At 43.0% G+C, this 72089-nt stretch overlaps 1 protein-coding gene and 1 pseudogene across 1 annotated transcript; one reads left to right on the top strand and one right to left on the bottom strand.

Moving 5' to 3' along the window:
- Nucleotides 1-12835: 12835 nt before the first annotated feature.
- Nucleotides 12836-39832, bottom strand: LOC147894812 (transcription factor EMB1444-like). Its single transcript, XM_087385236.1, is given in 11 exon segments — nucleotides 12836-13532; nucleotides 13534-13619; nucleotides 14047-14172; nucleotides 14265-14372; nucleotides 34173-34274; nucleotides 34399-36462; nucleotides 37317-37373; nucleotides 37482-37523; nucleotides 37934-38042; nucleotides 38654-38854; nucleotides 38957-39832. Coding segments are annotated over 11 exon segments (3075 nt in total). The 5' UTR covers nucleotides 39052-39832; the 3' UTR covers nucleotides 12836-13447.
- Nucleotides 39521-44904, top strand: LOC147894811 (uncharacterized; annotated as a pseudogene).
- Nucleotides 44905-72089: the final 27185 nt, after the last annotated feature.

Raw genomic sequence — 72089 nt, 5'->3', positions numbered from 1 at the left:
TAACTAAACTTCTCAGGGAAGGAGATTCGATCTCCCACATGGAGCAACTTGAGCAAATATGCAAAGCATTTGGTGCTCCCCGAGATTTGGAAATGGTTAACACTGGCAAGGCAGGCCAATGGTATAGGGCCCTCAACCCTGAGAAGAAATTCAACTAAGAGGCATTGCGAAAAGCCTTCATTGTAGGGTTCGCTTCTAGTGGTCACAAGTGGAGCTCGATCAATCAGTTGTGAAATAGAATGAGAATGAGTCCCTTCAAGACTACATTGCTAGGATCAAACACCTCAATTCCCATTGTGAACCACATGAAAGGATGAGCAACAAGCGATTGTTGCCACGCTTCGTCATCAGATTGGCAGATCCAAAGGTGCATGACCATTTAATGGTTATGAACCCAGATTCTTTGGAACTTTACAGCAAGGTAGCCATCTGTATAAGTGACAACATGATGGATAAGGACACCAAGGACAAAACTACAACTCTGTACAAGGTATCACAATCGATAAGGTCTTCCAATACGGAGCCTACCAAGAAGGAGGATAAAGAGTCTAAGGGTTTACATATGGGTGAGTTGGCCTTTAATGTACTGAATCAGCTAGGCCAGTAGTGGAAGGTAGGAACCTCTAAGAAAGCACCAAGTAACCCCCACTTATTCTTAAGAAGAGACAATGTTTGGTGTGGGGTATGCAATGGCAATCACCAAAGCAAGGCAAGCACTCTATTGTTATTGTGTGCACTGCTATAGATGGGGGAACCACAACACCTCTCAGTGCCGATTTTTGAAGGTCCTTCCCCAACCAATCTACCAACCAAGGCCCCAACTGGCCTTGACGGCCCCACCCAACCACAATCTAGGGCAATATAGGGCACAACATGATCCATTATCGGTACCCATACTAGGTCCAAAACCACCTCCACCTCATATAACTCTAGCCAATCAAGTTTGGTGGAGGAATTATCTAGTGAGATTGGGAAGATCCTGAGCATGATCATGGCCATCCCGACTATCATCTTTATGAGGAAGGATCAAACGTCATTCCAATGATCAAGCATTCATAGCTTCAAATAGAAGCAGAGGTAGAGGAAGAGGTGGATCATTCTAGCGAAGTGGTCATCACATCAGCAACAAAGTCATCATCAAAGTCAGAATCAGCATCAGCATCACCCTCAGCAACATCAGCATCAGCAAAGAGGAAATCATTCCAATCAAGGAATATTCCAAGGACGAGGGAATGCATCCACCAACGTGTCAAACATCTAGTGCAACTATTGTCATAAGTTTGGACACTATGAAAGAGATTGCCGCAAGAAGCAGTACGACCAAGGCGGTCAATCCAGCAGCAATCGAGGGAATTCTCAAGGAAGAGGAAATCATTGCAGTGGACATTCAAGTCACAATCATTATGCAAATTAACCTAAGAATATCTTCCTTGCAAGCGAGGATATGTAGAAGATTGAAACAGTGTATCTTGCATCGACAACGGTGCATCATCTCATATGACATCAGGAATGGTTCATAGAGATGAAACCATTAGAAGGACATAAGAATGTCATCTACATGGCAGATCATACACCGAGTACAATTCAAGGGAAAGGCATTGTCCCTATGAACAATTTCATTGGTACAAAAGGATTGGTGAAAGATGTACTTTATGTTCCAAAATATAGCAAAAACCTCTTATCAGTTGGTCAAATGACGAACACAACTATTGAGTCATCTTTGATCGAGATGAATGCACTATCAAAGACAAATCCAAAGGATATAGCTATAGTAGGAAAAGTAGTCAAGGAAGGACGCTTGTTCAGAATGCTAGCTACAGTACCAGATTTACATGCCATGTCAGCTCAATCGCAACAGATGCCACTTTCCACAAAATGGCACAAGAGATATGGACATGTCAATTTCAAAAGCTTGATAGAGCTCAAAAATCAGAATATGGCAATTGGAAGGCCAAAACTTTAGTTTCTTGGAAAAGTTTGCAAAGCATGCTGCTTCGGCAAATAAAAGCGAACCAACTTTAGCAGAAGCACCTCTCGAGCATGAGGTATTCTTGATTTGATTCACACAGATGTATGGGGTTATGCCCAAACCCGCCACATCAATGGTTCACTTTACTACTTGACTTTCATCGATGACTACAACATACATTGTTGTCTCTACTTTTTGAAAGAGAAATCTAAAGTTTTTTCTAGATTTCAAGAATTCAAGGCCATGGTAGAAAACTAGACAGGCAAAAAGATCAAAGTCATGATGAGATCAGATAGAGGAGGTGAATACACATATTCAGCATTCATGAACTTTTGCAGAATTAATGGCATTCAAAGTCAATTCACTTGTGCAGATACTCCTCAGCAGAATGCAAGAGCTGAAAGGAAGAACAGTACTTTAGTAGACAATGCTAGAGCAATGCTCTATGAAAAGAATCTTCCAAATCAATATTGGGCAGAAGCAATAGCCACTACAAACTACTTGCTTAATCGGTTTCTAACTGAACCAATTCAGGGTATGACACCTTATAAAGCATTCACTAGACACAAGCCATGCATTGGGTATCTCCCATCAACCAAAAGCTCATTATTTCTAGAGATGTAATCTTTGATGAGGAATCAGAATGGAAAACCTTAAATACACAAGAGATAGATGTCTTAACTACACAATCATCTACAAAAAAGGTTAATGAAGAAGAGAAAGAATTGCCAAAAGCACCCCAAGAAGAGTCACAACAACTTAGACGGTCTACTACGAAAGTAGACCTCCAACCAAATTGACGTATGCTCAAAAAGGCAAAGCAATTCAAGTTGAAACCAATTATGCTCTTATGACTACCATCATGGCTATAGAAGAGCCAGTGTACTTCGACGACACAGTTGACAAGCCAAAATGGCAAATTTCTATGAATGAAGAAATGGAAGCTGTAACAAGAATAATACTTGGGAATTATGCGACCTTCCACCAAGAAAGAAGGCCATAGCAAACAAAGGGGTATACAAAGAGAAGTACAATCTAGATGAAAGCTTTGAAAGATACAAAGCCATACTAATTACAAAAAGCTATATGGTCAAGACTATGATGAGACTTATGCTCCAGTAGCACAGATGGATTCCATACTATTCTTGATATCAATGGCAACACTCAGCAGAAGATGGAATGTGTACCAGCTTGATGTCTACATGCAACAACCGGCAGGTTATGTTGAACCAAGGAAAGAGAATCAGGATTGCCTTCTCAAAAAAAGTCTCTACGGCTTAAAGCAAGCACCCAGAAGCTGGTATAGTAGTATAGACAAGTATTTTGCTAATTTGTGATACATAAATTCCAATGTAGATCATCCTCTCTACTATAAAGTTCAAGGGGAAGACATTACTATTGCACTTTTATATGTAGATGATCTGATTGTGACCAGAAGCAATGATAGCTTCATCAAAAGTTTAACACGACTTATCTATAGAGTTCAACATGAAAGATCTTGGACTGATGCACTCTTATCTTGGAATTGAGTTTTGGAGAGATTCAGACAGCACCTTTATGAGTCAGCTGAAATATGTTGACAGTCTCCTGAAGAAGTTTCATATGGTAGATTGCAAGATTACAGCCACTCCCATGGAACAGAGTTTGAAACTTACAAACGATTTAGAAAAGCCTACAGTCAATGACAGGTACTATCGGCAGCTCATTGAATCTCTTATATATATGACTATCACACAGTCAGATATCTGTTATGCAGTAAGCTCACTAGCACATTTTATGTTAAATCCAAAATAGTCTCAGTGGAATGTAGCCAAAAGAGTCTTGAGATACATCAGAGGTACAAGATAGTTTGGAATAGAATACAAAGGAAGTCATCCAAGGTTGCATGGATATTATGATAGTGACTATGCCAGAGATCATGAGACCAGGAGATCGACACAGGGATATGCAATTTTCCTTGGTCAAGCTGCTATATCATGGTTGTAAAGCATATAGCCAACTATTTCTTTGTCTTCAACTGAAGAAGAATATAGAGCACACACTACAAGTGCATGTAAGGGTATATGGCTCAGAAGACTATTATCAAAAAGAGACTAGTTCAATGAATCAAAGCCAACAACAATATACTGTGATAATCAATCGGCCCAAGCATTGGCCAAGAATCTAGTATATCACTCCAGGACAAGAGCACTTCATTAGAGAAAGAGTGTTACTTGGTGACATCACACTGCAGCATTGTGATTAGCAAAGAAAATGTTGCAGACATCTTTACCAAACCACTCGATAAAGAGCTTTTCGAGAAGCACCAACAGGCTCTTGGTTTGACATAGAGGAAGGACATTCCCATTAAAGGGGTGTGATGGAATGTAATGCTCAGTCCTTCGATTCCCCGAAATCATCATCTTGGGGAAGGCCTACTTCATGATGTTGATCTTGAGGGAAGGTGTTGAGGGAAGGTTTTGATGCCGTAACCCTAACCTTAAAAGGATCTGTATATATTCTAATTCTCAACTAAATCTAGTGTACAGTTAGCCATTTGTGGTGTGCTCTCTAGCTATGTCCTCTCTCCTCATCGCCACTCTTCTCCTCTCCCCTCTTCGTATTTTGTCAAAGGGGCCCCAAAATAACTAACCAATAGGTATGTTTGGCCCTAAATGAGATATCATGTTTTGCAATACATTTACTTATGCACAAGTTGTAAGTATTCAAAATGTCCCCATAAATTAAACAAGGAAAACTGTAGTCTATAATAGTTAGTGCACCCTTCAAAGTAGTAGCTTGGAAGGTTGACTACTTCTCTTGATAAATGGGAACAAATACATCATTGTGTCAAAGAGTAGTTAACTAGGTACTGTGACCAGTCCACTAACATGAAATGCCCTGCCGCATTGTGTTGTGCCTTCTCCCACGTTTCTCCTTACTTCCACCTCTTGTCCCCCCCTTGTGCCTTGCTCTCTTTCCTCCCCCCCTATGTACCTCTACCTACATTTTAGCCGCCCTTCCATTCCTGCCATTTCCCCTCTTTCTTGCACACTGTTTAGCACCTTCTCCTCTTGTGGGATGTCGTGCATTTGGTGCCAGCTCCTTTTGCTACCCCTCTGGTGGACCAGTAGCTCTTTGCCTAGCTGCTTGTAGTTGGGTTCAAAGGGTGCATTTTCGATCTTTCGAGTCAGTGCCTTCATTGTAGACAAGTAGGCCACTTGTCACAGTCCCAAGGGGCAGGGTCAAGCTCCCTCTCCTTCTCAAGCTTGATAGCGAAGCAGAGGGAGTTTTGGGCACACAGAGCCAATGTCCAACCAAGAAGCAATCGGATTCCCAGACCCCTTAGGTAGACCCTTTCGAGCGGGATCTGACTAGGGTGGAGAGCAAGAAGCCTTGCAAGAGGGTTGCAAAGAACCATAGACAAAGAGCTATCTTTTTTCTCTTCTTTTTTTACAAAAAAAATGAGCTTCTATTAATGCTTTGAAAAAACACCTTGCAAGTCAGCTTCCAATAGAGTTGCTCAAGGTGAATATAAAAGAGGAAACCCGTTATTAGCCAAGTGGGTTCCATAGGGCCCAGCTCACTACTTAGGGTCCCTCCAGAATCGGGGCTAATAGCTAAGGTGGTGGTATGTACATCTAGCGAATACCTCTCACAGAAAAAGTAGAAAATGTTTGCAAGCCAAGCCTTGCAGAAGCGCTCATGCCTCTCAATGGTTGTGCCTAAGTCCGAGGTACCACACTCCCAGATAGCTTGCAAGGTAAATATAATATCATGCCATATGGCAACAGGTATAGCTGTCATAGGGACTTGCTGGCCTCCCATCACCTGACTACATCTGGCGGCCCAAATGTGCCATGCCGTAGTGCTAGCCAGTCTCTCAAATGATGTCCTCTGCAAAAACAATTGGCATGCTTGTGAAGGGGGGACTGCACCCTCAAGCTCAATCCAAGAGACCTCTTGACCTCTAATCATGTCCTCAGGTAAAACTAGGTCAATGGAAAAAGCATGACCCCCTCTGTGAGCCAAGCCACCATCCCCCACATGAATTCTTGATGCCTCCTCTAGGTGCTAGCAACAATCCTGATAGATGCTGCCAAAGCCCTCTACACCGTTGTACAGCCCCAAAGATAGTGTGGTATTGTCTCAAGCACTCCCTCTGTACAATAGTGAGAGATAGAGGCCATCCACTTGCATCTGCTCTAGCCAAGGGCCGATAGGCAGGCCTGAGCTGCCCCATGCATCCTCTGTGGAAGCACCAACAAGAGGCTATAAATCAGGCCATGGTGGCAAGGACTTGGTTGATGCTCAACGCTCTATCTACTATGGAGAGTTTGGTAGAGCTCTAATACAAAAGCTTATGCCAGATGCTCTCTAGCACTAGGTCTATTTGATGCTCTGCGGTGATGTGAATCCCAACTAACATCCTAGGTATCTCATTGTTTGTCCATGCGGAATCCACTGGAACCCAAAGGCTGTCCTCCAATCTCGGACCTCCTGAACCTCCTCCATGCCTATGAAAAACAAAGAACTCATAGTAAATGGCCAAGGTCCCCCTCACCGCCTCTAGGCTCACCACAGAACCCTTCACATACAAAGTTGTGTCATCTACAAGCTCTGAGTCTAGAAGCTCCTCCTCCTGGGCGAATCGAAGGCTGCATCCCTCTATAATGCCAGTGGCCTAGGAACGAAGAAAGTAGCCCAATGCCTTGGCAACAAAGAGGAAGAGGAAGGGGGCTCAGGGCAACCCTGTTGAACCGAGTGCAAAGGAGAAAAAGCCACTCCCGCATGCCCTCCAATGACCACATGGCTAGAACTCCCTGTGTATGGAGCTGAGATTCCTCTGATCTAGTGCCTTGGCAACGAAGAGGCAGAGGAAAGGGGCCTGAGGGCAACCGTAGAATAGAGAAAGTAGCCCAATGCCTTGGCAATGAAGAGGAAGAGGTAGGGGGCTTGGGGGCAATCCTATTGAACCAAGTGGGGAAGAGAGAAATCCGCTCCCACATGCCCTCCAATGACCAGCTTTGGTAGACCTCCTGGTGTATGGAGATGAGATTCCTCTGATCCATCTCTCTGAGAAGCCCATATGCTGCATAGTGCCCTCTAGGAAAGACCACTCCACCTGGTCATATGCCTTCTCAAAGTCCAAGAGAAGGATAGCAAGAGGTCGTGCCTCGGCCCAGTCCACAGCCTCCCAAAACATGATCCAAGATGCTACACTCCTCAACAAAACATGTCTGGGTATCGCGGATCATATGTGGAAGATGGGGCCGCAACCACCTTGGCCAAAATCTTGTATGCGGTGTCCAGAAAAGTAATTGTCAAATATCTGACCTATCTCCACCTTTCAGGATCAATCGAATCCATCCTCGACTCAGGAACTATGGGACTGCACCTAAATCAAAGATCTCCTATCACGTCAACCGAAGGGGGGTGAGAATGTGCGCCCAAGAACAATGAGAGAAGTGGGAACCTAGGTCTTGCTCTTTGAGTCTCTCCATGAAATCAAGGTCTCATCTCAAGGCACACTCGTGCTCTTACAATGCAAGTCTCCATCGCACGGCCTAGGACTGCAACTCCTCGCTACCTCAAAGGATTGCCTAGGCAATCGACAAAGAACAACCCTTAGTGGGTTCCTCCTTGGGTTGTTGCCAAATCAAAGCTACTACTTGTTGCACCTCCTCCTAAAGTATTGCATCTTGAATATGAACCCCTTTCTGGGGAAGGCCCTGGTGGTGTGGCCCTAGGTGGAGCACTATTAAGGGGTGACCGGACATCTTCATGCCTATTAGGATGCTAGTAGACACCCCCAAAGCAAAGCGCAATCCCCAACATAGAATTTGTCAATGTACTCAAGCAGGCCGTCATGTCTCCTCTGATCGAAGGAGAAGTGGAGGCTGCCAGGGGTCTTGTTGAACTCTGCCTCTCACCACGAGTCTCTGCTGCCTCTGATCACACTGATGAACTGCTCCCACCTACTCCTCTTTGCTGCCGATATCTCCGCAAATGAGGCACCTTCATCCTTGTCCTCTCAAACTCCAAGTTCTCCAAAAAGCTGGGCGGTGCTGCCTACATGCTGGTGCATACATGTTCAAAATCCCAATCATGGACTCTCCCTCCTGTACATCCACCCACACTACTCTGCTTGGGACAAGCTTCGCCTCATCAAAAACCTCTAGGGCCACTACTTGCAATATCCAAATGCAAACCCCCCCCCACTCCGGCCTATTGCTAGGGACCATACCTTCGGGGCCCTTCCCAAGAGAAGACGGTGGCATGTGGCAACTAATGTTTGCCGCTAAAAACATGTGCTATTGAACTAGAAGAAAGTCCACTACACTACCTATAGCCACTCTCTGAAGCTCTTGCCAAAGGTACTATGGCTAACTTCATGCATGGTCATGTAGTCCATGCAAGTTCCAACTCATGACTTATGCGAAGAAGCCTACAAAACAATCTTGGATCTCTATGATTTCGATGGAAGCTTTGAGGGGGAGTAATCTGTGTCTGTTCGATGCCGAATCAAGGGCATGCCAGAGTCACTCCCACCTTCAAAGCCCAATGCATCTAATCTGTGTCTATTCAATGCCGAATCAAGGGCATGCCAGAGTCACTCCCACCTTCGAAGCCCAGAGTCACTCCCACCTTCGAAGGAGACCTCTAATCCTAGCTTGGTGGTGCATTGATATAACGACCAATGTATGACCTGCGTAAATGGCACCTCGCGTTCCACTCTGATCACTGCCATGCCCATGCCTATGCTAGGTCTCTTAGGAGACAATCCAAGCTTAAAGATGGTCAAGTCATTGTGCATGAGCCAAATGTCCAGACCCTGGAGGCCCATCTACATCCCTTCCGCAGACTTTATATTTTGCTTTTTCTTTATTTATCAACACAAAGGTGACAACAATTCAAATTTTATTGGAGCCGACCTTGGTCCCAACAATTCAAATTTATTGGAGCCGACCTTGTTCTTTCTTCAATAAGATTTGAATGTCTCCCAGGCCTCTGGGCCTCCAACCAGCATGGTGGCTTCAACTTTATAATATATAAGATCCGTGGCATTTGGAATTTGGCATTTGGCATTTTGCTATGTTGCTCTCATCCGCCCCTGCTCTTCTACTTTGCTCCACGCACCCTCCTTGAGCTCTCTTCCACCCCTGCTCTACTTTGCTCCACGCTACCTCCTACAGCTCTCATCATTCATCTGCTCCCCTGCTCATCCGCTCCATTGCTCACCCACTCATCTTCACCATGCCTATTGTAATTACTACCACCCCTCGATCCAACGTGATCCTAATGTTGTCTACCTTCTCATATAACATGACTGTGTTGCACTCTGTAAGATTGGAAATGTTGGCTCTTTTAGAATCCCTTCATTCCCTTGGTCGATTCCCCCCACATCTACATGTTACCAGCTTTGATGAAATGCACACCGAAAACCAATGATACTCTAGATGCTGCTCAGATAGAACGCTACCCTATGATGTGTGGTGCTGCACCCACTACTGACTATGATCTGACTACTCTGAATGGCTACAAGAATGAGGCTAATTTGATGCACCTAGCAATGCATGATCTAATGTAAATGTAAGCTGCAAATTACTCTTGTGGATGACTGTTGTATATATGTGCTGACTTCACTACTATCTTCTATAACCAATGCATGGAATGAACCCTAAATCTGGGGGCCTGATCTGCTATATGGTGGCTTGCGATTGGCAAGGTTGTTTGCATTGAATAATAAGGATGAACCATTGATAAAAGGATTCATTAAATATGCTTAGGCCAAGTAAGGGACCTAATTCAAAAAGGTGGAATTTGAGGGTTTCAAGATGATCCTGTAAGAGTCATGCAACATAATTTACAAAATCTTACAAGAGTTTTGTGGAGCAATCATGATTTTTGTAGAGTCATGGGGAGTCCTTGTGATGTAGGCACCCAACTCATTATGAGAAGGTCACTCAATAGATGCCCAAATTTTTATAGCTTTAAAAGTTAGTAACTCAAGATGAATCACATTTTTTATTAACTAGGAATGAAAATTCTTGATTATTATATCATGCAATTTTAGGAGCTCCTATCACCATGAATATATACATGTGCACATCTAGCACGCTAGGTTTCAATGCAAAAGAAAAAAAAGATATTGCACCGAGAATCTTATTGGATTGTAACGTACACAAATGACATGCTATTTCAAGCCCATGACTTAGGCCCACCATCCCATATAAGTATGAGGTACTTTATTAATCAATACTTGAGTACTAATAATAGCATAAAAATAAAATGTGGTGTATGGGTAATACAAATGCATTGGCGCATGATTCATGCTCTCAATCATGACAATTCCAACCCAAAGCATCATTTACATTGAACTTGAAATGTTGTGTGAGCTAAGAAACTTGTACTGTAAACAAATGTACAGAGAATGCAAACCAGAGACGTGCACTTAAAAGTACGCTAAAATATCAAATCCATCGCATGCATACTAAGTTTAATGTCCTAAGTCTTTCATCTTGTCCTCTCTATGTTCATGCCTTCAAATCGCAATTCCAAGTCTCATTCATCTCATTCTAGCAAGCCTTTCACATGCTCGAGTGGTATGTGGTTGAGTTTCCAAAATATGTGAAGCATTACTTACATTTTATCTACAAATTTGGTCATGCCACACATCAAGGGACTAAGGCTCACGAAACTAGGTAAGGAAAAATCTGTAGGTGGGGTGAAAATTGGAGCCAACACCCATAGACATCCCAATATAGTGTACAAGTTTTGTCTAACACGGAATTGCTAGAAGGCCTGGCAAGGAGCTAGTTGTGCGTGAATCCGAGAGCGAATCCACCAACAATGATGTGCCGCATCTACCTCCCCATCTAGCCAAACACATTCCTCTTATTAAGCCTCGTGAACAGAGCATCTATATAGCATGATGTGCAATTCTCTAAAATAGTTGTGTATCACACTGTTAGCAACTCTATGGACATATTTTGTATCGAATCCTTTTTTGAATAAAAATACATAGCCTTTTTTGTATACATGAATTTTCTTTAAAATTTTAGAAATGTTTTGCAATTGAATCCAGTTGAAAATCGTTTGTGGTTTGGTACTTACAAATTTTTGAATTGGAGAGAGCCATTAGAGTTGATTATGCCATAAATGCAAAGACCTCACTTCCAATCTTCTTAACATCATTGACCTCTCGAACTATATATTATAAATATTAACATCATTCAAAATAATGTTGATTTGATTGATAATTAGCCACTTGGTAACTTCCATAGTCTATATTAAGTATCCAATAGCTTGCTTGCTAATCTAGATAGCTAATTTGGTTTCAAGGACTAGTCTACATCAAATGTCTTAATCTCAACAAATAAAACGTTAGTTAACAAGGTTCATTGAGTAAATGGTCAATGCTAGTCTATGCATTTATCAATGTATGGGGGGGGGGGGGGGGGGGGGGACATACTCGCTCAACTTTGTTATATTCCTATTTGATTGGGACCATAGGTTAATTCAAAAAGAGGTGCTGAGAATGCAAACATCCATAGAAATCCCAATATAGTATACAAGTTTTGTCTAACAAATAACTTCATGCACTACCTACTAATGATTGAATGATAGTCAACCACCAATGCCAAATGAGTTGCTACATGCCCTAAACTAGTTCCACAAAACTAGGTAAGGAAAAATCTCTAGGTGGGGCTAAAGTTGGAGCTAACACCAATAGAAATCCCAATATAGTGCACAAGTTTTGTCTAACAAATGTCAACTTCATGCACTACCTACTAATAATTGAATGTTAGTCAACCACATATGCCAAATGACTACTACATGCCCTAAACTAGTTCCATGATTGGCTACACTCAATCATGCTACATTCCATCTAATTCATAGATGTTTAATCCATCTTATTTTTTGAGGCATATGTTTAATTCCTCTTGCAAATAGCTATAATATCATTAAATTTACTCTAGAGTTATGTTTGTTGTATTGGGCTTTCAAGACTAGTGTTTTGTGTTCAATTGCCTCATCCTTGTTTCTCCCCTCTTCTCACTAAGTTCTCCAACCAAGACCCTTACAATGTAAATTGAGTTCTCTCTTGTTATTAGCTATAGCTTATTCTAAGAAACACACCTAAGTTTTCCATCAATTTTTTGATTCTTTGTTTCCTAAAGATGAAACACATTACAATCTTGTACTATGCTGTAATGGCCTTAACAATGTTTGCTTTCCCACAAGAGAACCAACAAAAATACTCGCCTACCTATAACGCATGCTTTTATGTTCTGCAAGGCAAAACTCCATTGTTTCTCTACAACAAGACAAATATCAAGTCTTGTACTCTATGTGCTACTCTAATTCGTTGTTGGCATAAAAGGGAAACCTAGGACAGCCCCTCCCCACGTCCTAGAGGAATTTGCAACTCTCTCCATGACTTCGGCAATCAAAGCAAAGAAAGGAAAGGGGGGGGGGGGCGGGTAATATATGCATGCTCAAATAGCACATCTTCAATGATATTTCCAAATCGTCCAGTTTATTCCAAGGCTTAGATTTAAAGAGTCGTTCAATATCCACAACCTCTAATAGAATGCAACCCTCCTAACACTGGCTCACTTGTCATCCACGTAGCAATGGAAATGTATCCTTGCATGCATTAAAATCACGTGAGTTGAAGACATAGTTTAAGGTGACCACTTGAAAGATTGTAAATTTTTTTGGCCGTTTTACACATGAATACGACAGTTCCAACAACTCTTCCACTTAGGTTAGTGCTAAGTAAAAACCAAAAGATCAATGAAAATGAAATGTTACGACATTCTCCTATGCAGCAATAATATGCAAAATCTAGAAGCATATTTCATACAATCTAATTCATGGCTCGTAGCTTACGAGATAGCTCCTAAAGAAATCTTTAAATTCAAACTAAATCTTCCAAGGCTCCACCTCAATCTGTAACCATGCCAGGATAGATTCGACAGCCTGACAATGCACTACATCAGAAAAATTGAGTCCAGAAAATAAAAAGCGAGGTGATCCAAAAGTTCAACCTTAGCCTATAGTAGGCATTAGGATTTTGTACAACGACTCCAGGTATCTGGAAGGGACAAACTGCATACAAAACCTTCACAAGGAATACCTATTCACTTTGTGTCCCAACAAACGGGGAAGTGTCCGAAAGAATTGCGAAGTGCAAATCCGTTGAAAAGGGTTCCATAAACTGGATTACCCTCCAAGGCGAACACAGAACAAATATACAAATAATGCAGGGCTCCATTTGAGAAACAGGAGGCAAAACTGATAAAGCATAACGAGCAGCAAGTGTCAGAGGTTTATAAAAAGCCAGAACTGCCAGTATGATCTCTGAACTGAGACATGCGAGTATTATATTCCAAAGCCCTGATGCCACTCATTGTACTCACGACACCCTCTACAATTGAGACCTGAGAAAATCTGAGTTTACACCGGCCTTTATGGAGGTCATGTAAAAATTTATGATTGCCGAAACCCACATACTGTTTGAGAGCTACTACTCTCGTTTCCTTGTTGAGGCCTGATTGAACCTGATTGGCTGGCCAGTCATTGAAGAGCTGCTATTACTATTAAGACGCAGAAGCTGCACCAGTGACATCAAAACCTCTACTCGACGGACATCCCTCTTAGCCTGCACCAAATGCAAACCTGTGAAACATTACCTCAATCACTTATGCACCAGCTAATCGGACCTTCCAGACAAGCCAACAAGAACAAAGGCGCCAAAGACTAAGAAGGGCTGAGACGGATCAGACTCGTTACACCATTACAAAGGTCGTGAGCTCATTTAGATACATTCAACTAGGGAATAAAGCAAATGGCAAGTGAGTGACAATGTCATGCACGTGCATCCAGGTGCGCACACAAGCAGACCCTGCTTGGTAAAAATGGATCACATCTCTTTATATTCAGTAGAAATATGCGTGTATACATTGCATACATATGTATGTATGCGCACATGCGCGTGCACACATGAAGAGGATCCAAAGGCGACCAGTTTAGGGAATGTCAATCCACTGAAAGACATTTCATACACAACTCTATTTTAGACATTGTACCTCAACAACGAAGCGTGCCACAATCTTGTCAGTCCGAGACTCCATGATACCTCTTAAAATTGTGAGTCCTAGACTTCGTATTACATGAGCAACCTCTAAGAAGAGGCCCCTTTCCTCGCACAGCATCTGTATCCATTTTTACGGTTTCAGAAGAGTTGAAAAAAGCAAAAAAAGGCATTCCTCTGCTAGGTCTTGAATATTTCAGGTTAATAGCTGACCTCGACAAGCATTTGACGTGGTTGGTTGAGGTCCTTCACATGTATGGGGCACTCCGTTTCTTCACCGCCCAATTCTAAAGCCCAGCTTGCACCACTCTCCACATCATCCTGCAGGAAGAACCTGTTATCAGTGCTTTTTTTTTTTTTTCCCAAGAAAGAGACTTCGATTAAGTAAGAGAAAAAACCCGTGAGAGCAAGCTCAAAGCGGAATACATCATGAAATCATGAGGATAAATAAAAACCCCCTCAGAATGAGGTGGAAAACAACCAAGGCTGAGGCTGAAAGTGCCACCTCAACCCTATAGTAGTCTCAGAGAAGAAAGGAGAATCCTTCCATTCCCTGAAGAAAGAAGCCCTCCTAGCTGAGGCTGCACGGGAGTCTCCCTACATACCCGTCCATACGGCCATCAAAGTATGTACGGTGTCTGTCCAGATACTAGCCAATGTGTGCGAGGGATGAACCTGAGTACCCTCCAAAGCCTCTGTGCATCTGGCTCTCCAGATATGCCAGGATGCTATGCTCGCTAGAATCTCCCAAGAAGTATCCACAGAGGCATGTACAGCTGTAAAAGGAAGGTGTGGTACCACATCCAACGAACAGGACTCAGTCCGCTGACGTTGAACCGAAATGGCCCGAGAGGAGTCAAATCTCTCATAGAATACCTGAAGCCCTGTAAGAGAAAGCCAAGCCACTGAGCCCCATGTCATAAAAAATGGAGAGTGGGCAAAGTGACTGAAAATCTTGGCTACCCCCATCCAAATCATCCTCGCCTGTCCGCAATCCCATAAGCAATGCTGAATAGTCTCCGAAGCAGAGAGGCATCGAGGGCAAGTAGGATCAGCTCCGAACCTGGACCTCCAAAGGTTCACTGCAATCCCACCATGGATAGAAAGCCAAAAGAAGATAGTGATCTTTCTATTCCTGTGGGATTTCCAGAGTCTCCTCCAGAAACACCTCTGCAAATCCACAGTGATATCAAATGTCTCCCAATGAGGAACTCTGGAAGGTCTTCAACCTCTACTACTGAGCTGATATCTCCTAGCATTACTGACCGTGTAACGAAAGAAGGGGATGCTCTTCTCTCGATGCCCTGCGTCAATCCACTCCCACTCTCCGGGGTCCCACTGCAAATACCTCATGGGAACTCCCCCATAGAGCCAGAGCCTTCAAGACCCGGTGGAGAGTAGCCGGGGGCCTAGGTCTAGGAACCACTCTGAATCTGATCCCTGCACCAAAAGACCCACAACCCTCATAGGCTGAAAAGCAGACTCAAGCAAGATGTCCTCTGTGGACCTGAGCAATCTGCCACCATCCTGGACACTAAAAACTCAAGCATCCTCCTGTGCATCTCGAAAGGCCAAAACCTGAAGCGGAACACCGCCTCTCGTAAAAGTACCTGCCCAAGTGAAGGAAGTGAGTGGCATATCATCTGTGTCTACCCAAACCTCTGGAAGGGCTGCCTCAATCTGCAAGATCCTCCCTGCACTCCCTCTGAGATGTCCTGTCAACCTTGATTTGGTCTCCTCTGGAAGCCTGCGGAAAGCTTTCCAAGACCCCATAGATGATGCAGGTCCCCTCTCCCACCTGGACCACTGCATGTAGAGTGAGGCACCCAGTGGTCTGCCATGATCATCTAAAATACTGTCATTCCACATGATGGGTTGCCTATCAATCTCTTCCCAAGAGAAAGGAGGAATCCTCCGAAGAGTGCTTCTGAAACTGGCCCAATCTTTCAGAATGGCAACCATGAGAGGGGACGAAGTTGACTTGAGGTGTGCTGTGGTGAAGATCCGCCTAACACTGCTCATCCAGTCTCCTCCTGAAGAAGGTGTGCACCTTTGTATGCTGCTAATAAGAAAGTCCTTCCATGGTTCTTGCCCTGGCATAAGTCCCCGCACCACCATCTTGCAAAGTAAAGCTCTGCACTGTAAATCTCGATCAATAATATTGAGACCCCCTTCCTGTGTAGGGAGGATGAGGGTCTCCCAAGCCACCCTGGCTAAGGCATCTGCTGTGCCATCAAGCCCACTCCAAAGAAAGTTTCTGATCGGTCTTCTGAGCTGAAGAATGCAGTCCCTAGAACGGCACCAGCATGAACAAACAAACCAGGCCGTGGCCAAGAGGACCTGGTTGACCACCACTAACTTTAGAGGCAAGATCCAACTTGGCTGAGCTCCAAAAAAGAAGCTTCCTCCTGATGCTCTCTAAAATGGGAGCAAACTGCTGCGTGGAAGAAATATCCAAGCCGACCTGGCAGCCCAAATACCTGATAGGCTCACCCCTCTGAACCCAAGTGAATCCTATGTCAAGCCCCCAAACTGGAGTGTCCTCATCACTGATCCAAAAGCCATTGGATTTATGCCAATTTATCTGCGCCCCTGCCGCCAAGCAAAATAAATCCAATGCTGTCCTGAAAGAAGTGAGCGTCTGTGGAGTGGCATCCAAGTAAACTGCTGTGTCATCTGCCAACTCACTGTCAAGTAGCTCCTCTTCCCTTCTGATGGGAAGTCTCAGCCCAAATATGTCAGCTTGAGATCTAACATAGATACTCATAGCTTCGGCCACGAACAAAAAAAGGAAGGGAGCAAGGGGGCATCCCTGACGGACTGATCTCGAAATCTGAAATCTCTCACCCCTTACCCCACCAATAAGTACCTGGCTGTGGGCTGATCTGTACAAAGAGGAAACACCTCTCATCCCAGCATCAGTAAAGCCAAAGCGTAGAAAGGTGCCCTCCCAAAAACCCCAATCTACTCTGTCATAAGCTTTCTCAAAATCCAAAAGCAGAATGGCTAGATTCTGGCCACTCTGCATGGCCCACTCTGAAGCTTCCCAGAAAGAGAAAATGTTATCAAAAATGCTTCTGCTATGCACAAATCCCGTCTGAGTGTCATGAATAAGATCAGGGAGAAGGGGCTGCAATCAGAGACTGATAGCCTTGGCCAGAATCTTGTAACAAGTCCCCAGAAGTGTGATAGGCCTCCACTGGGACACTAAATTTCTGCAACCTCCTTTTGGGGTAAGGTGGATGAGACCCTCTGTAAGCGACCCAGGCATCTCGCCAGAGTCCCAAATGGCCTGCAGGGCTGAAGTAATATAGCCTCCTATCATATCCCAAAATGCAATGAAAAAAGACGGGGTGAGGCCATCCGAACCTGGGCACTTGCCCTTGTGACGGGCTGAAAGTGCAGTCCTGAACTCTGTGTTGGTGAAAGGTGCATCAAGTAGAACATGCATACACGGATTCATGCATACACGGATTCACCAACACATGGATGCTCTACCAAATAGCCTGTCTAGCATCCTCTCTATCATGTGTCTCAGGATCAGCAGTAAGAAGGGTGGCATAGAAATCTGAAGCTATGCGTAAGACATCATCAGGCCCTCTCTGTAAAACCCCATGTGAGTCAATAAGCTGGGATACACTCTCTCTACTATGTCTAGGGCCGAGTAGAGAAAAAGTGTTTATTGACTCTACCACCCATCTGAATCCAGAAGGACTCCCGTGCATGAAAGGCATACTCTGCTCTCTGATCAAGCAATATCTGCTGAAGAGCCCTTGCTGCAGCAAGGCGCTCATGAATCCAAGCATCTAAAGGCCGTTTTCGCTCTTCCCTCTGCAAAGCTGCCAACTGCTGGCGAACACCAATCTCACGTCTGAGAATATCTCGTCTCCTGGTACAAGCAACTGAGCGGTAGAAGTCGCTAATACCAGAAAGGGTAGCAGCTACATGTGATGGACATGGCTGCCCACTCTAGACATGAGAAACCCATATCTGCAGCGCTGCCTCTGTAAGGTCCTCCTCTGTGTAAAAGGCATCTGGAATCCTGATGCTGGCAAAGCGGCCTCTCCAATGAGGCTCTGAGATAGCCAACACAACAGGAAAGTGGTCTGTAGTGGAAACCCCAGCAGCAATGCATACCGATCCACCTCTGTCTAGTGCCCAATCATCTACATAGAATCTATCAATGCGTGCATGAATAGGCATCTGCTGCCTCCTGTTCGACCAAGAGAACATGAGGGACTGTGGCTGAATAAGAAAGGCATCATCCCACCAAGTATCTCTGCCACAGAAGTGAAAAAGCAAGGCATCCCAAGCTGCTCTCTCCAAAGAGTGAAATCAGCCTTCTCTACCCCTTTTTTTGTCTGACGGTAACTCGACCATGTTAAAGTCACCTCCAATCACCCATGAATCCGCAATGGGGGCCCAGGAGAGCAAATTCTTCCACATAAGGACACGTTCCCCTCTAATGTTGGAGGCATACAGGTTAAGGACACCAACCTTACGCCCTCCAATCAAAAGAATAATCCACTGAGCTCTAGAGGGAATAATGACTCCGTGTCCAGCAACTAAGGGGAGAACCGACTGCGAAACTGAAATAGAAGTGTCCCCCCTGGTGCCCAAGGCAGGCAACCAAAAAGTATGGCCAGAAAGCAACTTGCCTGACTTGGCACAATCTCTAGAATCCAGTTTGTGCTCTTGAATAAATAAGATATCAATGGAACCCCCAGTAACACCTGGATGAAGCTGATTTCGGATCAGCTGTCTTCGATGGCGATGTGGGACACCACCTGGGCCTTGTATGTTCCAACTAATAATCCTCATCGACAGGAGGATGTAGAGTGGAACACCTTACCCGACCTAGTGGCGGAAACAAACCCCTCAATAGGGAAAGACCTCCTGCTCGAGGAGGGAGGAATGGAACCAAGTGGCAGAAAATCAACAGGGAAAAGAACACTCCCACCTGAAGAAGAAGCCCTGTCAACAGGAAACCCAATCACTGGCTCCCCAAAAGTAGCGGGCACAAACTCCTCTAGGAAATCTGAACCATCTGCCAGGGCTGAAAAAGAGTTCCTGTGAAGCAAGCCAAAGACCGGAGTGCGAAGGATCCCTTATGAGGGAAGAGAATCAATAGTGTAAACCATCCCCTTCCCCCTATCCAAGGGAGGAAGTGAGGACTGCTCTCTATCCTGTGTCTGCCCAGCCGCGGAGACCTCTACTGCCTCAAGAAGAGCGTCTGGCACCGCTGGATCTAGGAAAGAAGCTGCAACCGGGGAGGAGATCGAAGCTTCAGTGTCTCGGACTGTGCGAGGTGACACTGGAGGGACAGCTCGAGGTGAAGCAGAGTCCACTAATGTACCCTCGTGAACTGAAGGAGGGATCTGCACACGTGCCGGAACCCACTGGAGAGCGTCGCATGCCCCTGAGGTAGGTAAGGGTCGAGGAGCAGGTGATGGACCTGTACCACCCCCTATCGAGGCCGAGGAGCAAGTGCTCAACCTGTACCACCCCTCTGTCGAGGCCGAGGAGCAAGTGCTGGACCTGAACCACCCCCCTGTCCCCCCTATCGAGGCCATGGGGCGGTAGCTGTACCAGAGGGCTTCTTGGGCCTTTTCTTCTTCCTGGGGCAATCCCTGGCAAAGTGTCCAATGGTCCTGCATATCCTGCACTAGTCCTGTCTACTTGAAATCTCTACTCTCTGGCGAAAAAAGGAACCATCCGGACGCTAGATCATAACATGATCCATCTTGAGGTTAGGATCCTTACAGAGGACCCTAACTCTAGGTACCTCATCAGCCTTGGTTGGGTGGGATCTCAGCAATTGCGCCAAAATGCTCCCCAATAACAGAAAGAAGTCGATGGTAAACCTGGGGAAGCCCGAGAAATCTGATGAAGAGAGAAAAGATTTCCTTATCTGCCTCCACTGGGTCGAAACCAATATGAAAGGCTTCAAAGAAGATCTTACTGTGTCCCACGTGTAAAAGCTCAGCTTTGAGCACAATGCTCGCAGCCTCTGGAGTGTCAAAAACAACATGAAAAAAACCTCGTCCCAGAAGACGAACATCTAACAATCGTGGAGTGAGGTCTGGAGGGAGAGCCGCAAGCATCCAGTCTCTGGCTTGGGAGCTGGAGGGGTGAGACCCGAAGATGCGTGCTAGCAACGTGGTAGAGGATTCAATCTCTACATCCTTCTTGAGCTGCTGCAACTCTGTCTTTAGAAAAGGTAATAGTTTTCGCGGCCGGTGGAGGTGGAGTAGGATTGGCTTTTGAAGTATCCATCGCCAATCGAGGTGAGGAGGCCAACTCTGATAATTTGGAGGCTCCTTCCGCTCCCAAAAATGCTGCGGGAGATAGGGGGTAGAAAACAGGAAAAGGAGGTGAGGAGGGAGTGAGGGAAGGGGTGGGGAGGGGAGGGGAGGGGAGGGGTAAAGGGGAGAGGCTGAGAGGCTGAAGGGGAGAGGGCAGGCTGAGAGGGAGGGAGGGGGCACGCTGGGGAGAGGAGAGGGAGAGGAAGAAGAGGCAAGAAGGGGGCGGGCTGAGGGGCAGGGAGGGGGTGGGCTAAGAGGAGAGGGAGAGGAGGGAGAGGAGAGGAAGGGGCCTGCGGCAGACTGAGAGGGAGAGGAGAGGGAGAGGATGCATGATTATCAAAATACATTCGGCTACATAGAGTAAGGATAGCCTCCTGCAGAACCGACTTGTCGCAAGTACTTGTCACCTGATAATCAAGACGACAAAGCTTTTACGTAGGACTCGATAGCTTATTTTAGAAGTACTTAAGGGGCACAGTGTGAGCCAGAGCATCTCATCTACAACGTCAAGTCTCTAAAACAATAATTCAAAGGCACATTCATTTCTCCATTTTCCTTGCTCAAGACTGCACTATCTGTTCAAATTGCTCATTAATTTATATCTGGACCTCTGTGTCCCTCTCAAGAAGCTACCTAGAGGAGGGTTCACAATGCCAATTGACGTGATGCATGGGTCTACCTGTGATACAACATTGATGAATAGTGGGTGCCTATGGCGTTGGTCACTCTATGCAAAGACTTGGATACATGTTCCAACGTCCCTGTGAAGGATAATGTGGTGCATAGTGCGGAAGTGGTCTACATAACTATGAAATGCTCATGAATACCCCCCGTCTTGGGGGACATGGCAGATTCCCCTCTAGAGGGAAGGGTTCACCAATTACTTGGAGCTTGATAAGGGTACGGAGGCACCTATGGATAGAGAGATAATGCAAAGCAGTGTTAAGATAGAGAGGCAGCAATTGCTTTAAAATCCCAAGGGTAAGACTCAAAGGGAGATATAACTCAGGTTCCTAGGTACATCGTTTGGGCATGTGGCCTAGCCAAATTCCTGGGATCCTAGAATAGATTGCTTGGTTACCCATGTTTTGAGTAGCTCTCTAGTTTGCCACACCTGAGAGGAGAAGGTCGAGGAATAGATGAGATCGATGCTGCCATCCTAAAGGCTCAGTGGGACACGCATGGATAACCGACTGGTTCATTGGCAATGAAAATTCTTTCAAACCCCGGTCCTCCTTAGAGTAAGATGCAACTATAGCACCTAGTTGCATGACTCCCCATGTTTTGAAGGTGTGTTGAACTAGCAATCACAACTCTTCCTGTGGGAGCACTATCTTCTCTGGGAGATGCAATAATCCCTTGGAGACTGAAGTTGGCTTGAGCACAACCCAAAATTCCAATTTGTAACTTAAAGGTGAATTTTTCTTGACGATCCGGAAAGGTCCATAGTATCTTGGTTGCAACTTAGGAAACACAGACTTAACCGTCTTATAGCGATGTGGGGCTACAAATAATAGCACCATGTCACCAGTGTCAAATTCCAGGTGACGTCTATGTTTGTTGGCAGACCGTTGATACCGCTCTTGCGCTTTTCGCATATGATCCCTGACTTGGAGTAGAATGTCTTGCATTTCTTGAACCAATTGATTAGCTAGGGCCACTCGATGTTGAAGTACAAAATTCGTTGGTACAATCGGAGTGTGTCCATAAGCTGCTTGGAATGGAGTCATGCTGATGGCACTATGGAAAGAGTTATTATAAGCAAACTCAAGGAGTGGTAGATACTCTTTCCAAGCTGCTAGGCGTGACTGAATATAATGTCGAAGCATTTCTTCCAGAACTTGGTTGACTCTTTCAGTCTGGCCATCTGATTCTGGGTGGTAGGCTCAACTGAACAGTAGAGTTGTACCCAAAGATTCGAACAGTGAAATCCAAAAGTGACTGATAAACTTAGGATCTCTCTCGGATATGATATTCTTGGGCAATCGGTGTCGGAAGATGTGTTGTATGAAGAGTTTGGCGATGTCCGAAGCCTGTGCACTGCTTTTGCAAGCAACAAAGTGTGCCATTTTGGACAATCGATCAACAATTACCATAATCTGAGTGTTACCTCTAGAGGATCGTGGTAGTGTTATAATGAAATCCATGGAAATACTTTCCCACCTTTCACTTGGAACTGGAAGAGGCTGAAGAAGTCCTGATGGAAGTCATCGGCTTGCTTTCATTTGTTGACAAGATAAGCAAGATGTAACCATTTTGATGACGTCGCTTTTCATCTGGGGCCAGTAGTATGTTGCACTGAGTAACCGATAAGTCTTGTTGATGCCTGGATGGGCAGCATAAGGAACTACATGATGCTCTTTTAACAAAAGACGTCGAACATCCTTGTCATGTGGTACACAGACGCGATCTTGATAGTACAAAAGGTCGTCCGTATAAGAATAGGATGAGAAAATCTTATGTTCGGAAGTCGAAGGTTGATCTTTTGAAAAACTTGTACTGCTGTGCCGAAGTCTTTATCATTGAAATACTTTCCTTTGAATAATTCAAAACATCCACAGATAATATAGAGATTACCATAGCTGATGCTAGAGCTAACCTGCTGAGAGCATCTGTAACTACATTGTGTAGTCCTGGAATGTACTCAATGGTCATGTGAAAGTTGGCCAGAAACTCAACCCAGCGTGCTTGTCGAGCGTTCATGACTGGCTGAGTAAAGATATACTTTAGAGAGTGATGGTTTGTCTTGACTACCGAGTCGGCTCCCATGAGATAATGTGTCCAAGAGCGATAAGCATGTACAACGGTAAGAAACTCCTTATCATAAACCGGGTGTCGGGTTTGGATAACAGAATGTTTATGGCTGTCAAAAGCAATAACTCTGCCTTCTTGCATCAAGACTGCTCCTGTAGTGATGTCGAAAGCGTCGGTCATGTGCTTTTCGATAATTCGGACATAGGAGCTGGGATTTCGAAAAACTGATAGACCTTTGTATGGTAGAAGTTTGCCGATCCGAGAAAAGAGCGGACATCATGAACATTCTTAGGAGTAGGCCAATTTCGGATTACCTCGATCTTCTTGGAATCCACAGAGATGCCTTGAGCTGAAACAACATGTCTCAAATATTCGAGTTGGGTCTTGAAGAACTCACTCTTCTCAATGTTGATGTAAAGAGAATTCGCATGGAGAACTTCAAAAACTTGGTGAAGATGTTGTTTGTGCTCATGTAGGCATCTGCTGAAAACGAGGATGTCATTGAGGTAAACGATGACGAACTTATCGAGGAAAGGCCTGAAGATGTCGTTCATTAGTGTCATGAATGTGACCACGGCATTGTTTAACCCAAAGGGCATGACCAAACATTCATAGTGTCCATGCTTTGTTCGAAAAGATGTCTTGTGCTCATCGCCTTCTCGTATGCGAATTTGATGATAACCTCAATGAAGATCAATCTTTGAGAATTATGTTGCGTGTAGAAGTTGATCGAAGAGGTCATCGATGCGAGGCAATGGATACTTGTTTTTTATAGTGAGCTTGTTGAGGGCTCGGTAGTCGATGCAGAGGCGCATTGACTTATTCTTTTTTTCCACAAGTAGTACAGGAGATCCGAAAGGGCTACGACTGGGTCGAATGTGACCTTTGTCGAGTAGTTCGGTCACCTGTCTTTGGATTTCTTCATTTGAGTGTAAGAAACCCGATAAGGAGATTTCGACGGTGGATTATTGCCGGGAATAAGTTTGATTGGGTGATCCACTGGTCGTCGAGGTGGTAACTGCTTTGGCAATTCCTGTGGAAAAATATCCAGGTAGGTTGAGATACTCAGGAGGATCCTTTGTTGGTGTCTCCTCTACTGCCGTAACCAACAGAAGTGAAGTCTTTACTTGGCGTTTACGAACCCACTTCTTTACTTGTAGGACAAAGGCAACTGGGGTTGAAGGAGAGTCCCTAGAACCAGTTAGCTCAATAAGTTTTCCCTGGTGGACAAATTGGATAGTATGTCTATGAAAACTGATTGATGGATCATAGTCGTAGAGCCACTGTTATCCAAGTATGACATCGTACCGAGAAAGAGACGTGATGTCGAAGTTCAACTTGTCCGTATAATGTTGGATACGAAAAGACAAGTTTTAAATCCTGATGTTGCACAAGAAGGTAGTTCCATTTGCGAGTTCAATCTGATAGTCCATGAGACTAGAACTGGTGGTCAACCAAAGTTTGTCGACCATAGAACTAGCTAGGAAATTATGAGAGCAACGACTGTCGATGAGGATAGTGACCGTTGTTCCACGAATCGATCCTTGAACACAAAGTACTTGAGTGGCTAGGGAAGGTTCGGGGTTGCTGGCAAGGCTCAGGTGGATGGTATTTGCCATTCTAATAGCTTTGCCTTTCTTGTCTTGTGCTAAGGTAGCATCTTCTGTTTGGGAAGTGCTAGGTTCCATATTGGAATTTTGCTTTGGTCGCTTGGGACAATCGAACCATCTATGGTCGCCTGTACAGATGGTACAAAGTTCTTTTGTGTTGGAGTTGTTCTTCTTATCAGTGGCCGCACCTTTATGTTGGGGATGTCGGTGATGACTTTGTGAAGAAGAAGAGACGCGATCCTTGAAGGAGTGCTTCTGTTGGAATCCAGCATACGATTTCTGAGACTTCTGGGGATCTTGAGACTGTCGCTGACCTTGATTACCAGAATTTTTTCGAAACCTGAGATTATCTTGAGGACAAGCACCTTTAGCCATAGTACAGTTCTGTGTGCGATTAGCACTCTGCTTCCTTGTGTTTTTGAAATCTATAATGCGTTCTGCGTAAGCAATAGCGCCAGCTATGGTGGTGATGTTTGCTTTAAGGACATCAATGCGTAACGAGGGATTTAGGCCTGAGAAGCATGAAGGCGATCATCCTCAATTAAACCATCAATCTCCAGCACCAATGTTGTGAACTGAGAGATGTAGGAAGACAGGACGCCCGTTTGCTCCAACTGTCGGAGTTTTGAACGTGCTTGGAAGTCCGCATTGGCAGGTATGAACTCCTTACGGAGCACGTGTTCAAATCGTTCCCATGTTAACACACTTTTGCCGTCCTTTAAGCATCTTTGCCACCATAGAAAAGCTGTATCCTTGAGGAGGGAGGCTGCCAAGGCGATCTTTTTGCCTTCAGTGAGGTCAACAGTATCAAAATACATGCGCATTTTTGCGAGCCATTAGTCAACTGTTCAACGATTGCTTTGACCAGTGTAGGCTTCCGGAAGTTTGATGTCAAGTCTTTTAGTTTTGGAAGCTTGAAGTAAACAGTAGAGAGCACGTAGTTCAATGTTTTCTACCTCTGGTGGGAATGAATCCGCATAGTCGTCTGGTTGCGTTACGTCATCCTCTGTATGTGTGGTACTGCGAGAATCTTAAAGTTGTTGAACTTTCTGGACCAAGTCGAAGATGCTGTCCTGAAGCTGGGAAATTTGAAGTTGCAGTAGTGTTTCGCCTTGTACGTTGACTTCAGGGGTCTTTTTTGGACTTGAGTCTTTGATCTCTGGAGATGTTGTCCTGAAGCTGGGAAATTTGAAGTTGCAGTAGTGTTTCGCCTTGTACGTTGACTTCAGGGGTCTTTTTTGGACTTGAGTCTTTGATCTATGGAGAGGCTTCACGCAAGCGTTGCGACATATCGGAGATCACTGTGAGAAAAGCACGAACTTGCGCTCTAGTTTGTAGCATTCCTGGAAGATGATTCGGGCTGCTCCCTGAGGTTGCTCATGTTGGAGGGGGCAAGCGAGGCAAGATGGAACCACCCGTGGAAGTCTGGTAAAGGAGGTCCTGTCAGAGGTAACACTGGTGATGCCGAAAGTGGTGTTACTGCTCGTGAGAGAACAGGAGTAGGTTGCAGAGTCCACGGATCTGAGAAGGGATAAGGAGCTGCTGTCGGAAGTACAGGATATCCAGGAGGAGGAGTGCCTTCAAAATGTAAATATTGTCTTGGGGAAGGTACAACCTGTATAGGAGGATATCTGGGAGCTGAAGGAGGTGGAGAGTACCCTCGAGATGCCGAAGGTGAGGGATAAATTTCTCTCCAAAGATGGACAGCAAACTCTTGAGGAATATCGGGTTCTGGGTATCTTCGTGTCTCGTGGAACACAACCTGGACTGTGCTGAGGAAGTAATGTAACTGAGGTGCCTCACGCAGAAGATATAGGATGTGGTCCAAATCACTAGGAGGGCACGTGACACAGAAGACCCAAGATGCCAAAGCTCCGAAATGGGCTGGTTGTGCAATCTGAACACGATATTGTGTGGTAGATAATGCCTGAGGTGTCCTTGAAATGCCGGGTGAATTACCAGGGGCTTCCATGCTTTAAGGAAGCGTCTTTCATTTGCCGAAATTTGATAATGACAAGAGAATCCTTAGAAGTAGAATGGAAAGAATCCACCTGGCATTGATTTAATCTGCCAATTTGTTGCGTAGAAAAGGCCTTCAGATTTCTGTCCGGAGGTCCATGTTGCAGTGGGTTGCGAGGAGCAGATCGGGGCTGACTGGTCCGGATTGGAAAGCAGGAACAGGGCGCATTTAACAGGCTGTCTTCATCACGATAGGAAGACTGAACCGCTGCTGAACTGGCAGGAAAAGGTGGCGAAACAAGGGGGAGGGCAGGCTGTCAATGGCGAAACAGGTTGATGGCAAAACCAGGCTGCAGGCTGTCACTGGCGAAACCAGGCTGCAGGCGTACAAGGCTGATTTGCGACCGAAATGGCAGGCTGACGCTGAATCTAGTGCTACAGGCTGGCGAGGCTATCGCTGATCTGGCGCTGCAAGCAGGGAACCAGGGCCGAAAGACTGGCGAGGATAGGGCAGCATATGGCGAGGGGAGCAGGGCAGCGAAATGGCGAGGCTAGGGGCTGGCAGCGAAATGGCGAGGGTAGGGGCTGCGCAGCGAGGCCAACCTGTTTGACGAAAATCTGTATGGGCGTTGAAAAGGTGCGCCCTTTTTTCGTTTGTGCTGCCTACATTGGGTAGTTGCCCAAAAATAAAAATAAAAATTAAAAGGTGGGTTTATTTAACCCTTGGGTATCTAGGGTCCTAAAATTTGGGGCTGGGTTTTCCTTTTTAACCCCTCTAGGTACCCTTTTTATAAGTGCTTGGTGCCAAAAGGTGTGCCTATTCGAAAGGGTGTGACCCTTGGAATAGGTGCACCTTTTCATGAAGGGGTGTGTCCCTGTTTTTAAAAGGGGTGTCCCCACATGAATAGGTGTGACCTCTTTGCCACGATGGGGTGTGTCCCTTGGGTGAGGAGTCAAGACTCTTCATCAAAAGGTGTGTCCGATGGTGGAAAAGGTGCGTCCCTTGGTTTTGGGACAGCCCAAGCACATGAAAAGACACGATTTTTGTCGTGTCCATTCACATCAACTCGTGATGTGTGGGAGATGGAGAGGCCATTGATGACTTTAGGCAAGGTTGGCACTAAAAATTTTTACGCTCATCCTCTCCATCTCTTCCATGCACAATGTGCACGGATGTCCTTCTAGCGGAAAGAGATGTATCAGATAGGCGCTAGAAGGTGGGGGGCATTTCCTATAGGCAGGAGCGAAATTTGCTCTGATACCACTGTAAGAAATCCTAGATTTACTATATTTAGAAATGTGCTAAGGAACAGAAAGGAGACTGAAATAGCAGAGAACAAGAAATATTTGTATTGCTTGAGTGTCTATAGTCTCTGTAGTGTGTCATCCATACAATTGGGCCTCTCTTATATAGAGAGTGAAGAGTCACACATGAAAAGGTGTGTACTCCAAAGTGTATGTGCATGAAGAGGTGTGTACCCCTTGTGAAGGGTGTGACCCTTGATGAGAGGGTACATTACAATAGGAATGTCTCTTGTGAAGGGTTGTGCCTCATAGGAAGTGTCCCGTCGAAAGGGCATACCCTTCCACAAGTGTCCATTCATCAAACCATCCATAAGTCTAGATATAGAGAAAGGAATACGTCACAGATCGTGACAGATTCTCCTTTCAGTTTAGCATCCAAAACATGGGTTTTCCCTCGGTGAGTCGAGGTCAGCGATCTATTTCGGGCATCAAAAAGTGCTCTTTTCCTGTGGTGCCAAGGTATACCAAGCAAAACATCGCATCCATTAAGCGGCATAATATAGAACTCTTCAGTGTCCACGTAACTCTGAATGTGCATGCGGAGCTTCCCAATTATCGGTGTGACTGACTCTCTGTGCCCTGGGCAAGCCATATCTGCATCACACAGTAGCCCCATCTCTTCTGCCTTTATGCCCAATTTTCCAGCCAGCTCTAGAGAAATGAAATTGGCTCGTGCCCCTGGATCAAAGAAGAACAAAGCTGTCTGGTCACCACACGCTCTGCATAGCTCTGTGGCATCCACACCCTGTGTGACTCCAGTGACATCTGGCATAAGATCGGTAATAGATTTGGGCTTCTTACCCCTCTAGTCATCCTTCTTTTCCTCCTCCTCACCCTGATCCGACGAGAGAAACTTCCTCTTTTTGTTTGGGCAAGCATATGCTTTGTGGCCCTCTTCCCTGCATATGTAACATTTATTGGCATCATAGAGAACTTTCTTCTCTTCCTCTGACATCTTTAATCGAGGCAGCGGTCCTCGCCTGTGTCCTGACACAAACCAAGCCTTGACGGGCTGCTCAAACTTTCTGATATTTTTACGACCTTCCTACTTGCTGCCCTTGAACTTTTGTGCTTCCTGGTTGCTGCCCTTAAAGCCCAAAGTCTTCCCTTGCAAGAGGGCATCGATGCCTCTCCCACTCGCATCTGCTTCAATGGTGAAGGGTACGGATAAATCAGGGCATACCAATATGGGTGCTGAAGAGAGTCAATTGTTGGAAGCTCTTCTCTGCATCTAATGGCCATGCAATGGAGCCTTTCTTTAGCAAGTCAGTGAGAGGAGCAGCTATCTTGGCAATGCCTAATGAATCTCCTATAAAAGGAGGCAAGGCCAAGAAAGCCTCTTAAAACCTCCAAAATCTGCTTCACATGTGACAAAGGGTCCTCCTTAGTCTTGCTATAAATAAGAAGACTGCAGAATTTTCTTCATGAGGGCTTTAAAAGTAGCTGGGGCATTGGTGAGGCCAAATGCCATCACCTTAAATTGGTACAACCTCCCCTCAGTTCTGAAGGGTGTCTTTGGTTCATCCTCCTCTCTCATCCAATCTGATCATCCCTAGGTCTATCTTGGTGAAGAACTTTGCTCCCTTCAATTCATCCAAGAGATCAACCATAGGTATAGGGAATGTGTTCTCTATAGTCATTTTGTTTCCTTCACCTATCTAGACATCTCCACCCTCTCCACTCTTAAAAACCTGTAGGGAGCTTTGTTGATTGGTTTGGAACCTGGTTCAAGAGTGATGGAGAGGTGGGAGAGGATGGGGCTGATCAGCAAACACATCAGTCATAGCTCTTGCATCTCTTGATCCTCAACCATGACTTCCTTTGTGTCCTCAGATTTGGAAAGAGGAAGGGCATAGACTGCATAAACATTGTTTAGGTCTCTTGCCAACTTTTTGAAAGAAATAACAGCCAATTGCCCTTTAAAAGTATCTCCTTGCCTTATGGAAGAATCTCACTTACATGTGATTGAAATCTATGGTAATCTCACCCAAAGTCTCTCAACCATTCACAACTTAGACCAATGTCTATAGGCCCCATATTCAAAGCAAATAAGTCACCTTGGAAAGTATAAGCTGGTGACAGCTGTATTTGGGTGGCCTGACAACAGTACCTACTGAGAGTATGCTTCCCATTAGCCACTTGTACTTGCAAGCCATGAACAATCAGTGTCGAATGCAACCTGACTGCTTGGACAGATTTAAAATTAATGAAGTTGTGGGTGCTCCCACTATCCACCAAGATATGAACAGGTCTACCAATAATGGCCCCTTTTAGTCTGAGTGTTTGGGGACTTTGATCTCCCATGAACCTATGTACAACCATTTTACTCAACCATTCCTCCCTTTGGGCTCATAGTCTGGAAATAGTCCTCCATTTTACTCAACCATTCGTCCCTTGAACTTAGATGGAGCTATTTTATCGTTAGCATCCTTGTCTTAAAGAGTTGGTCCCTTGGGTTCAACAAATTTGATGGTCTGCAATATATTATTGATGGAAAGGCGTGACTGACCTGAGATCACTGGTAGGGTCTTGTACTCATTGAACCTTTGACACAGACCATCTACCTCAGGGCTGTCACCCTTGGGAACATTGTTCCTTGGAGGCTGATAATGTGGATACCCCTGGCAGTTGCAGACGACTTGAAATGTCCAAGCAACGCATGCACAGGAGCAAAACACTAATGGAAATCTATACCCTATATTACAGGCACTCAAAGAGATGACCCTGGAAATTAAGGCTAATGGTTTGAGGATGCAGAACTCCTTTGCATGAACAGAAGACTTCATCAGCTCAGGAGGAGTCAGGTGGAAAAGGCCTATGGAGCATTCTGACATCATGGTGGAACATACTGCAGACCTTCATGGTTTCATGTCATCAGCAAGGAAGGCCTACCATTCTAATGGTGTGACAGCTCATAGCAGCAGGGCATGCCATCATCCTGGACTCCCTCACTAGAGCCAATGCCCAATCTGGTAGAATCCATCACAGCATCATCCTCTGGAATGGGATCAAGATCCCCCATCTGATGCTTCCTATTGTGCCTTCCACGCCTCCTTGCAGGCATGATGTGATCCCAATGAATCTTGATATAAAAACACTGTTCAGGATTCCGGTGGAGGGATGAAATCACTGTCTAACAGTAGATTTACTGCCAAAAACACTGTCAAGACGCTGTCTGCTCACTGTGGAGGCTTGGAAACACTGTATAAACAGAGATTTACTGTCAGATCCTCTGTAAAAGCACTGTTTGCATACTATTTAAATTCTTTGTTTGCACATTGTGTAGGACTTACAAACTGTTTGAACAGAAAATTCTCTGCCAAAACACTGAATAGAAGCACTGTTTGGACAATTACTGTCTGAACAAAGATTTCTAACTGGCCAGGGCAGTAGATTCACTGCCACGTGGTAATTTCTGCCTGGACAGTTACACAGTCTGCCCTATTTGACTGAATTAGGACTCAATTGTCCAACCAAGGTTCAATTTAGGTAGAGCAAAATAACAGATAAAACCAAAAAACCCAAGTTTATCAGACCTGTAGGTAGAAAAAACCTTCAATTTACAATACTTGGGACACCAATTTCGAGGTAACTGAAGGGGCAAATGAACTGTGATGGTCCCAAAACTTGGTGCAGGTGCTCCTGCGACAGAGGTGACTTTGTTTATGCAGTAAAACAGGATTTGGGGCAGTAATCTGCCACATCGTTTCTGATTTTCAATTCTGCCTGTGCCACTTGATTCTGAGAATTCTTGGGTCAAACTTGGGAATTTCACTGCAATTAATGAGGGCTTATGATCTCCTGATCAAGCTGAACACAATGATACCAGAATTGTGCCATTCTGAGCACTTTGACATCTGCACCAATCTAGGGCTGCCACGTGTCTAGACACACATCTGGAAATCCAGACACCTGGCTGCGACTGAATTTTGTTGGTGATATGCCCTGGGATCACGAAGATGTGCTCCAAGTTTCAAAACAAAATGATATGTTTTTCCATGCAAAATTTGTGAGAAGGGGCTCTGATACCAATGTAGCTAAACTAGCCTACAGCATGCTAGTTTAACCTAGTTTCACAGCCTAGGTATGCAGAAATGACAGCAGCTGAATGTAGATTGATAGGGCAGCATGTAAACAGTAGAAATCCATGTGCTGAATCATCAAAGTACCTGGAATCAAATGTACAATCCTCAGCTTGTGATGGGATGCAAAAAGCAACAGGCTAGGGTAAGTCCTAGTTCAGTTTAGTTCAATTCAGCCAAGAGCATGGAGGCTCAGCTGAAAATGAAGAGTAGCAGGACCTCCCCCCCCTTTTATAGGTTTGGGCCTGGCAAAATTTACAACAATGATTATGGGATAGCCATCCTAGGATGCCAGGTGGCAACATTAGGCTTCCCCACTAAAATACTACTTATTTACAAAGCCATTTAGAGGTTGACTAGAATAGAAATTACTAGTTAAATTTCAACTTTGTTACAGAGAACTTAGAAGGGGGCTGAGAGTGGAGTGAAGGCTGAGTGGGTAGGAGAGGGCTGACAAGGTACTGTAGGCTTGGAGAGGGCTGAGAGTGGAGTGAGGGCTGAGTGGGTAGGAGAGGGCTGAGAGGGTAGTGTCGGAAGGCGAACGTTCAGCATTTTTGACAGTCCCGTGCAGCACCACCAACCAGAACACCATCAACTGGGGGAAATAGAATGCTTCCCCCGGGCGTTCCATCCCTGCAATCCATTCTGGCCACGTTTCCGAGTACCTGGGCTTCACGAAATGGCGTTCCCTGGTAACTATGCTTGCAAGGGCAGCACAATGGTCCAGATGTAGGCCCTGGGGTGTGTGCTTTTGTCAACGACCATACCATGGTATTACAAGACCTACAGACTGAATCGACAATCTATACACAGGCCGACTAGTCTAGGAGGACTTGAGTTCTACAAAAGGGGCCCCATTGGGAGGGTCCAAATATCCAGGAGCTGCACTCAAGTCTGCAGATCTCCACCAGGGAGAAAAGCAGCAGGAGTGGCCAGAAGAATCATTAAAGCCAGCCCACTGAAGCTCCTCTGGAATGCACAGGCTGACAGAGCTGAGAGGTGCCAGATGGACGTAGAAGGAAGTGCCAACAGGCCAGATCTAAGTAGCACACAGGCTGCTAGGTGGTGGTATGTTGAGCACTACATTTTGTATCAGGGTTTACCTATTTTGTGCAATCTATTTTACATGTTTTGGCTATTCTACTCCATGAGTATGCTCTAGTTTGTATTTGTGATTTTACTTCAGTAATACTTGTCAACAAGCTTCACAGTGGGATCTGTATATGCATTGTAATTTGTGTGAACCCTGGGACAAGTCTCCCGCTGCAGGGAGTTGGCTACAGCAAGCAGTTCTCTGTTTTCTGACAGCTTGAACGTCATGGATGCACGCAGTTGGGTGTGTGATGCACAAGGTTTGGCAATACCTCCCATATCACAATAAGTCATCTCTTAAGACATGTCCATATCTTTCTAATGGTTTCAAAATGACCATATAGCTTCCTACCTTTCAAATCTCCTTGTACTGCATATTACCCCACCAATTTGTAGAATCAGTTGATGTTTATAGAAATAAATGGCCAAGAAAGCCAAAGAAAGAGAGACAGACAGACAGACACGAATCACGATATGATATCATTAACATCCATTGAAGACCCAACAATATCTGTTTGAGTAACCATGTATCAAAGATTCCACATTGCGACTCAATGAGTAGCTGTCAAGTACATTTGTCATGTATTTGAGCTCAGGGTTCTTCTTGCCAAGATGGGACAGTCAGGCCATGCAGGTGGTCGGCAGCTGGGACTTCCTGTCGCCAGACTGAAGCAGCACGTCAGGAACGAGAAACACACACACACACACACCCTTCCCATCATTCAAAACATCTCTTATAGTTAGATGCCCTACCACTTTGTAGGATCCATTGACATCTATAAAATATAAGACCTAAGGGATGCCGACCCCTTGCCCAAAAAAAAAAAGAAATAAAAACCCACATGCACACACAGAGGACACATCAAAAAAATGATCGAGATTGAGAACCACATAATTCAGAAAGCACAACACAATACTGTTCAGCAGCAACATGGCAAGGCCCTGAAATACCATACTTCTAAATTACATGTACTGTCATTTAAAAGCAACAAAATGTATGTAAACAAGTTTCACCTTAAGCTCCCCATTCTTCTTCAATTTATCAGCATGTAACGTAACACTTTGCAGAAAGAGCATATGTTTTATAGTTTTTTCTAACAAGGCATCTATGCTGCACTGCAAAAAAACAAGAAATAACATCATTCAGTCACCATAGCTAACAAGCATGCTTGTCTCAAAATGATTAAAAACACATTATTTTTACCATCACAACATTCAAGAAAGAGAAAAGTGGAGCCACCTTGGATCCATTTGGTACAATGTCCCTCAATTCACGAACACGATCCTGAATTTGCTGTCTATCCTTAGGCCGTGGCCTGGGACCTTCACCAGGTCGAGCCCTCTTTCTACTTGACTTTGAAAATTCTTCTGGCTTTTTGAGTTGGCAAGGCTGTGTACTACCAGACTTTGTACTTTGCACATCCTCTGTCCAAGCATTCAGGACCATTTTTAAGGATACACCATTGTGAGATGTGTGAGCGTTCAGGTGCCTTTGGGCATCACTAACCTTACTTGCATTCTGCATATCTAAAGTGGCTCCACTACCAGGTGCAGCTTGAATATAGCTCTCAATGAGACATTTATGAGAAGCATTGCATGCTCCATGTTTAGGCTGCGCTTCTTCTATGGTGTTCAGTACAGACATTCCACTGTCTAGCCCAGAAAATACATTTTTACAAGAAACACTATCGCCAGCAGTTATTGCAAAAGAATGATGACAGCTTGAGGCATTGCCCACCACAGCATCTAACAAAGGCTCTGACTTGCTTTCTGAAAAGTGCAAACCAAATACATTTTCGCTAAGACTGCCTCTCAGGAAGCTTGAGCCCCACTTTTGAACTGCTTCAGCCCTAGTCTGTTCAGGAAGATCACATGTTCCCCAAGTCTGCTGACTTAGAGTTGCTTTATTTTGATCTTCACCTGCATGCAATAAAATTTCCTCCCAGAACTTCCTATCATGTCGCTTTTTGAAAATAGGACCCAAAGCTTGGGACAACTCATCTCCAACTGCAAAAGAGCAATCACTATTTCTAGTTTGGCCTCTTGAGAAAGAAGCCAAGTATTTTTCAAAATCATCCAAGCCAGCAGCAATACCCTTGCTGTCAATGCTGCCAACATCAGGTTCCAAAACGTTGCAACAGTGTAAGACGTGCTCTATATCTCCAATTGAGCTTTGAGACACAAGTCTCCTTGTAGATGTGAGAAACCCTTCTTTGTCCCAAATATCCTGACCTGCAATACAGCACACAGAATCCTGACGTGTAGCTGCAACTCCAACATCATCATCAAACAAATGCGAGTTGGATCGTTTCGTCCGAAAAGCAGCAGCAGTCTGTGCAGCGTTTCCGGTCTTTACAGTGTTTTCAACAAAAGGCAGGCCACAAATTTTATCAGCTGTGCCATAGTTAATTAACCTGCTATTTGAAAAGCCTGCCACCAGGGGAGATGAATGACTCTCAGTTGGAAGGTGTAGCTTAGATGTGCCATTAATAGTCGCATTGTGTTCACCAAACGTTGTCAGCTTGTTCATGGATGTTGCTTTGAGGAGCTGTTGGTCAGTCCCATTGACCAAAGGGATCCCAAGAACGCCCTCGTTTTGTTTAATACCAGATATGCTATCCATTTCATGTACCCTTGACTGCTCTTGATTGCAGCTGACTCCTGAGTAAACACAGTTGTGCAAACCAGTTGACACATCTGCCTCAACCTTTGATCCAATGCCAGACGTAAAAGCCATTGAGGACGGCTGGGGGGGATATTGTTTAACAGAGATGTTATTCTGTTGCAGGTCCACCGTGTCTCTACAATGACAGCTCCTAATATCCTCATTAGGCAGAGGGATAGTCTTACTTATTACTGCTGTTGCATCAAACAGCGGGACAGTTGAATATGCTTGCAAATTTTGAGCACCCAAATGTGTTACTGCTGTTCTGGAGCCTTGTGCCTCAGTTCCCAATGTGACTATCTCCTGCACGTCAGACTCCTGCAGTGTAGCCCTCAAAAACTCTGAAGCTTCATGGATTGCCTGTGGACCTTGTATCTTCAATAAGCTTTTGACTGAGCCTGGCTCTCCACAGTACCCATACACAAGCTGGTCCACTTCCGCAGCATTCACATCATCGGCATTGCTCATGGAAATTTGAGCTTGGTGAAAAGTTGTGGGCCCCTCTCCTGCCACTGGTGAGATTGCAGAAGACAATACAGATTTACCGCCTTGCCCTTCTGAAAAGATGGCTCCTGGTACATTTTGAAGGGACACAAACACAGCTTTTATGTGATCCACCCATTCCATGTCTTCCATGATCTACAAGAATATCTCAGTTCAGAATTGTTAGAGCCTCAGGGGACCTGATAGGACCCCTATTTGATATAAGTGCAGCCAAACATTGAACATTTGATCAAGTGCCAAAGGAATAAATGTATTCAGACTTGCACAGAAAAGCAAGCCATTCGGTGATTAACTTCCATAGATGCCAGCAGAGTGTTTTTTTTTTTCAAAAGTTCTCATATCGATGAGCAAGCACTTTCTAAATGAGTTATGAGAGACAAACAGATGCAGAGAAAGAAAGAAAGAGGGAAAGAGAGAGTGATGATTATGTCATAGCATAAGCTAGGTACGTAAGAAGTTCGATCCTATGGGGTATTGGACGCACACACAATGACTGCTTTTTCTACTGGAACAAAATAACCATTCTGCCCCATAAGCCATGGCAGAACTTGGGGTTGGGAGGGACACGGGGAAGGGGGAGAGAGGAGGGGGGGGGATCTACTGATGACTCAGTTATCCAAAATCCTAATTAAGAGCTTCAGCTGCTATAGAAAAAGCAGCCACCTGACAAGAAGACCCCTGCATAATCCCCTGTTACAACTCACTCTGCACATTTTTTGCACCCTTTAATTTGATTTAGCAGTGACGTAAAATAAAAGAATCCCAAACACTAAGTGTTCAAATTGGTATTATCTGACAGGCCTTTCTCTGTAAGCAATTCATCACTGACCCGCTAACTTTACTGCAAGAAGATTACCAGCAGCAGTCTAAACCTCATGGAAGCTGCACGTACACTGAAACTAATGAACTGTAATAGAATAGCCAAAACCTGTTTCATGAACACTATGCCATTGTTTTACTGATAATCATCTTTAGGAAACGAGCCATACCATTTGAGTGGAGCCAAGCTGCACGACCCCTTGAGGGACAGCTATGACTGCAATTGTCTGCAACAACAAGAAAAAACAAATTCAAGGCCAGCTTTTCCAGCTAACAGTATGGCAAGCTACTTTGGGTAGAAAACTTAGCAGAGAAATTAAATTGTTTGTTCTCACCTTGATTCCCGCTGCAAATTGATTCTGCCATCCAGCAGGGTACTGTAATGACCACAAAAGTAAAGTCAGATGGGACAAGCACCAAGTTTATTTCACAAGGCAGGACTGGAGATACATGGAGTGAGAAAGGGTGTAACAATAACAGGGGTGAAGTTCTGAGAAAATCATGATCTTAAGACTCAAAGTTTACACACATGCGTAAACACACACACAATTTAAAGAGCCAAGGTCTATAGCAGATTTTTGGCATCGCTATCCCTTGCAATTGAGAACAGGACTACGAAGTAAAGTTTCAAATATGAAAACTATTGTGAAATGCACAAAAATTGTCACAAAGAACCCACAAAAGCTTCGAGTTGGAAACATCTTGCAAAGGTGATAGAGGTGTGCTGATAATAAAAGAGGACTTGGAACTTTACCATGGCGATAACGATACATACACATGTAATTACCTTCTCATGCATACACCAACTGTTCGCTGAAGCGGCTCCCACACAAGTGTTCTCCCCACCGGCAAAGACCCACTGATGCTTCCCCGTGAAGGCTACTCGTCCAATAATACTATATCCAAAAAACAAACTTATCTACTTTTTTCTTTTTCTTTTGCTTTTTCTTTTTTCTTGTTTAGAGCGGGGGGCCAGGTGGGGGGGTTATGATATACCTTCATAAGACGAGAATATATCCAATCTTACAAATTAAGTTTGTTTATATAGAACAAGCAAAAGAACAAAGGAAAAAAAAAGGCGAATGATATTTTAATCATTCATAAGGCCTGCCCGGAGATGATTTGTAGGAAAACTAGGGCAGATAAAGGAAAGAGAGGAAAAGAGAGAGAGAGAGAGAGAGAAAGAGAGAGAGAGACGTGGGGGTAGAGAAAAAGGTGGAGGATTTCAAGCGAAAGAAATAGAAAGTGGGGAGTTGGACCAATCATAAAATTTAGGATTTTCAGAAAAAGAAAATTCTGAATTTTAGCTTCTTAGAGAAGAAGCTCCACTTAGACCTACCAAGTGCAGGTTACTACCCTTATGTTCTCATCAGTACCCAAGCATAAGCTGCCATCTACATGAGGAGCTAAGCTGGGTATGTAATAATAAAGGGTTCATATGTAATAATAAAGAGTTCATTTGAACCTGTGTAAATAAAGTTGAGCATTATATAACAAAAGAGCTCACCCTTCACCCATAAAATAGACGCAGTATGACATTTTCGCCACAGCAAGGCCTATTCGACCCTCCCAGTAAGCCCCTTCATGTCCAGAGCTTCCCTGATCTAGAGGAGTTTCTGCAGTTTCATTATCGGGATGCAGCCGTAAATGGGGAGGCAGAGGGAAAGAGGATTGGCACTCGTAGTATCCATCCTCGCAAGTGAGCACCCTACAAGTGAAAAAATGCGTCCCGACCACAAAATCAGAGACAAGCTTATCGTTTACATTCAGCAGTGCGAACAGTGATAAGCCAAAGGATAGTCAAGCTTACATGCGATTCCGACGCTTAAGTTTCCAGAAGACAGCATAGCACCAGCCTGTTTTTAAGCACAGAGTCTTTAAAGTCTGCTGCAAAACCATAGCCATAACTAGCCCCTTGGCCCTGCTCAAAAGGCGAGGTTGTTGCCCGTCAGGCAACCACTCACGCAAAATCTTTCAGGACTAACTGGCTCGGCATGAGCCCCGTCCTGCAAGCTTGCGGCGCAGGCCCGCTCTCCTTTTCCGTGGTGGCGCTGAGAGGCTTAGTGGCAGGTTGTCCATCTCTGCAGCTGCGTGTTCGTGCTAAGGGTCTGATATCCTGAGCGAGACACCGTCGTAGCTTTGATTCCAACCTATAATGAGGGTGCGAAAAAAGATGAAATACGATCTGCCTTAAGGGGCACCGAGCGCTGGTGTTGGACGAGTCGTGCGGAGAAATTGGCGAAGGCTTCCATCTCCGAAGCCAAAGACGAATTGAAGCCAGTTGTGATGAGCACAAGCGGGAGGCACGTTTGTTAACCCAAAATCTACAGAATTATTGTGTCGATCACTTGGCGGTTTCACTAGGTCAACGCTAATGCCAGAGCAGGTAACGAAATGAGCAGGAAACAAAAGAGAAACGGAAATTAGGAAAGAGGAAGGCGAACGTTGCAGCGGAGCAAAGCAGCAGAAGCAGCAACGGCAAGACGAGAAGCTATGGACGGAGGAACTTGGAAGTGGAAGAAAAAGCTTACATACATACATACAAAAGCTGGGCAATATGTGAAAAGGGAAGACAGAGCAGGGGGAGCAATAATCTGATAAGAGGGGCAACAATGAGTAGGGGGGGAGGAAGGCAGGGCAAAATTATTATGATGTTGCGGGTGGGGGTGGGGGTGATGAGCAACAGCAATCGAGTAGCAAGCAATTAACACCTGAGGAAGGTGCTACTACTTCTGCCAATAATAATAATAAATAATAGCATTCAGAAAATGGCCATTTTCTATTTTCTAAAAGAAGCCTATAGTGATGTTTGAGAGGTTTACAATGGTCAATTCAATTTGTTGGTCTTATGAAGAGAATAATGGATATTTTTTGGAAAATGAGGTCTTTTGTAATCTTGCAAGAGGATTTGACATTAAGAAGGAAGATTGCACTGAAGATTTGGGGCAGACGTGAAGATTTGGGGTCCTTGTTGGTGCCTATAAATTTCGATATTTCTGTGTGCTCTCAGTATCCTTCGATTGTTCATCTTAGTACCTTCTTCGCTTTTTCTGATATGGCTGAAATTTCCAGTACTCCAGAGGTGACAGAGCCCGCATGGGTAAGAATGCACAAACCACGATTACAAAGTCGTACATTGAAAGCCAAAGATGCACTAGAGAACACTAATGTGGAGCGTCTTCTACATTCAAGCATAGATTACCGTGACTTTACTTGCTTGCGCACATCCTCTGATTACAAATTAGAACTTCAAAAAACCTCTTTGCTATGGTTCGCCGAGTGGGCCCTCCTACTTTCTTCATAACTTTGCATGCAACCGAAAGGCTATCGGAACCTCTAGTAGCTTGTTTGGAGAACCTTGAACATAAACCTCTTATTCACAAGCAACAAAGTGAATCTTGTCACCACAATGTAAATATCCTAAGTCAAAGTGCAGTTGACCATTTATTTGATCATAATTAAAGAGTTTTATATGTGTTAATTATGGTCAAAGAATTCTTTTAAGGTCAAAGGATTGACTACAGTCAAAGATACTTGACTCTAGTCAAGTAAACCTGACTTCGGTCAAGGAGACTTGGTTTATTACCAAGAGAGTTAACTGCGGTTAACCAGAGAACTACAGAGCTGACTACGGTCAGAGAGTGTTGACTTCGGTCAACAAGACTTGGCATGCACCAAGAGGGTTAACCCCGGTTAACCAAGATGTGCCAACTTCGGTTGGAGAGACTTGGCTATAATTAAGGCGCCTCGACCCTTGGTCAAAGCTCCTTAATTATAATCAAGAGTGTTGACTCCGGTCAACAAGAGAATAAATATATATTTTTATATTTGTTTAGGTGTGCACATGTATTCAGTGGGGACGCCCACCGTGACTAGAATTAGTCCATAGTGTGTTATTTGCATGCAAAGCGCTAACAATTAATGGGTGCCATGGTGGTGCGCTTTAATTAATTGTTGCAGGTATTAGAAAGAGTTATTTTTCCTAAGCGTTACGGGAGCCTAATGAGCATCTAGGAGGCAGTTCGTGTGACCAAGTGCTTTGAAGACTCCAGAATGGCCCTTAGTGGCATGTAATAGGACTTAGTCTAGATTTTAGACAAGTGGCATGTTGCCAATTTTGAAATGAGCTTGAAGCTCTTGTAAGGATTCACGTTTTGAATGTGTGGTATCAGAACAGCTCTACGCTGAACTTTTGTAACAGATTCTCTCCAAGTAATAAAATACCTTCGGGGGGATCCAGCCCGACATGTTGTCCTAGGGCCTAGTGTCTCTGTTGAGAGAGAGAGAGAGTGAGGGAGAGCAAAAAGGGAAGTGTGCTTGCTGTCTTTTACGAAGGAAGTTCGTAGTGAATCAAAGAGTAATTGCTGTCTTTCAAGAGCGAAAGGGATTTCATTGGTATCAGAGCACAGCTATACTGTCTTCTTAGACGGTGACGATCCAAGGAGTTGATATGTGACTCTGCTGAAAATTAACGGAAAAGAAAGAGGCGATGTTGTTTTACGACGGTACAGTTGGTCTTTTCGCTGTTTGAAGAGGACGAGTCTACGGGGGTCTCAATGCTAGTCTTTTCCACAAAGAAGTGTGTTGTTGCTACTTACGAAGCTCTCGCTGATCTTTCACATAATTGTGAATCTCGCTGCATGCTACCTTTGCTTCCTTTTCGCCTGATGCAGACAGAGCACTGCTATTAATTGTGAGGAAAAGAATCGATGCCTCCATGCAAACGTGACACGGAGAGCCAACGACGGTAGGCACGCATTATATCCACGTAATTCCAGACAAGGCCAAGAGAACCATCTGCGTATGCAAAGATTGTTGGTGACGAAGAACTACGCTAGTCGATAGAAGCTTTGCTCCTTGAGACGGACTTGACACACCTTCACTAGAGAACAACGCTGCACATAGACGGCTCCAGCGAGGCGCAACGCACGATGGTTTCTGAGGCGTGATGCAGCCAAGTGAAGGTGTGAAACCTTAGGCTTACGTGGCTCCTGGTGATGTGGCCAGGGTGCCAGCAGGTCCAGCTGACGTGGCGTAGGACATGTGGCAGATAGGCGGTTGCTAATGTGGCATCCACATGTGCAATAGATGACATGGCACTGACATATGGCAGACAGCGCACTAGATGATGTGGCACTGACACATGGTAGCTAGCCTGGCAGGCTAGTGGTTAAGTTAACCTTGGTACAGTAAATCCTGATTAGTTAACCTATGGTTAATGAAACCCTGGTTAAGTTAACTACAACTAGTCAACTCTGGTTAGTTGAACCAATACCCAGTTAGTTCAACATTGGTCCAGTTAATCTGGCCTAACCAAACCAGTTTGGTTGGTGTAACCAGTCCAATTAGTCTAGTTGCAGACTAACCAGACCAATGCCAGTCAGTCTGGTTAGAGTGACTAGCCAGTTACTCCATTTGGTTATTGTTCTTTCAAAAAAAAAAAAAGGGACAGTTGCAGACACTGTTTCTGCTAGCATATTTCACCTGCCTATCAGACTTTTACTATCAGAAAAGCAGTAAGAAAAGCAGAGAAAATAGAGAAAACAGAGAAAGCAGACTTCTACTGTCAGAAAAGCAGCAGAAAAGCAGAGAAAAGCAAAGAAATCAGAGATTTGCAGAAAAAGAAAATGCACGCCTTTGTACACTGGGAAGATGAATCAGATGCTTCTGAGTGCTTTTTGCGGTAGCCAGAAAAAGGGCAATACAATTGTTGATGCTTTAGCAATTTTGTGGGTTTATGCTTTGAATTGATAGCCCAATTACTGGCACAAGTTGTGAATGCAAGACACCTCCTGTTGAGGCATTTTTATGTCGGAAAAGCAAAGGTAGTTGTGCATCAGTTACCTACACAGTGTGTGAAAAATTTACAGATCTCAGAATATGGATCAATCACCTATCCAGTAGGATTCACAAGATAGGGATGTACATCCAAGACAGAGAAGTGTGCAGCAAACTCAACAAGAATTTGAACAGATGGTACGTGCTCGTATGCAAGAGATGAAAAATCTCAGAAAAGATCTAAGGGCTCAGCATTTGTTTCAAGCAGAAGCTATGCCTAATATAGCATATGATGTGCCAATGCCAGAGGCACACTCTCGCGTACAACCAAAGAGAGAGAGATCTCATAGGGGACGGTCCCATAGCAGGAAGAGATCGAGGCATCATCACCGATCTCCTAGTCCATCACCGTCTACCTCGAGTTCGACTTCTGTATCTTCTTCTTCCTTATTAGATAAACCATTCAGGAAAAGAAGGAAACACAAGAAGTCTAGGAAGAGAAAGTCTTCCAGAGAGACCAAGGAATTTAAAGAGGGAGGTAAATCTGTCAAGTTTATGACCTACAATGGACAATATGGTCATACAGACAAAGCATTGCAGTTCATCAGGCAGTTTGATGCTGCATTCGGCACAGAAAAGTTTTCAGAATCCTCCAAGTTAAGAATGGTCAGTTTGCACTTGACAGCGACAACTAGTGCATGGTGGAGTGCACAGACCACAGATGGGTCAGCCCTAAGGAAGTGGAAGGACTTCAAGAAATCCTTCTACCAGCAGTTTATGCCTAAATAGTTTAGAAACCATTTCCTTCAAGATTGGGACAGTTTGCATATGGATGTAGGAGATACAGTGGATGTGTACAACCAAAAGTTTTGGGATGCTTATTTGTAGGTTGCACCTTTCAAAAAGATCTCCAAAGGGACCCAAATGAGAAAGTACAGAGAAGGTCTCACTCCAAGAATTCAAGCAGTAGTGAATGCTTTGGGGGCAAAGAACATTCAAGACCTTATGCATTCAGATTCAGTAGCTAGTCTTGTGCCGTTACAAGATCCATCTACAGTGCTATCCTTGCATGCAGGACGTGCTGATAGAAAGAAAACTGATTTTTCAAAATCAGAAAAGAAAGAGTACCCCAAGGTTGAAAAGAAAGGGTTTCAGCCTCAGAAGCCGAGGGGTACTCAGTTTTCAAAGGCTTATAAAGGCAAATCTCTATTCACCCCTGAACAGATAGCTGAATTCCGTAGAGATGGGAAATGCTTCAAGTGCGGTAAAGAGGGGCATGTGGCTGCCCAGTGCCCAGAAAAGCCTTCAACTTCGAAGGGAAAAGAGGCACAGAAGCCACAAGGACCGCAAAAGCCAATGGCAGGAGGAATTCCTAACATACTGGGTCATGTTTCAAACCCAGAGGAACGAGAATTGTTGCTATCTTTGGGAAAAGTGAGAGATCAGCAAGCGCTGATTTTATTTGATCCAGGGGCTACTGATAATTTCATATCAAAGGACCTAGCCTTGAGGCTGGGAATAAAGATGAAGGAGTTGGGCAGGGCTTTGAATGCCGATCAAATGTTCTGTGGGAATCCTGTGCCAGTCACTCCCTTGATAGGGAAGCTCTGTCTTCATGTATAAAGTTATGTGGATCAGGAAGACTTCTTCATTTCTCCACTGAAACATCATGATGTAGTCTTGGGAATGCCTTGGTTTCATCGCAAGGCAGTGAAGTTGACTCTTCCTGAAAGAGTGCTGGAGTTTGTGCATAGGGGGAAAAATCAGCGTTTAATTGCAGGAATAAAGGGGAGACTATTCCCATTGTATCTGATGTTACATGTGGTAAAGCAATAAAGTCTGCAATTTCTACATACATGCTTTTTGTAAAAGAAAAGAAGAATGATATGCATGCTGAAATGAATGATGCAGACAAAGATAAGTTTCAGTTTCTTGTAAACTTTAAAAATAGCTTTTCCAATGCTTTGCCAGGGGAGTTAGCCCCAGAGAGACCAGAAGATCATCAGATAGAGTTAATGCCTGGTAGTGAGCCACCAAACAGACCACCTTATAGAGTCAGTGTGACTCAGAGAGAGGAGATTATGGCTCAGGTACAAGACTTGCTGTCCAAAGGATTAATTCAGCCCAGCTCATCTCCTTTTTGTTCCCCTATACTGCTAGTACAAAAAAAAGATGGTTCATTCTGTATGTGCATCAATTATCGCGCACTGAACAAAATGACCATCAAGAATAGATTCCCTATTCCGCGCATTGATGATGTGCTGGATTAGTTAAATGGAGCTTCAGTTTTCAGCAGGATAGACTTGTAGAGTGGCTATCACCAAGTGAGGATACAGCCTCAGGATGTGCACAAGACAGCATTCCGCACTACATTCGAGTTGTATGAATACTTACTTATGCTTTTTGGGTTAACAAATGCTCCAGCCACATTCAATAGAATGATGGATTGCATCTTCCGAAACCACAGGCATTTCATGGGTACTTTCTTTGATGATATCCTAGTCTTTTCAAAGACAGAGGAAGAGCACAGGGAACATCTTGCTATAGTGTTTCAAGAGCTGAGAAATCATCGGCTCTATGCAAACAGCAAGAAAAGTGAATTCTTTTTGGAAGAAATCCATTATCTGGGGCATATAATATCCAAGAATGGGATACAAATGGATCCAGCAAAGATCCGTGCCATTCAGGAATGGCCAGAGCTGAAAACTGTGCATGAAGTTTGAAGTTTCCTAGGCTTGTGTTCTTACTACAGAAGGCTTATCAGGCATTTTGCTGATATCGCAACTCCATTACATGACCTTACTAAGAAAAATGCAGCCTTCACATGGGGAATATCACAGAAGAAAGCATTCAACCCGGATCTTTATCAATCTTTTGATGTTGATTGTGATGCTTGTGGAGAATGTGTTGGGGCTGCATTGCATCAGAATGGTCATGCAGTGGCCTATGAAAGCAAGAGACTTCGAGATGCAGAAAGATATCTAGGAATCTATGAGAAAGAGTTATTGGCTGTAATTCATGCCATCCATACATGGAAGCACTATCTTTTGGGTGCAGATTTTACTGTTAAGACAGATCACCAAAGTCTGAGATACTTTTTGACTCAGACCAAGCTTTTCGAGAAGCATATGAAATGGGCAAACATGCTGTCAATGTATCATTTTCAGATTGTCCATACCCAGGGAATTCGGAACAGAGTGGCAGATGCCTTGTCTCGAAGACCCCAGGTCAATAATGTGACTATTGCTTATCATCAGGACTTGGAAGGCATGAGGGAGCAATATGCTCGTGATGCAGATTTTGGTGAAATTTTATAGCAAACGCAAGAGGGGCAATCCACCAGTCACTATTCCCTAAAAGATGGGTATCTAATGAAAGATGATTGCCTATGCATCACCCAGGAGATGAGGAAAAAGATTTTGGAGGAATGCCATGCACCTCCCTATGCTGGACATAGAGGAATTATAGCAACAACTCTATCACTAGAGAGGTATTTCTTTTGGCCAGGGATGCAGAAAGATATACATCAGTTTGTTACTGAATGCCTTGCATGTCAGAAAGTGAAGTATGATAGACGGAAGGCACCTGGCCTACTTATGCCTCTTCCTGTGCCTCAGGCACCATGGGAAAGTATTACAATGGACTTTATTTTTGATTTGCCAAGATCAAAGTCAGGGAATGATGGGATTTGGACTATCATTGATAGATTCAGCAAGCAAGCTCATTTCATTCCGGTTCGCAAAACCATAAAGGCAGATCATATGGCTAAGCTTTTCATGGTACAGATTTTTAAGCATCATGGTATGCCTAAGTCCATTGTTAGTGATCGAGATCCCAGAATGACCAGTCTATTCTGGAGAGCTTTATTTGATAACATGGGGACGAATTTGAATTTTTCTTCTTCTTTCCATCCCCAGACAGATGGTCAAAGTGAAGTAGCAAATTCTACAGTTTTGGATATGTTGAAATGCTATGTGGGTGACCAAAGTTCAGACCAGTAAAAGTACCTACCATTGCTAGAGTTTGCTTACAATAATATAGTACATAGCTCTACCGGGAAAGCCCCTTTTGAGGTCATATATGGGAAGGTGATTTTGCCACCTCTATTGAGGACCAAAGATGAAATATTTACAGCTGATCAGTTTGTGAGAGAACTCCAGACAGCTTACAGCCAAGTCCGGACAGCAATTGAAAGGTCTCTAGAGAAACATAAAAGAGCTGCAGATAAGCATAGGAGACAGTTAGATCTCAAGGAAGGGGATTGGGTCCTTTTGAAGTTTGAAAAAGCTAGGCTCTGCAAGTTTAAAGGCAAACAGAAAGTGTATGCAAAGTTATGTCCTAGATACTATGGCCCTTTCAGGGTTACGGAAAGAATAAATGAGGTTGCATACAGGTTAGCATTGCTAGAGCATTGAAGGATTCACAATGCATTCCATGTGAGTCTTCTAATATCCTAAGTCAAAGTACAGTTGACCATTTATTTGATCATAATTAAAGAGTTTTATATGTGTTAATTATGGTCAAAGAATTCTTTTAATGGTCAAAGGATTGACTACAGTCAAAGATACTTGACTCTAGTCAAGTAAACCTAACTTCGGTCAAGGAGACTTGGTTTATTACCAAGAGGGTTAACTGCGGTTAACCAGAGAACTACAAAGCTGACTACGAGCAGAGAGTGTTGACTTCCAACAAGACTTGGCATGCGCCAAGAGGGTTAACCCCGGTTAACCAAGATGTGCCAACTTCGGTTGGAGAGACTTGGCTATAATTAAGGCGCCTCGACCCTTGGTCAAAGCTCCTTAATTATAATCAAGAGTGTTGACTCCGGTCAACAAGAGAATAAATATATATTTTTATATTTGTTTAGGTGTGCACATGTATTCAGTGGGGATGCCCATCGTGACTAGAATTAGTCCACAGTGTGTTATTTGCATGCAAAGCGCTAACAATTAATGGGTGCCATGGTGGTGCACTTTAATTAATTATTGCATGTGCGTTACGGGAGCCTAATAAGCATCTAGGAGGCGGTTCGTGTGACCAAGTGCTTTGAAGACTCTAGAATGGCCCTTAGTGGCATGTAATAGGACTTAGTCTAGATTTTAGACAAGTGGCATGTTGCCAATTTTGAAATGAGCTTGAAGCTCTTGTAAGGATTCATGTTTTGAATGTGTGGTATCAGAACAGCTCTACGTTGAACTTTTGTAACAGATTCTCTCCAAGTAATAAAATACCTTCGGGGGGGTCCAACCTGACATGTTGTCCTGGGCCCTAGTGTCTCTGTTGAGAGAGAGAGAGTGAGGGAGAGCAAAAATGAAAGTGTGCTTGCTGTCTTTTACGAAGGAGGTTCGTAGTGAATCAAAGAGTAATTGCTGTCTTTCAAGAGCGAGAGGGATTTCAAACCTAGTAGACTACGTGACTTGATATGACAAGACCCTGTGACAACAAGCTCAATGCTATGTGCATAGATTCCAAGCACTAAAACGGCTCCTCAAACAAGATGCTTCAATTCTAGGGAAAGTAGTAGAGTTCTACTTTGTCACCGAATTCCAAAATCATGCTAGCCAACATGACCATGGATTGCTTTGGATTGAAGAATCACCAGTGTATAATGTCTCCACAAATGTGGAGATAGAAGACTATGTTGACAAATACATAAGCTGTGACATATAAAAGCTTGATTTGCCAAACATTGACATCCAATCCCATAAGCATAAAAAATCTTGCAAAAGAAGAGACAAGGCTTGCCGTTTTGCATTTCCTCAGCCACCAATGTGCAAGGCAACTTTGTAAACTCCTCTAAGTAGCGAAGACAGTAACAATAAATGGAAAGACCATATGAAACATATAGGTGCACTACCTCTATCAATCAAACAAGGAATCAATAGACACGAATAAAAAACAATTCAATAAACTACATTTGTTCAAACCTTTAAATTGTCACTCAAATATATCATGCTCTTCCTTAAGTTTATCATACTTGAAAGATGACACAAAAGATCAATTTGGCTTGCAAGTGGACCTACCCAAAACTTATAAGCAAAATCAATTCATTCAACGCTCAAACCTTACATATAAAGCACAAACGAATAATGACTACCATGCATTAGTACGAGCTTTGAATTCAAATCAATGCACAATAGTTGAAGACATTCTACTCAAAAAAACATTTACGGCCATCGAACCCAATCCACATTTTCCTATCAGGGAATGCTGGCATAGGGAAAACATTTACACTATTCGTGTTGATCCAAGCATTTCTAAGGCACTACTACCACCACGAGTCAATGAAGGCTACTCTACCTAGGATTCTAGAGCTCGCATACACATGGAAAGCAGCATTCAATGTGGGTGGAACTATGATATGCTCAGCTCTTCACTTGCCTCTCATGACATCAACATACAAAACCCTTTGCATGGAAACCCTCCAAACACTCACTGCAATCTACAAAACTTGGACTTGATAGTTTTTTATGAAGTTTCACTCATTGGACAAAATACTTTCATTGCAATAGACATGAGTGTGCACGAAATAATACACAATCATTATTCTACTCACTACCTCAACCATTGTCAGAATGCTTTCATAAGAGGCTGGGCGACCCTATTGCTAAGCTCCCTGCAAAGTTTGGTGAGCATTGGTCTTGATTTTGAGTTGTGGTGATTGAAAAACCAATCAAGTTTCTACCTCCAATGCTGGGTGACATCAGTAAGAACTATATCTTCCGTTCCTGTGATCTTTGACCATGATTCATGCTTCCAAATGATGATTAAACACTTCGATTTGCTATTGTGTACATGACTAAAACCTTGGTTGCAACTCTCTTCTTTTCGTTTTGGTTGCATTTGGAAGCGATAGTCAAAGTTTGACTATGTGTTGACTGAAACTCAACCAAATTAAACTTTGACTATCAGTATCAAAAAGGCCGAATGTACTTTTATTCTTTGCATTGATGCTTAGGCCGTGGCATTAAACTTTGAAGTTAATCTCGAATGAGTTTGACTTGTTGACTTATATTGGGTTGACCAAGTCATCAAGAAAGTAATGCCAAAGCTTTGCTAGTGTTGAAAATGATGATGTTATAAAGGAAGTCAAGAGGAGAAAAGTTCAAGGTGAGGAGGGTTCCACCTAAGAGATTATGGAGATAAAATGGTTAGATGGTTTGATACTTCATTTGCTTATCATTGCAATAATGATAGCTTCAAAAGGATATGCTTGGAACAAAGACTTTAACTACAACTATTATGTTGCTTATTTGATTGAGGATGCCTTAGTTATGGTTTCAATATCTTTCATGATGTATGAAATGTACTTGCATTTGGTTGACTATATTTTGCCATACAATCATGAGCTTCTATGTACAAGAGTAGACACTGCCCTTGTTTTACTAACAAGTGGTAAGACCCTTTTCATATTTGATTTATGTGAAAGCATATGGGATGCATGTGATCCTGTACTTGATGTCAACTTGCTTGAAGCTACTCATTTGGTAGCATACCTCATTAAGAGAGAAGGTATGAAGAAGAAGGATGCAAGAAAGATCAAAGGGCAAAGGAGTTACAAAAAGAGCTACACCAAGAACCTCTCCAATGACAATGTACCTCACACTATGGTAGCTTGGAAGAGGATAGTCTCGCTACTTTCCAACCACTCTACAGAGATTGTGGCATAGGCCATGCCTGTATGGATTGTCCCATGAAAAATAAGGTCCCACAACACACTGAGACTAAGCCTCACATCCCAATCGGCATTATTGGGATGGACCATCAAAATCTAGGGTCGACAAGCATAATATCACAACCTATGAATATAATTACATGCCAGCAAAAAGAGGCCACCAAGGACCCTAATATTCCAATTCAATCAAGACGACTTCTTCAAAAGAATGCACAAATATCTCAATTTGCATTCATAATTGAAACATTGCATCCTCTTTAACTAGTGAGTACGATGGGAAATTAAGAACATTTTTAGGTATTAGGTGACTTCGCATTGCTTACACCATTTGAAGGACCTATTTGGAGTTAAGGAAATTTTTGATAAACTAAGGCTTTGTACATGTTCTCCAAATGTAAAACATTCATTTCTTATAAAGGGGTTTCGAGTTAATTGAAGTTGAAAAGCATTCACTCTAACCCATAAATATCTTGTCATATTACACTTTTTATTCTCCATACCTATTTACACTTTCTATTCTCAAGACCTATTGGGTCTCCTCTGTTCGCTGTCTCTATCCTCCCTCACCATACATGTTTTTGAGCTAAAATCCGTTGGAGATTACTCCTAATTTTGTGAACAAAATTCATGTGCCCCCTCCCTCTCTCTCTCTCTCTCTCTCTCTCTCTCTCTCTCTCTCGCTCTCTCTCGCTCTCCCCCTGCCCATTAGTCCCCCTCTCTTTGTTAATACTTTGCATTGTTTTGATATTTGATTAACCTATGGATATGCTCAATTAATTAGCTTAGTCGACTGAGAGAAAGAGGCTGGTGAGAGAAGCAACGGCTGAGAGAAAGAGGCTGGCGAGAGAAGCAACCAACTGAGAGCAAGAGGCTGGCAAAGAGAGTTGAAGCTAGGGGGGGGGAGAGAGAGAGAGAGAGAGAGAGAGAGAGAGAGAGAGGGAAGGAGGAGGAGGGAGAGAGGGATGTGAGGAGAGGGATGGAGAGAGATTTATAGAGGGAGAGAGGCACTTCGAGAAGGTTCGAGCAAGAGCTCGAATCATAGCTTACTAATCGTATTGTGAATCATAGCTTAATTAATCGTAATTCTTCTCCCAGCTCAGGTGCCTAATACTAATAGGCAAATAAAAGTCATCGGGGGCCCCTATACACTTATAATGCCAAGGATACAAAGACCTTCGAGGTGCCCACCACGGGGCACTTCAACAACAATTTATCGAACTCAAGCTTCAAGGGTGCCCCATGGACAAGTTGTCATCATAAGCACATTTCAATCTTATTACCATTATTATGGGAGCTATTTAAGCTTTTGACAATTGCCAAGAGGCATGTTTGGAGAAACTAATTATACACGATGGTCTTGACTAGCTAGTTGTGCTCCGATAGGTGGTACCTCTTAGCATAGATGTCATAGGTCCCAACTTGCTTGCATTGGGGAAGGGGGAAAGTATAAGATGTGGAATACAATATTGATATATACTTTACATATAGGGTTGAAATAGCTTCGAAACACCATTTAGTTGGGGGTTTGGGGATTGATACTAGATCGAGCTTCTAAGAGAAATTTAGAACTTGGGGATGATGTGAATCAAGTATGTCATATGATAACCATTTTGCCTCATCATAACAATTGAATCTACTTTATTTCTACCTTGAATGTAATTTCAACAAAGTCAATTAGCTGGAATGTAATGTCTAAGAAGTTTTAGATATAATAGATGTTTGGAGCATACTTAAAAGTTTTGAACTTGGTTAATGAACAAGTAAACACAAAAGTCACAGGACAAGTACTTATCTTGCCATCATAGCTTAAAGATAGTTGAGCTGTATTCCAAATTTTATAATTGAATTAAACTAAACTATTGGTGTCTTACACACACACACACACACACATTCTTTCCTTTACTGCCTTATCCCTAACCTTTCACACCCTACCTCTCTCTTTTTATTCCTTTTCCTCTCCCCTCTCTCTTCTCTCTCTATCCTCTCCTCTATCTATCTCTCCCATCCCCCCCCCCCTCTCTCTCTCTCTCTCTCTCTATATATATATATATATATATATATATATATGAGTAGAGGGAAAATAGATAGAGAGAGTAAAGGGAAAATAGAGCGAGAGGGGACAAATAGAGAGAGAAAAGAAGAGAGAGGGAGGAAACATGCATACATACATACATACATACATACTCTCTCTATCTACCCCCCCTCTCTCTATTTTAGCCTCTCCTCTTTCGTTCTATTGAACCGCCCCTCTCTCTTTAACCACTCCGTGCTCTAACTACCCCTTCTCTCCCTAACTACACCTCTCCCTAACCCCCTCCCTAATTACACCCCTCCCTCCCTAACTACACCTCTACCTAACTACACTTCTACCAGTCACATTTTATCCTACCACACTCTATCATGCTTCTCCCTCACTATTCTTCCCATCCACATACCTTCACCCTACTACCCTATTGCATTATTACACCATTACCTCCCTCTCACTAACTATGTGCTCTAATACTGCTTCACTTCATTACTTCTATGACTCCGTTACTCCTTTGCCCTCCTCAACTTTTATGACCTCTAAACCTCCTGGCATACTTCTTTTATCAATTTCTCCGCTTCCCCTAATCCTTTTACTTACACCCCCCTTCTACACTGGTCCAATTTGCACCCTCCTTTTCTCCCCGTCCCCCACTCCTTTTACTTACACCCCCCTTCTACACTGGTCCAATTTGCACCCTCTATAGTCTTAAAATTCACTTTTGGTCACTCATTCTAACTAATGATCTCATATCTACATCAAGCTAGATAGGTTTGTGGCTAAGTGTTAATTTTTATTGTGACACCAATAACAAGGGAGGGGTGTTTATGACACCTGTCTTCCCAACTAAAGTTTAAGCTAGTTCTCACCTGTCTTTCTTATTGGATGGTAGTAGGTATGCAGACTTCGCTCTTCGATAAAAGTGATGCTTGCTTACACTTATCCAAGCTCAACTTTTTTGCATTCATGCAAAATCATTTTTGCAAAAATGCCCACCACTTGTTATTGTTTAAATATAGTAGGGGTTCACCTACTTGTTCAAACTTTTCCTTTAATGAAATAAGTTTCCCTTTTTATTCCATTGTCTAGCTTCACTCTATTGTCATTTCACTATGCAAAGGGGTGTTGTCAATCTTCCACACATATGTCCTTCCCCTTGCAACTTTGGATGATTGCACATAGTATACTTAAGTCATTAAGGCCTTCTTGGCTTCTTGGCTCCTTTCTCTAACTTGTTCTTTACTTTATTTATAATGATTTTTCTATCCTTTTCTTGTCCTTTCAAAAATATTAATGGGACATCACATTCCAATCCAATCTCTCAATAGCCTGCTCCCGACTCCCTCTCCCACCTCCCAAGTGGTATTTACTTGCTTTCAACAACCTTTTCCTTTACTCATTTTCTTGAGTACCCTTACTTCTCTCACCTCACTCTCTCCCAGTCCTTAAATTGGACTTACAAACACTTCTATCCCTTGCATCATAGACAGTAGGCAATCACACTTAGGTGATGACCTACTGTCTCACCTAGTGTGTTGTATCCTACTAGGGCAAAGGTGGGTACACACACACACACACACACATTCTTCCCTTTAAACACCTTATCCCTAACCTTACACACCCTACCTCTTCTTTCACATTCTACCTCTCTCTTTACTTTTCCTCCCCCCCCCCTCTCTCTCTCTCTCTCTCTCTCTCTCTCTCTCTATCTATCTATCTATCTATCTATTCCCCCCCTCTCTATTCGTTCTTCTCTCTCTTCTTTTATCTCCTCTCTCTCTCTCTCTCTCTATTCCCCCCTCTCTATTCTTCCTCCTCTCTCTTCTTTTATCTCTCTATTTGCCCCCTCTCTCTCTATTCTCTCTCTCTCTCTCTCTCTCTCTCTCTCTCTCTCTTTCTCTCTCTATTTTAGCCTCTTCTCTTTCTTTCTATTGAAGCATCCCTCTCTCCTTAACCATTCCATGCTTTCACTACCCCCTCTCTCCCTAACACCTCTCCCTAACCCCCTCCCTAACTACACCCTTCCCTAACCATACCCCCTAGCTATATTTCTACCTAACTACACTTCTACCTCTCTTCCTAACCTAGTCATATTTTATCCTACCACACCCTATTATACTTCTCCGTCACTATTATTCCCATCCACACACCTTCACCCTACTACCCTAATGCCTTATCACACCATTACCTCCCTCTCATTAACTATGTGCTCTAGTACCCCTTCACTTTATTACTTCTACGACTCCATTACTCCTTTACCCTCCTCAACCTTTATGACCTCTAAACCTCCCTCATACTTCTTTCATCAATTTCTCCCCTCCTACTAATATTTATAAAAAGGTTAACAAGCGGTGGGCATTTTTGCAAAAATGATTTTGCATAAATTGAAAAAAATTATAGCTTGGATAAGTCCTAGCAAGCATCACTTTTATTGAAGAGGGGACTCTACATACCTCCCACCATCCAACAAGAAAGATAGGTGAGAACCAACTTAAACTATAGTTGGGAAGATAGGTGTCATAAACACCTTTCTATGTGCTCTAGCACCCCTTGTCACACCATTACCTCCCTCTCATTAACTATGTGCTCTAGTACCCCTTCAATTTATTACTTTTATGTCTCCATTACTCCTTTACCCTCCTCAACTTTTATGACCTCTAAACCTCCCTCCATACTTCTTTTATCAATTTCTCCCCTCTCCTACTAATATTTATAAAAAGGTTAACAAGAGGTGGGCATTTTTGCAAAAATGATTTTGCATAAATTGCAAAAAGTTATAGCTTGGATAAGTCCTAGCAAGCGTCACTTTTATTGAAGAGGGGAGTCTACATACCTCTTACCATCCAACAAGAAAGACAGGTGAGAACCAACTTAAATTGTAGTTGGGAAGATAGGTGTCATAAACACCCCTCCCTTGTTATCGGTGTCACAATAAAAATTAACACTTAGCCACAAACCTATCAAGCTTGATGTAGACACATAAGAGCATTAGGTCGAATGAGTGATCAAGAGTGAATTTTAAGACCACAGAGGGTGCAAATTGGACCAGTGTAGACCGGGGGTGTAAGTTAAAGGAGAGGGTGCATCTAATCGTTCAAAGTTTTCCTTTAATGCAATAAGTTTCCCTTTCTATTCCATTGTCTAGCTTCATTCTTTTGCCATTTCACTATGCAAAGGGGTGTTGTCAAGTCTTCCACTCACACACGCACACAAAATGAAATACATGATAATATCATATCAAGGGAAATATGGGAGGTAGAAAGAATGTGGAGAGAGGAATAACAAAAGATCTCTAGCAAGTGTGTTTCCTATGTGTGATAAATCAGACTCCACCCTATGGAGTTTTCAAGCTTACTACCCAATCAAGAATAATTTCTTCCATGATATCACTAGGATAAGGAAATTTTCAATTGAGAAACATACTAGTGTCTCACATCTTAGTCTTATCATTTTTGAAGTGCCATTGGGAAAAGCACGTATCAATTTTGAAGTGCAACTCCAAAAAGCGCCTTCTTTTTCTTTATCTGGGTTTATCTTTCCATTTTTTGCTGTAGGAGAGATCTCTTATTTATTTGTTTAAATGTGTTTTGATAAGAATCAGTTTGTTAGCCTTTTCCTTCTTCAGTCCAAAGTTGTAAGGGTAGACCTGCATGTAGTCTCATGTTCTTTGCACACTCCATGATTGTTCTATTCATCCTCTCACACACAAGATTTTCTTTTGGCATTCTTGGAGTTGTCTTCTCTCTACAAATTCCATTGTATGAACAATAACTATCAAACTCTTTGTTGTAGTATTCACCTCCATTATTAGATTTGAGAGCCTTCAACATCTTTCCTACCTCATTCTTAGCCAAAGCTTTCTATTTCTTAAAAGTTTCAAAGACATAAGCTTTTCTTTGAATGCAATAAACCATTTTTCTAGTTGAGAATCACCAAGAGATGATACATCAACTGGACCCCATACATCTGTAAGCAAAGCTCTAACTTTTCTCTCTTCTTTTCTTTCCCAACTTTGAGAAATATGACTCTCTTTTGTTTTCCATACACAAAAACCCAAATCAACTTGCTTCAAACTTGGCAACTACTTTCTTGAGTAAAGAATATGCATCCTCTTCTCACTCAAGTGTCCAATCCTATGATGCCACATAGCTGCATCTATTCCTGTAGAAGCTAAAGCAAAAAAAGAGCAAGCATTACCGGTACATAAATACAATGGTCCTTTTGCTATTACCATTAATCCCTTGGTAACCTTCCACAAATTTTTTGCAAATTTGAATGTGTAGCCTTCATCATATCCAAATTTAGTTTCTTTTTAAATCAAGAACATGCCTTACCTCCTTCAGTAACCATTGGCTTCCATCACGAATCTACAATTTTATCAACACCTTGCCCTTTCCAACAACCTTCAATGCTTCTAAATGAACTCCTTAAAAATCACCTTGAACATAGTCTTTAAAATATTTCCTATGAGATGTAGCATGAAATGAATCTGCTGAGTCCACTACCCATGCATCAGTGATAGTATCCATTGAAAGAATTAAGGCATCTTACTACACAATACCTACAACATTTGCTTCCTACGTATTCTCTTGTTGTCCATCTCCTTTCTTTTTCTTTCATGACCAATAGGCTTTTTTCAGTTGTCCTTTCTTCCCACAATGCCAGCACTCTAGTTTCCCTTTGGGTTTGGATCTACTTTTTCTTGACTTGTCATGATGTCGTGGGCTCTTTCCTCTCTCCCTTTGTCTTTCCCTATTCTCAAGAGTCAAAGAATTACCTGATGTTTCACCTATGCTTTTTTGCCGCATTTCCTTGCTAACGAGAACACTAACAACACAATTCATCAAACCTAAACCCTAAACCTAGAAGTAGAGTTACTCATAGCCATGAACAAGCTATTTGAACTTTTTGGCAATGAGCACAAAATCAAGGGAGCTCGAACCTCATCATCAAATTTTACTCTTACAAACCTTAGTTGGCTTGTATTCGTATTGAACTTTCATACAATGTATTCATCGTGCACATCAAGTCCTTTGTTGTCTTCGGTTCAAGAATGTTGAAAGACACTGACACTCCCAAACACGATCGTATCGTTTGTAGACAAATAATCCTCAATTTGCATCTTCTAATGTTGGTAGTTCTTGCCATTGAACTTCTCAATTTTTAACTTACCTTCTTTTGTCATTTCTCCCACTCAAACCAAGAACCTCCTTCCTAACAAGTCAATGGAGGTTGCTCGAATAAATGCTCTAATACCAGTTGTTTGGAGTAATGGGATAAAACAAAGCAACAATGCAAGAAGCAAAATGCATAAAATACAATACAAAAAGCGCATAGAATGGAAGAGAAAGAGAGACCGGTATATGTGGTTCACCCAGTGTGGGCTACATCCATAGAGAAACAACCAATCCTGTGTTTTTCTAATCCAGCAAGCAAGAAGATACAAGATACCAGCAATATATCCACCACTCTCCTGCTATGTAAGCCACACCCTTATCTTACAATTTTGACCACATAACTCATGTGCAACTCATGCATGTATTTTTGGCTTCGGGGGCGTTATTCCCAAACCCCTGCTAGGGGGGCCTACTGCATGTCGTCGGCCCCCTTGGAACCCCCTGATGACATCCTAGGGGGGGTGTTACCCCCCTATCCCTCCTTCATAGAATGGGTATAAGCACGCATGGATTCAAAGCACAACCAAAAAACAACCACTAAAAAAGGATCAAGCTCCACGTATAATAGTATTGACCCAATCATGAACTTATCCAAGGACCTCTAATAAGGATATCTAGAATAGCACTGGCATTTGTGTAAGAGATTTTTGGGAGATCCGCCTTGAGTTGCAATAGGATGGCCTTAGGTTTGCTTGTACATGTATTGTTTGATCATCCATTGTTAGAGTTTTCATTTATTAAGAATACGAGATGCACACGACTCTTTGGATGCATTGTGTTTTGGATGGACATTCTCAAAAAGTTCATCTACCATACTATGCAAACTCAAATTAACTTTTAGAGATGGAACAGCTGATAAATGCATATGCCATGAAGATACATTTCAAAGTTCATCTATAATAAAGGCTCTTATTATCGCCATGCTCAAGGCCTTCCAATATTGTTGAGTGTGCCACCGATCAGATATGTGCTATAGATAACTATTCTTTCCTACATGTGCTAGCATTAAGAACAAATCCTTATTAAGAGGATATAGTTGCTAAAAGGCATAGTCTACTTGGAAAGAAATTACTTGGTCGATGGTTGGCATTTTTTTTGCACGCAATTCTCCAAGTAACTTCTGCACGATTTAGTCAAATATGCATAGGCTAAGAAACAATCAATCTAATTAAGAGCAATGCCTTCAACATAGAAAGAACTCAATACATAAGATGTACATCTCAATCAAAGAGACACTCCAAGTTGGTAGTTATTAGTTCTCTCTATTTGTCTTTTAACAATTAACAAGTTGAAGAGGAAGGCAAATAGAGTAGCCTGAGTTCATGAATGAAAAGCTGTTGAATCAAAGCAACTCAGAAATGAAAAGCTCATGAACCCAACTACTGGCTCCCATCATTAAAAGCTTAATAGAAAATTAATGCAACCATGGATCAATTATCAAAGAACACATACACATGGCGGAGCCAACAAATGCAAAATAGAAAGCACAATGAATTTGGCACTATTGTGATAAGGAAAGCATAGATTGAGTATCTCATCACCATTACAAACATAGCTTGGAGACTCAATACCATCAGTCTTCCAAAACATTTTTTCTTAAAAAAGTCAAGTTTATTGACAACTTTTTGCCTCAAGCTATATTTATTAAGTTTTCTTACATGGTGTGACTCCAAAGATAATTAAGAGCCATTTATATAATCACACCAAACGCTTTATTCCAAAGTATTTTAGATATGTCTCAAAAAAAACTTAATTGTATTAATTCAAAAATATGCTTATAAGATTCCTAGAGGGGTAGCATATTTGAGCAAAGCTTGCTTGTATTAATAGAAAAAAGCTAATTACAAGATTTTTAGAAGGACAAAATTTTATATATGTTGATAAAAAGGCCGCTCTTTAGAAAGTGAACTGATACTAACACATTTGATAATCTTGCTTGCATGGACTCAACTCATTTCCATATTCTTCAACCAATGCATCAAACATAGGATAAGCAAACCCATACGTCCCACCAACATGGAGGCGAACTGTAAGAGCCCATTGATACATTCCTAATTGTAAAAACCTTTCATTTGTAAGAGCAAAAGAGAAAACCAAGAACATAAAACATAGGGTAACCTCACCTCAATTCTCTATGATTCAAACCAAGAAACCATTAGGGTAGGAAGGAACAACATCAATTCCATGACTTCTAAGCAAAGAAGCCATAGTTTTTGGCTCTTCAAAGTGTAGGTGAATGACAAGTAAAGCCAGATGGAGATAAGTGTGGTCACAACTCCGATCACGAGTAGAATTACTTCAACTATTGAGCTTGGAAATCAACAACATTCCCTTAATGATCAAGGGAGAAAGCATCACTTTTTTGCACAGTGGCAAGCATAGCTTTTGCAGTACTTGCAAAACAAATGGTTCTTGGAGCCCAAGAACTCTATGTATATTTGATTCCTAAAGCAAGGCACTTGTCTGTGGGCCATCACGTTGAGTAATCTTAGCTTGTAAAGTAGTAGTCTACAATAGAGAGGTGTAATCCGAGAAGTCATGGTAAAATTCTTTTAAACCTTTCCTGCTACTTTTAGCAGCCTTGCAACAAAGACAAATTGGATCAATCTTCACAGTATTTATCTTTACTATTTGGAGCATCCCAAAGACTTGCCCATAAATAAGATATGTAAGATTTTGAGAAACTTGACGAAGCCATGAGCATTCAATAGACTCAATTTAGAGAATTGAAAAACGAGAAAGCAACAACAATTCGAGAAGCATGCAAGTTTCTCATTGGAGAGGACATTCAATAAGTTCCTTCCAAAGCTTCAATAGTGCTTTGTATTTCTAGAAAATAGAAATTAGGAAAAATAGAGTATCAATTCCAAAGAAAATTTCAAGATTAGATGATGCTTCAAAAGAATAGCATAGGAAAAGCTTGCAACAAGAAGTGTCAAAACATCAATAATAAAAAAACTCACCTTCTTTCCATAGCCTAAGCCTTACACCTAGCATATAAAAGCATCAATTAGACAGCTTCTATACCAACTATAGGAATAGGGGTCAAAATCATGCCATCAAGAATGAAAAGTGTATTGCTCCTTTGTTTTCGAACACCTATGTCATGTGCAACATATGTTGTTGAGTCTTTCTCATGAGATTCACCAAAAATACAATGATAATTTGTGCACATTCATGAACAAAAGATAATTGCAACAACAAAGAAGCACATCATATAATCAAACGATAGAAAGGCTTAGAGAAGTAAAAACTGAGCAAAGAGTAAAAGGTCGTTATAGATGCCCTATGAGTGGGCATAGGGATATCAACGATTGTCAGTAGTAGCTGTTCAAGCATTCCACTAGTTGCCTTTGAGACTGCATCAATGCTCACGACACCAAAGCCAGTTTGTTCGAAGGAGTGGTAGTACTTAAGGGAGAAAAGGTTTCCAAAAAAAAATTGATTGATACTTTTCTCAGGAAAGAAGCAGATATTGCATGGAAACACCTCAATCTGACTAATCTGAAACGGGAATACATAAATAATTGCCAACCATTATGGTCGTATAGAGAAAATGGAGACGTTGCACCATCATTTGGGTTCTTTGCCTTAACGACAGTTCCCTCTACTCATATGCAAGCATCAAATTCAACTATCTCCAAGAATCTTGCTATCAAAGTCTCAAAACTGAGAAGTATCACAGTTGCTCAATAAGACCATCACTTAGATAAGCTTTGAGGAGCTTTGGCCAAGGGCCTCTTGGCCGATGATATGTGCCATACTTAACTAAAACCTTCTCATCAAAGGCAAATCCAAGGCAATTACCAGATAGGTATTTAAATTTCAATCTTGGCAAGGCATCGATGTGCTTTACCACGTATTTTGATGGCACAAGTGATGTCTCTTTAGAGCCTTCGGTACTTGGAAGAGTGCATGGAATAAGTGCAGATTCCCTTACATCCTTCAGAGATTCTGCAAGCATACATAATGTCCAAATAATCTTGTCCCCAACACAGCGAATACTCCAAAAATAAGGAAATGTTGAGAGATTTTCATGCATTGTTTTGAGCTTCTGCAAATGTGTATGTGCATACAACAATTCAAGTAACAATAGAAGGAATCCTAGACTGACACCAGAGATTCTAAAAGAGGGAAAAGAGAGAGCTTATTGAGTCACCTTCACTATGCTTAATCAATCTCTCTTTATAAGCCGATGCAAGTTTCAAGGCTCTCCTAAACCCAGAGTGCACACTATTTCTCTTGAAGCTTGATTGCTTCCTAGATGTTTTCTCAGGCTTGCTCAATATCTTAAGAACCAAGACAATCTTTTCAGAGTCAAATCCATCAAATGTAGCTAAGCTAATTGTGCTCAATCTATTGGCTTCTATTTTCTTAAGGTCTAGACAACCAAGCAATTTGAAATAATGTTTCTAAGAAAACCTTCTTAGCAAGTAATTCAGTTTGAAGTTCATTCAAAGTGAGGATTTCTATGTTTCACCCCTCAAACATCATGATGTCATTTTGGGTATGCTGTGGTTCCACACAAAGGGAGTAAATCTTAAACATGAAGACAAGAACTCTTAGTTTCATGCACAGAAACAAGGAGCACAAGATTTTGGCCAAAGGAAGAGGCGAGACAGTTTTAGTTGTATCTAATATTTCTATTGCTAAGTCAATAAAATCAGTTATTTCTGCATACTTTGTTTTCATAGGAGAGAGAGAAGGGTGAATCCAAAGTGGAAGTGAATCTTGCTGAGAAAGAAAATTTAAGTTTCTTGATTCTTTCAAAGATTGTTTCCTAGATTCTCTTCCAGGAGAGCTTCCTCCTGCTGAGTGGGTAGAAGATCATGTCATAGAGCTCCTTGTAGGAAGTGATCTCCGAATTAGCCACCTTATTGCATGAGTGCAGCATAGACAAAGAAATCGTGGCACAAGTATATGATCTACAGAGCTCCTAGACTCATTCAAGGTTGTACTCAGCTTCATGCTCTTCTTAGAGCTAGTTGTACAAAGTTATTTTTTATTGCAATAAAGAACTGAGGGGCCGGGGGGGGGGGGGCAGCCCTTATTTTTGGCCCCTAGTATGGTGTATTGTCTTCTTCTCTCCCTCTTAGCACTCTTCTTTCGTAGCATATGCCTCCTATCATTCTTCCACGCCTTCTCAGTTGATTGTACGGATGATTCCAGCCTCATAAAAACTATCCTTCCACACATACGTGCTACCAAGAGGAGAGGGTTTGCTCCAACGTCTGTTACACTCATCAAAGAGATGTCTAACTACTACTGTGATTAGGGTTTTCTAGCCTTCCCGGGGTCTTCAGGAGACTGCAAATTGATCTAGGAGGCTCTAGACCCTGCTGAAAACTATTATCCAGCCACTGGAAGCCAACTTACTACTCCAAATTCGATTTCTAGCTTATCAAATTGTGCCAGGCCTATTGTGATTGTTTTAGAGCTGTGATTTCCAACTTATCAAATTGTGGTAGGCCTATTGCGATTGGTTCTAGAATTGTGATTTCAAGCTTATCAAATTATGCCAGGCCTGTTGTGATTGGTTCTGGAATTGCGATTTATTGAAGAGAGCATTTCAGAGGTCTCTAGATTGGATTTCAAAAAACTATTTGATTTTAGTGAATACGATAATGGCTACCAAACCAAATACCAAGCCTACTCATAAAATATTTACACCTTAGTTTTTTATTATTTCCTAGAGGATTTACCACATGGATTACCATGACCCAAAGAGATAGAAATCCTATTGGGTAATACTCAACTTACAAGGCACCATACAAAGTCAATCATATAGAGCAAAACGAAATCCAAAGACAAGTGGAGGAGTTGATACAAAGAGAATTGATAAGACCTAGTAGCTCTCCTTAAGGAGTACCTATCTTGTTGGTCAAATGGAAGAATGGAACCTATCAAATGTGCATTGATTATCATGCATTAAACAAAATTTCTCTAAAAAACAAGTATCCATTCCCTAGGATTGAGGATCTTTTAAATAAACTAAGAGGGGCCAAGGTCTTTAGTAAATCAAACTTAAATTTGATTATCATCAAGTTCGTATGGTAGAAGAGGACATATAGAAAATTGCCTTTTGAACTCAAACTGGGCATTACGATCTCTTAGCTATTCCTTTTGGGCTAACTAATGCTCCAGCCACTTTCAATAGAATGATGAATCAGATCTTCCTTAAACCCCACCAAAGATTGTGTAGTGGTGATATTTTGGTGTTTCTTAAAGACATTAAGGAACACAATAAACATTTGGAATTAGTGTTTACTCTTGACAGAAATCCAATTATATGTAAATTTTGAAAAGAGTAGTTTCTTTTAAGATCAAATAGAGTATTTGGGTCACATACTATCAACCGATGGAATTTGAGTAGACCCGAAGAAGATCGAATGTATAGTCACATGGCCAAAACCTTGAGACAACCATGATAAGATCATTCTTGGGATTACTTAGCTTTTTATAGAACCTTTGACATGAATTTTGCATTCATTGCACATTCATTGATAGAAACTCTTAGAAAAGCTAAACATTTTCATTAAACCGGCGATGCTAAGTCTTTTGCATCTTTGAAAGAAGCTCTTACAGAAGCTCCCGTGTTACAACTACCCGATTTCTCTAAACCATTCTTTATAGTTGTGACAAATGCTAGTGGTTATGGGATTGGAGCAATCTTATGCAAGATGGACAACCTATAGCTTATGAGGGCCATAAGTTAAAACCAATAGAATGCAATTTTAGTACATATGATAAAGAATCGCCCGTTGTTGTTCATGCATTAAGGATGTGGAAACTTTATCTGATGGGAGTTGAATTTCTCATCAAGACGAATCAATAAAGTGTCAAAAATTTGTTGACCCAGCCATTGATATCCGATAGATACATCAAATGGACATCCTTTATACAAAATTTTCAAACCATGATTCAATATCAACCTGGCAAAGAAAATAAACTTGTTGATGCTCTCGAAACCAAGTATCAATCACATTACTATTGTAGAAATTCAGCCTTTTGAAGATATGAACAATTCTTATCAAGAGGATCTAGACTTCTTTGATATTAGAGAATTACTATTGGAATCCTGTGTTCAAAAATTCTTGCAATGATGGATACTTCTTTTATCAAAAGAAATTATGTATCACTAGACCCTTTAGACAAATTGTTATGGAAGAAATGCATCAACCGCTATATATGGGGTGGTGTATATTTATGGCCATGGGTCAATTTTGTATTTCATTGATATTGTAGACCTTGGGCAATATTTGTGGTAGAAGACATAAACCATTTTTGGATAAAGCAAGCCCAAGGTGGCTTTGTAAAAAGTAACAGACGTAAATCATTTTTGATAAAGTGAGCCCAAAGTGGCTTTGTAAAAGGCAAGCAAAGCAATCCTTACTTTTGGAAAAGCGGGATAATTTTTTGCTCCTTGTGCTTTAATGAAATATTATAAATACTCTAGATAAGAGGGCGTACATTTCATTTTTCTCAAGTGGTACTTTGTGAGTATTAGGGACTTCCCTTTTTGGTTTCAAGATGCAAAAGAATGGAGAACCAAATTAATAGTTTATTTTTACACAAGACTTAAAGAATGTGTTGAACCCAACTAATGGAGGAAAAAATAAATAGCAGCTTGAACTATTAAAGTGAAGCAATGGCAAAGGAGACCCGATCCAATTCTTACAACCACCTATCGAGGTGAAAACTCTGACCATGCTTCAAGAAACTTATTTTTACTTTTGACAAGCCTCATTGAGGGGGAGTCTTACATTTATTTCCAATGGAATTTACATGGTAGATCAAAATCAATGTACAATTCTACAATGGTTCCATATGCAACAATTATTTGATGACCTCTTTTTACAAAATTTTAAGATTTATCAAGGCAATTGGGAAGGTATAATGACCTGTATAAAAAGGTTTAAGCTTGCATAACTAAATGTGATCCATGACTTCTAGGTATGATTTTGAACACTTGGTTTCAGCCTTTTGAAGAGAAATGAAGAAGGTGTCCAATTATGCCAAATTCCAAGATGTATGTCAAGCATACCATGGATATTGAAGATGGAAATACACGCCCCAATGGTAAGGAAGAGGTGGTAACCAATAAGTCAAAGGACGGACACCAAAGGCCATCCATATGATTTGGTGATTGAGATTTTGAATCAATATGTGAAAGGTGAGGATGAAGGACTAATATCATTGTATACAAATCAAATGAACTATCCCACTTATCTGGCATACATCTAAAAGTTGCGTGGATATATGGCAATTTGAAAAGAGTTAAGAAAGTAAGTAAGATGATAAAACATGCCCCATGCGAAGCTATAACAAATTACAATGGCGAGGGAGCGTTTTTGTGAGCGTCTGTGGAGTCACATCCAAAAAAACAATAGTATCATCTGCCAACTCACTATCTAGAAGCTTCTCTTCTCATCTCAATGGGAGTCTCAACCAAAAAATATCACCTTGAGATCTAATGTACATACTCATAGCTTCAGCCACGAACAAAAATAGGAAGGGGGCAAGAGGGCATCCTTGGCGGACTGATCTTCACCCTTAACCCACCAATAAGCACCAGGCTATGGGCTGATCTGTATAAAGAGGAAACCCCTCTTATCCATGCATTTGTAAAACCAAAACAAAGAAGAGTGCCCTCCAAAAAGCCCCAATCTACTTTGTCATAAGCTTTCTTAAAGTCCAAGAGTAGAATAGCCAACCTCTAGCCGCTCTACATAGCCCACTCTAAAGCTTCCCAGAATGAGAAGATATTATAAAAAATGCTTCTGCCATATGCAAAACTAGTCTGTGTATCATGAATAAGACCTAGAAGTATGGGCTGTAAACGCAAGCTTATTGCTTTGGCCAAAATTTTGTAACAAGTGCCCAAGAGAGTGATAGGCCTCCATTGGGACATTAAATTTCTGCACCTTGCCTTTGAAATGAGATGAATGAGACCATCAATAAGTGAGCCAGGTATCTCACCTGAGTCCCAAACACCCTGCAAGGCTGAGGTAATGTGATCCCCAATCATATCTCAAAAAGCAATAAAGAAGATGGGAGAAAGTCCATCTGAACCTGGACACTTGCCCTTGTGAAGGGTCAAGAGTACAGTCTTGAACTCAATGTTTGGTGAAGGGTACATCCAGTGAGACTCACATGTCTGGTTTCATTAACACATGAATGCTCTGCCAAATAGCATGTCTAGCATCATCTCTAGCCTATGTGTCACGATTTACTGTGAGGAGGGAATCATAAAAGCCTATAGCTATGCACAAGACGGCATCTGGATTTGTCTACAAAACCCTATCTGAGTCAATAAGCTGCGAGACACACTCTACTATGTCTGGGGCCAAAAGTAGGGAAGAAGTGCTTATTGACTTTGCCCCCCATCTGAGTCCAAAATGACTCACGAGCATGAAAGGCATACATTGCTTACTGATCAAGCAATATATGATGTTAAGCCCTTGCTGCAGCAAGGCGCTCTTGAATCCAAGCATCTGTAGGCCGTTTCTACTCTTCCCTCTGTAGGACTACCATCGCCAATAGTCGAAACCAATCTCACGTCTCAGAATGTCCCATCTCCCGGTACTAGTGACCAATGGTAAAAGTCAACAATATCAGTCAAGGCTCTAGCCAAAAGTGAAGGAGAAGGCCCTCCCCCCTGCATATGTGCCTCTGTGAAGTCCTTCTCTGCATAAAAGGCCTTTGGAATCCTGATACTAGCAAAGCGTCCTCTCAAATGAGGCTCAAAGATCATCAATACGACGGGAAAGTGATCTGAAGTGGAAACCCCTGTGGCAATGGACACAAAACGCAATGGACACAGACCCACCTCTATTTGGAGCCCAATCATCCACCTAAAATCTGTCAATATGTGCATGTATAGGCATCTATGGTCTCTTGTTCAACCACGAAAACTAGAGAGACTCAAACCAAGCATCGCTGCCACTTAAACAAAACAAGAAGGCATCCCAAGCTGCTCTCTCAAAGGATTGAATGCCTCCCTCTCTACCCCTTTCTTATCTGAAGGCAATTCAACCACGTTGAAGTCACCTCGAATAACCCATGAATCTGCAATGGGGGCCCAAGAGAGCAGCCCCTTCTACATAAGGACATGGTCCCCTCTATTGTTCGGGGCGTAAAGGTTGAGAAACCAACTTTACGTCCCCAATCATGAGAATGATTCACTAAGCTCTAGAAGGAATGATCACCCCATGTCCAACAACCAAGGGAAGAAAGACTACAAAACTAAAATGCATGTATCTCCCTTAGTGCCCAAGGCAAGTGGCCAAAAGGTGTGTCCTGAAAGAAGTTTGCCTAACTTGGCACAATCTCGGGCATCCAATTTGTGCTCCCAAACAAAAAGAATATCAATGGAGCACCCAGTAACACCTGGATGGAGATGGTTATGAATTAGCTGCCTACGACGCCAATGTGGCACACCGCCAAGGCCCTTTATGTTCCAACTAACAATCATCATAGGTGCGAGGAAGTCCGATGGAACACCTTACCCGACCTAGTAGCTAAAACAAACCTCTCCTAGGTAGACTCCCTCTAATCCATGGGAGAAAGAACCCCTACACCTGTGGAAGGGGATGCTCTGTCGATAGGGATTCCCATAATAGCATTCGCAAAAGCGGAGGGTACAAACTTGTCCTCCCCAATATCTGCCAAATCTGCTAATACAGAGGAGTTCTATGAATCAAGCCTCACAGAGGAGTACGAAGAATCTCCACACTCAAAGAGGGTGAAGAAGAGGCAACCTCCTTGCCTCTATCGATAGAGGTAGACCAAAGAGCAAAAGAGGCATGAAAATTAGAATGAGCATCACCACCATTGGCCTTGTCCAAAGGTGGATCTAAGGTATCTCTGGCAGGGAGTGATGCACTGGATGGCCACTCCTGCACTGCATCTGGTGGAACAGGATTGGGACTCTATATCCAAGACTAAAACAAAAATATCACCCGCTCGAATCTATGAAGGGTCGGAAGCACGGGAGGTGTTCTCTTGTAAAGAAGGTGGAGGATCAATAATCCTAACTGGTACCCAATAGAAGGCACTAGGTGCGGACCATGCTGAGGATCCTAAACGCGCTCCTGGTACCAGGTGTGTCACTAGAACTGGCCTGGTAGCGTGCGTCGAAGGTGCATGGCGAGAAATAGGTGCCGAGAGAGCGGTACGAGGAGGAACCACACCAGAAGGATGCTTGGGCCTTCTTCCTTGGGCAATCTCTAGCAAAGTGCCCAAGGGTTTTGCATATCCAGCACTGATCCTATTGTCAGTAATCTCGACTCTCTGGCGAAAGAAAGAGCCATCCGGACGCTGAAGTATAATACGGTCATCTATGATGTTAGGGTTAGGAACCAAGACGCTAACTCTCGGCACCCCATCCAACCTGAAGAAGACATGCGGGGAAGGGAGGGGTCTTTGCGACCAAACCAAAAGTGGCTCCAATGGTAGGGAGGAGTCGATGGTACACCTAAGGGAGGCTAGCAAATATGATGAAGAGAGAAGTAATTTGATTGTCCTCCATAACAGGGTCGAAACCCAAAGTGAAAGGTGAGAGAGATCCCCCTAGAGCCTACTGCCAAGGGGTTAGTCTGAAGCATTGTAGCCGCAAACTCTAGAGTATCAAAAACTACCTGAAAGAAGCCTCGTCCTAGTAAGCTACGAGCATCCAGTCCCTGGCTTGTAACCTAGAAGGGTGGTACCAAAAGATGCGAGCGAAAAGAGAAGCAGAGCTTTCAAGCTCTACGTCCTTTTTGAGTTGCTGCAACTTGTCTTTAGAAAAAATGACTTGTCTCGCAGCTGGTGGAAGCGGTCAAGGATTGGTTGAATGGGAATCCATTCATCAATCGAGGCGAAAAGGCCGATTTGAACACGATGACGCTCCATCCGACCCAAAAATGCTACTAGAGGAGAGGTAGAAGGGGAGAGATTGGAGAGGGCCAGGTTGAGGAGGAGAGAGGGGAGACGGAGAGAGGCTGAGGGGAGGCAGGGGAGGGGAAGGGGGAGACGACGCAAGTCAAAGGGGAGAGAGAGGGGAAGGGGGAAGGGGAGGGGGAGGGGAGAGGAGTAGAGGTAGAGGGGTGAGAGGGGGCGGGGGAGGGAGAGGGGAGAGGAGACGGGATGGGGGAGAGGAGCTGGAAGAGGGGGCGGGTAGAGGGAGAGCTGAGAGGGCCACGGAGGGGGCCGGCTGAGGAGGCGGGAGAGGGGGAGGGGGAGGGGGAGAGGGAGGGGCAGCAAGGAGGTTGGGGAGAGGGGGAGGAGGCGGGAGAGGGGGAGGGGTAGGGGGAGAGGGAGGGGCAGCAAGGAGGTTGGGGAGGGGCAGCAAGGAGGTCGGGGAGGAGCAGTAGCTCCTAGGAGTTTTGGCCACTTGTGGGTAAATTTAGTAGTCAGTTCTGCAGGATCTTATGCACTATCCAGGTGCACACAAAGAGGCACATCTACTTGCTGTAGAAAGGCCATATTATGATGCACAGGACGATCAGCAGCAGCAGACTCACAGAGATCAGTCTTTGGGCAGACCGGCCTACTCCAGGGTGCAGACCAGCCATTTGTTCGAGAGCGAAGGAGTGGCTGTATGCAGTAGAAGAGGTTCTCAACATCCATGCAAAGAAGGGTTAAGAGGAGACTTTCACAAGAGCAGCTGAATATCTGTATGTATTCTCTCCATCTAATGAAGGCACGGAGCTCAAACCCATTGATGGGCTGGATGCCTCAAGGAAGATCATAGGTCCGGTAGACCTTGATAAAGTGAAAAAGTGGAGCTTGAGAAATGCCGTCGCTCTTTCCATGATCATCGAGACAGCTACGGATTCAGTGATCACTCACATCCAACTGGCATTTACAGCATAGAGGCATGGAAGACGTTATGGGATCTCTGTAAGACTAAGAACATAGGGAGGGTCATCAGGCTTCAAAATCAACTGTTCAACTTGAAGATAAATGAAGATGAGCCAGCCCATGACTTCCTAGTAAAGGTGAAGTTCTCAAGGATTAACTTGGAGTAGTTGGTCACCCGTGGACAGTAACCAATTAGCCATGCTTCTAGTCAGTAAGCTTCTAAGGAGCTACTGTGGGTTGGTGACGACTCTCACTGCTAGAGAGTGAACTTGGAGGAGTGGTTCTACTGTTGCTTTAGGAGGAAGCTCAGATGAATTTATACGACAAAGGGCGAGATGATGGTGACAAGAAGGCTCTCATAGCGAAAAGCAAGAGTGGAAAATGGAAGCCACATAAAAAGCAGGATGCCAAGAATGAAGACGGGGACGCTTGTGATGGTGAAAACAAGAGGAAAAGGAAGAACCATAAGAATTGCTTCTATTGCGACATGCTTGGACACTTTGCTAAAGATTGCAGAAAGAAGAAGGCTGACCAAACAAAGAAGGGGAACCAATCAGACATGTAACCAAGGAACTCTTCTTAGTGACGACGCCATGTCCTATTGTGATAGATTATAAGACCCAGGGGTGACAATGTTCATAGCATACATCAAACACTGGTGGCACAGATTCAGACTCTGTGGTGGAGGATGGAGAATGTTGCTTAGTCATGGGATCTGAGGACCAGTCCCATACTTGAGCACACCTTGAGATGAAGCTTGACGAGCAAGAGTTCACTAGAGGGAGCATAACTATATAGGATTACCCATAGGCACGGAGGATCAAGATACATTCTAGGAGGTACCTGGCTTGCTCCGATTGCAAGCATCATCATAGTGAAATTCCAGGGCATGTGTTTTCATTATGTTGTTCTGGAGATTTCAATAGATTGGTTTGGGACCCGTTATGTACAGGTGCTCTCAATTGGATGGAGAGTGAAGTGTGAAAGCCTTCCATATAGATGGAGGGGGATCTCTCATTGCGGAGGCTTTCGACGCTTGCTTCAAGATTACCTTTAAGGTTAGCGACAATGAATATCTTTGCAGCATACCTGGCCAAAAGAAATACCTCTCCAGGGCTTGTGTAGTGGAAGCAATTTCTCTATGGCCTGCATAGGACGCATAGGACAGAGCATGACACTCTTCCATAATTTTCAGCCTTAGATTCCTAGTAACACACGAGCAGTCATCCTTCATAAGCTAGCTTTCAAAGAGTAATGGCTGGTTGACTCACACGCCTGTAGCTGCTGCATAATCTCCCCAAAGTCTGGATCTTGTGCATATTGTAGGTGCATCTGTTCTAGGTCTTGATGATAAGCAATAGTGACATTATTCACCAAGCGCCTCCAAGATAAAGCATCTGCCACGCTGTTCTGTACTCTTGGCGTATTAACAATTGAAAATGGA

The sequence above is a fragment of the Dipteris shenzhenensis genome, chromosome 14 (assembly GCF_047967505.1).
Source record: "Dipteris shenzhenensis isolate YYH24624 ecotype China chromosome 14, Dip_SZ_1.0, whole genome shotgun sequence".
Classification (NCBI taxonomy): Eukaryota; Viridiplantae; Streptophyta; class Polypodiopsida; order Gleicheniales; family Dipteridaceae; genus Dipteris; species Dipteris shenzhenensis.
Note: the sequence above shows the minus strand (reverse complement) of the source record. Positions and strands in the feature narration are given on the sequence as shown.